Below are 60948 nucleotides of genomic sequence, written 5' to 3'. Positions count from 1 at the left end.
GCATTGAAGGCTTGGAGCGATTCCAATTCAAGTTGGTGGGGATTTCCTTACTGAATTCAAGGGAACAAGATGCACAATGTAAAGATCATTAGAGTTTTAAAAAAAAATGGACTCTAAGGCAAACACAGGTAGGTGGCATACATTATCAAAGAGCAGAGAAACCACAGACAGAAAGAAATGGATTAAGTCACTGACATTATAAAGTTTAGAGGTCACCAACTTTTTGACTCAGGAAAGGCAGCTTGTGAAATGACCTAAGGGAACATTTTTATTGTTACTTTCTGTATATCCTGGTTTGAACCATTCTGATCTTTCTTGGAGGAAATTAGATACTTATAGGTAGGTGAGGATAAAACCCCATGGAGTTTTAAAGGCAAAAGTTTGGTTTGGATTAATACTTTAAACCTTACCTAGAAAGTCAAAGAGAAGAAAATAGCAAGTCAGTTAACCTCCCTTGTTTCTGAGCAGTGTGAGACTACAGGCACGTGCCCCACTAAATAAGCTTATTTTAAGTAAAGATCTCATCAATTGCAATCTTTGAAGTGAGGATACAATGGTATCAATTGGATCTGCCATTTCCAGCCAACTCAGAAAAATCTTATTCTGAATGAAGTAGGATGGTGCTGCACCTCTTAGAAAAGTGCTGGAGTCTCTTCCACCCCAAGGCAGATACCAGCATTCTCCCAGGGAGGCTGCAGTCGCATTTTCTGAGGGGATGCAATGAGCAACAAGTCAAAATGAATTGGGATAGGGCCACCATGCCAGAGGCTGCCCCTCCACAGACCCTCCCATCCCATTTGCATTGTATGGATTCCACAAAGGACTTTTCACATGTATAAATCCAGTTCCTTCTGGAGGGGAGACAAAAATCGGTAAGAATTTAGGATCAATTTACCTGAAGAAAGTCCAAATGCTAAATAGAGGGTTAGCAAGAACGATACTAGACAAAAATACAGAACAAGGGGGAATGAGCACTGAAATGAACTTAATTTGAGAAATAGTGAAGTACTGGGGAAGGGCAGTGATGTAAACAGTGGAGGTGCACAGCTGCTGCTATACAGGTCACTGCCAGATACAGGATTTGTATCTCATGAAAAAAAGCATGAACTTTGAAAAATTATTCTTTATCCACTTATATGTTTCTAAAGAGAGTTAAATCGGACTAATGTTAACATCAAAGTGCTGCTGGATTCAATCACATCTCTGCTGAACTTTAGTAATTTTGCCTGAAGACTTCCAGGTCTAAAATGCCTGCCAAAAAAAATCAAAAGAAGTTATCTGCATGCAAAAGAGATCAACCAAAGGGCTGGAATTGATATTTTATTTATCAATACATCTGAAAAAAACCAAACCCACCTACTGATTTCCCTTCATTCCGTGAAGTCATAGAGTTAAAATTTTGTTATGGGTACATATATAAATAATCCTCAACTAGAACAAGCAGAGAATTTACAACTTTCTTAGAAAGCACAAAACACCAGGCCACAGGGCAGTGGAACCAAAGGTATGTGGCTGGCCATCCCTTGCTGATGATTACACTCTGTAAGCAGTTAGTATAAGGCTGATAGCGTTGTGCGAAATTTCAGCGTTACATAGACTGCTGCCTCTTCTCCAGGCACTTCTCAATATCATCCAACACCTGGACGGCTGCTTTTGGAATACGAGTCCCTGGACCGAACACATTGGTAACGCCGGCTTCATACAGGAAGTCATAATCCTGTTCAGGAAGAAAGTTAAGATCTATAGTTAATAGTGCAACAGAAAATTAATAATTGATTTATTGTGTGCTCTACCCTGTATGCTGGACCTGAGGAAGCACATGCAACAAGTCCCAGAGAGAGGCAGCATAGCATCAAGGGAAATGGTAAAAAAACAGTAGTTAGGAGGTATAGGAGGTAAAAAGGAAATATTAAAAAAAAAAAATCCTCGGGAAAGGTTTTATTTGTTTACAATCGGACTAATGTCAAATACTTGGAAAATATTCAAAAGTTAATTGGATGTGACCCTGAATAATCTAACCTACATTTGATCTAACTTCTAATTTTGAAAATACTGCTTTAAACAAGGTCTTGGACCAGATGGCTGCCAGTGTTCCCTTGCAATCTAAGTTACTTTAATTTGATGACTGTCCTGAAATTTTAAAAAGACCTACAAAGCAGTTATGCAGTCTCTCTTACTTCTATATAGGATATATTATATCTTTATCAACCACAGGGCAGTAGCATCCTATTGAGAGATACTGGACAGAACACAATTTGTTTCCTAGAAAAATACTGAGTTTTGTTTGTTCAAATTAGAAGTCTGTCATGTCTGAACACTTACCTGATTGGCTAGAAAAGGAAGAGGTCTGGGAAAAGGAAGGAACAGTAGATTTACGTGTAAAATCAATTTGAATCTCTCTAGACAGAAGATGACCCTATAGGTGATACAGCCAGGCAAACTGTGGATGAGCTAAGGAGAATTTTAAGACAAAAACACAGATCTGACTGCAAGGGAATCCAATAAACTGTTCAACAGTTTAGGAGAAAGCAGAGGGAATGAGAGGCAACACTGAGGCCTGATGACAGGGAACATGAGGAGAGGCTAAACAGCGAATGAGATGTGTAGCCCATTGGTGTTGAGACCCCTCAGGTGTCTTAGTCACAAGCTGTGCTTCTTCCAAACAATTACTGGAAGTCACAAAATCTCTTAAGGCAGGAGCTAGCCTTTATCAGTAATATGCAAGGTACTGGTAATTGGAAACAACAGAGCATAAAGAACATCTCCCTGAGGCTCATTTTTTCACAACACAACTTAATCCAACAAACACTGTAAGTTAAGCCAGGACATGGTGTACGGAAATCAGATCAATGAGACCTGACAGCGCTCTGCGACCACCTTGCAGGTCTGTGCTGACCCTGGTGATTGTATGCACTAGCCTTCAGTGCTGTAAATCACCTCTGATATTAACAAAATATAGGAAATAGCTAAAACCAGCATGGACAGAAATAAAGCAGTCTCCTACTCTTGATGAAAATTATGTTGACCTGTACCTGAGGTGGGATGACACCTCCACATATGACAAGAATGTCTGGCCGGTCAAGGGCGTTGAGCTCTTTGATAAGTTCAGGCACAAGAGTTTTATGACCTGCTGCAAGCGTGCTCACACCAACACAGTGCACATCTGCATCAACCGCCTGCTGGGCCACTTCTCGAGGCGTCTACATGGAAAGAGGATTACATGACAAACAATATTAGCCCCAGCCTGGTTGCTGAACAAGCATTAGAGGGAAAATCGCTGCATTTGAAATACGTTGGACGGTGCTCAATCAGTCATACCTGGAAGAGAGGACCTATATCCACGTCAAAGCCAATGTCTGCAAATCCGGTAGCAATAACTTTAGCTCCTCTGTCATGGCCATCTTGACCCATCTTTGCAACGAGTATACGAGGCCTGCGCCCCTCACGATCCGTGAACTTGTTAACTCTGTTTGAAAACATGTATTGTATCGTCATAAGTCACTGAGAATCATTAGAAGTATTTCCACAAATAAAAAAAAAGCACTGGTTGCAACCATAGCATCATTTCTGTACATCAAATCAAAAGACCTTCTAAGTCATGGCTTCTCTATGTAGTTGGCATACTATGTTAATATTCACGTTACATGATTACTAACCAATTTCTTGTAATTACTATCCTGAACAATAAAATGTTTTTTTTTTTAAAGAAAACCACTCCACTAATTTTTTTTCTTCCACAGACAAAATATTGAATTCTCTGAGGGTTTGATGAACTGCATTACAACTAACTAAACCACAATTTTTTAATTATGACCAATTATTTCAAAAGTACTTGCATGGCACACAGCCTATAGAAATGGTCCTAGGGACCATACTGTGCATCATCATTCAACTGGGCACACATCTGTGCAGAAATGATTACCATATCCCCCATTCTGTGGGCTCATTTGAGTGCCTCCCTTTTTCTGGTTAGCAGCAGTTCAGATTTCTGTTGAGTGAAAGTGACTCTGTAACCACAGCCTCAGAGAGTAATTTTTCATCTTACTTCTCAATATCCATGTACCACCAGTATCGGTCCTTGGGTGGGACACTGAGACTACTGCTTGTCAGAAATAAAAGGTTGGTTTGTTTGGTTGGTTGGTTTTTAACATTGTACTGTTCTGAGCATTCTGTTAACGATGATTTGGTGTGCCCTAAAACCACATGCTGACCTGACTGGGATGATCGCCGTATGAATCCACTGGCTTGGTCTGGGGAAAAGAATGACTCAAGAGAAAGCATTTATCAGCACAGATTTAAAGAGACTCAGGACATGATTCCTGGAGAGGAATACGCATCATGTAAGAGGGGAAAAAACCTGGACAGCTTGAAAAGGATTTATGTTAAGAGAACCTGAAGAAGCAGACTGACAAAGCTTCTGCTTGAGGACATACAGGAGTTGGGCCTGCCTTCTCTATACCTAAGGACTGCTGAGAATATCAGTGAAGTAGGGGTCTGAATTGATTTGTGGTATCTTCAATCCTTTTTTCTGTATTATTTTCTGTTTCCATATTCTTGTTCTCTTCCTTCCCCATCCACAGGTTTCCTCTCACCAAGAACAGCTCTAGGTGCTCCAAGCCTGCCCAGCTAAGACCACCTGAGTCACTGCAACTCAGGGCTTGGTTTAAGTGTGGGACAAGTGTGAAATCACACTTTTGAAGGCCCACACAAAGGCGAGATGTAGTAAAACCAGTTTCGTTACCATGTTTACTAACTGGTACATCGGGCCTTGGACATAAAGGCAGGTATGTAAAAAAGGGAGCTACATCATGATTCTCAAGGAATCAGTTCAGTTCAGTTTCATGTAAATGCATAATTACAAATATTTAAACTTAAAAAAAATATTTGAAAGAAAAAAACAAGGTGACATCCCCCAGCACAACTACTTTCAAGTCAGGCTAAACATCGCCATTGTGAAACTATCAAGTAATTCCCTTTTAAGAGATTCTGCAGCTCTTTAACGTGTAAGCCCCGGCACAGCAGGGAATTAGGAGCATCGATTCATATTACATCACCACCCACTACAGCAATTCAGCCACTTTACCCAAGACAGCAGCAAAGGCAGGAGCTGACAAAAGGCACAAATGGGCACTGTTTTCACACATACTACCATCTTCTGATGTTTTCTCCCTTGTGATACGAGTAAGTAACACCCTTAGACTGGAAGTTGTATGTGGAAATCCAGATAGATTTTAGCCTTACAATTTTAGGAACAGAAAGAATAAAGCTGCAGGGACACCTTATGGGCAGACCAAAACCAGGTTTTGCAAACATGAATTGCTGGAAGTATTTGTAGAGATTACTATTAGAGTCTTCAAAAGAAGCAATTCTATATATGGGGACTTCAGGAAGTGTTTCTTAAGCTTCTTAATCCCTACCACTGCCTAATCTGTCTGAACAGAATCCTCAGATCATAACATCACTTCAGTGGATTTTGTTTGCAAGCAAATACAAGTTCAACTAAGTTTTGACTATTTTCTTACTGCGCTTATTTCTTTTCATTCTGCTTACTTGCTTACAGGCATGAGAATGACTGTGCAGGTCTTTGTTCTGTTCTGAGGATGTCTTTCAGGTTTGGGGAATGCTTTTTTAGGGCACAGTGAATAGCACGCATATCTCATGGATTAAATGTGAGGTTGCGTTCGGCTTCCTGGGAAGCCATTCTCACCTATTGATGGCATGAAGGATTTCATCACTCTCTCCAAACTCCTGGCGATAAGCTCCGCTCACCATTCGGTCACTGGCTTTATGCTCCCCAAACACCTTCTTCATTGCATCGGTTATTTCTCCAACAGTGCACCTAAGATACAGACACAAAGTATTCATGCGATCAGGATGCTTATATGAAAAGAGAATGCAGAAAAAATCACTGGCAGTGGCCCAACTATTTGTCTTGCTGCAGGACAAATTCAATTACACTCTTTTCCCCTTTGGTGCTACAACTCTGAACATCTGACTCACTCCAGTGTCACCCCCTAATAGCACATGCAAGAGCATCTTTAAGAAAATACTGTTTTGCTGATGTGAGAAGTGATTTTATAAGTGACAAGTCAATAGGGACCACTGCGTACAAAATATTTTAGGAAATTAAATCAAATTTTCTCAACTGGCAATTTCTGGGGGCTTAGACTGCAAGATGTTGCATTTGGACTGATACTAAAATTCAAAATATAAATCAAGAGGGAAAAAAAAGGAACAACACACAGAAAAGGCTGAAGCCTAACTTTCAAACTGGAATTTTTTTTCCTTTCAGATTTTAGTATTTATTCTTCTTCTGTACTTCTAACATAGCTCCTTTAATACACTGAGATGCAGAAGAACCTGGGAAATCCATTTACATGCAAATTACAACCTTTGTTTGCTACTGGAGACAACGTGCACGTTCGAAATAATACACATTTTACTGCTGTAGCACAAATGCTAGAAGCCAACTAGGCTGTGCTGTCTTCTTGTACAAATATCAGAAATAACAGCTTCTGTCCCACAGCATTTAAAAATCTCATGCTTAATGGAGTCCACCCTTCTGCATAAAATCTATAATGCAGACTGTACCAAAAAAGACAAGAGCAGTTCAGCTAGTTCCATTACGGCAAGCTGCTTACTTCTGGTATGAAATTAACTGGGGAGTCAGTACTGTGTAATGACTTTGAAGGTGTGCTACTGAGCTTTTGATGAAAATATTTTAGCTTATACTTGACTAGGAAAAGACTAGAGAATTTGTGTATACTAAGAAATGAATACAACTTGCTGCAAACTTTGTCAAAGGAAAGAAAGAAAAATACTACTCTTACAAACCACTTTAAAATTGTGCTTACAAATACAGAGACCAAACCCCATTCATTCAGTTACTGCTAAGCACATTTCAAAACCCTAGAATTAAATTTTCTCCTGTCATATCGCATTTAACTATATGCTACTCTGAGGCAAAATTAGGTTAAGCATCCTCTAAAGCTTTTATATAAAATGCTCAAAGGATCTTTGGACAAGATGCAATTTCTTGTGCGCATAGTTTTAGAAGGAGATGGCCAAATGAATCGTACTCAGTTCTCCTTCTGCTGTTTGCAGTTTTGGTACCTATTATCTGATTCCTACCGTATGCAATCTGCCACACATGTATGTAAGAGAAGATGGATTTCTGCTGTATTAACTGAATCCTTCAGCAAATTTCAGAGAGATAATTTACTTCCTGTGACCTCCTAGCTATTTTACTAGCTCATTTTTTTTATACTCAGCAAAATTAACCATAGTCATAAACTGTAACTATGCTAACGTAAAATGACAGAAATCTATTTTTAGCATATAGGTAAAATCTGTATAATGCATATGTCTGAAGATGACCTCTTCTCTCTAGGTATCACTCTTCACAGGTGTCCTGCTTTGTCCAGAAGACAGTATCATGCTAGAATGCGCATTTTTAACTCACGTTATTGACACAGTCTTGGCCACTTTTTGTCATCTCCCCTCTCCTCGCTTTCTGGAATTAGATTTTTAAAGTTCTCTGCTTTTATCCATTTTCTTACTCAGCATGCTAAGGAGTTCATATCTGGATTTATACGAGTCATAGTCTAGAAAAGCAGCTAATGCAAAGTAATACCAATTTATAGTATCTGCATAGCTATGTGTGAATGGGACTTAGTCTGATACTTTATTTTAACGTCTTTATTAGTAATGATTTAGAAAGCATTAATTATAAAGCAAACTGTCCTCGACTGCATCAGAATGCACTGACATCACTAGGTAAAATGCTTTGTTTTTTTACAGCGCCTGTAGTATCTCAGAAAGCTTAGCAAGTACCTGAGTTACAACAACTCAGTTGTACCTGAGTTACAACAGTTCTCAGTTCTTACTGATATAATCAGTTTTTGTTTTTCAGGACAATTAAATAATCTTATTAATATTACAGCTCTCTGATATTACTAACAAAAAATTGAAAAGCAAACTGTATCAGTGCTAGATTAAGTGACATTCCCAAGGTTAAAAAGCAAGTTTGCAGCAGACCTAAACACAGTATCTATAAATACTGACTCCCTCTCAGAGGGCCAGACATCACAGGCTGATAGAGATATCTCCCGTGCATAAACATTTATGACTTACTCCTGGGTAAACACTGGCAGTTTGGTGAAGGCTTACGGTGGCATAACACACATCTTTTCTTCTAGAGAAAACTGTAAGTTTTCTCCTCCTTCTCTTTTACAGAAGCAGCATCTAAGTATAACTTCAGCATTACATGAAAGTGCAGCAAATGTAGATAAAGTTATGATGTGTTTTTCTGTTTTCATGTAAAAGTGCGAATGAAAGTTTCATGTAACAAGTGAAAAGTAAATGGTTTGGACTATCAATTTTATTGAAGCATAATCTGGTGTCTGGGATGAAGATTTTTTTGTGTACTGCTCAAAAAGTGAAATACATTTCTTTCTTCTGTAAACAATGTTTCTGAAATCCCTTTAGGGTATTTTGAAAATTCTGCCCCAAGTCTCTACAACACTTCAAATCTAAAGTGGAATAGCTCTGTATGGAGCAGGAATACAGTCTCTCTTCTTAACAGGAGAGGAAAAGCGTATTTTTAACGATGATTACACTTTTCTTTAATCAGCTAGCCATAACATTGGACAAGTTTTTTACAATCTGGATATATAAAACCCCTCCCTTTTCTGTTTATCTTTACAGCAAAATTTTGTTCTGGAGACAACCAGAACAAGTTTTCATCTCACTACTGTAACTTAAGTAGCATAAGCAACAATTCTTGTTATTAATTTACAGCTTATTCAATGCATGCTGATAAAAATCTACTAGACAATTATGCAAAACTGACAGAAGAGAAGTCACTTTGCCTTTATTGTATAAACTTTTGCTTCCTTCATATTCACACTTGCCTTCTGTGGAACCGTATGTTTTCATAGCACCCTTTGTTTTGCTGGCTAAGAGGTAATTTATAACCTAATCTGTGGTTTTAAATAAACTTTAGATTTTGTAAGTGGAGACCAAAAGATAGCTATACTCTGTTTTGTGCTTTATTAGCCTGTAGCACTCGCAACACGTCTGGTAGCAAGGACGGCATATTTGTACATAAACTACAGTCTGCATCCTACAAACTTCTGCACTGCTCAGAATCACTGCTGACCAACTGTACTATATCAGAGCCCTCAACTGGTTAGAGATCCCCTGTGCTTCCTCAAAAGCAGGTGATTTACAAACAAGAGAAGCTTGGCTCTTGGCTAAGCTTTTGGGCAATTCAGCAAGGTTAATGGGATGAAAGACAACCACAATTGTGATGGCTGGAGAGGGTACTGTTCAATTCAGTGTGTCCTATCAGATACAGCATCTATCTCCTTTAGCAATTTGTGCTGTGATTCTTTCCCAGTAGTTCACAACCAGCTGTAGGGGCTATGCTGCACAAACAGGAATTTGAAGAAAGAAAGTCACTGACCATAATGTGCCTGTTAGGACTGTCACCTTCTGTCTGCTCAGTCTCACCCTACTGCTGCTGCTTCTCTGCCTTTCACCAGTAACGAGAGGTAGCACTGTGTAATCAGGTGACAAAGTACCATGAGGACACAGACTGGGCAGAGAAAGAAGCAGCACTACATGCTACATTGCACTTCAGGCCTTCCTTTTCCATCACTGCTGGCACGGCAGCAGCTGCAAGTCTGGAGAGGGACAGCAAAACAGCACTGCAGATGAAGGAGATGAGAAAGAACTTAGCATAATTCATCTCAAAGCCCTACCTAACTACACACATTTTCCTGTAACGTGGCTTCTCATGAGAAAGGAGGCACAGAAGGGAGGCATTACTGCTCCCATTCCCTAGCACCACTGGCCTGCCATATTACTTTGGTTACAGTAATTAAATGACTTTTCTGTTTGTGTTTGTCAGCACTGAAATCTCCACATTAGGTCACGGAGTCTTTTCCATAGTTCAACACTGAAAATGTTGTGCTACTCCTTTTATTTCAATTGAATTACATTACTTGTCTTCATTATTAAAACCATTTTCCATTCAGTAGGGGACAAGCATCTGTCACTAACATGCTGGTCATCCTGGCCTACTTGTCTACTACTTGTAAAAGATGAATGTGATCATTGAAAATCTTTTCCCATGTTGCCCCTGACAAAAGGGCTTTCTGTAAATGTTCAGAGACCTCACAGTCCTCCTTCACTCTTTATAAGACGTCATGACAACTTCTTGCTGTGGTTACATCCCATATATAGTTTTGGTGCAGAGGGAAGATTTGTGTTTGCAACTTACAAAGTGGATTTGTATCTGCAGTCAATTAATGCTTTTACAAATAGTAAAAACAAGGTCACCAAGGAGAGAAACTAGCAGTTAACTGGTTAATTTTGGTACAGAAGACATGAATCCCTGGTAAATCTAACTCTACTTTCCTGTGACCTTTACAGTTCAAAGACAATTCAAAGCATGTAGACATGCTGCTGGCAGAATTGTGATGAGCTCTCTGGAGGAGAAAACATATTCAAAATATGGCTGTTAAGTGTTAAAGGAAAGAGAACGAAGAGATTTGAGACATCACACTAAAAATGGGACAGTGTCCCAGTAAGGAGTTAATTTGGTTTGCTCATTTCTGAAGCATTTAGTTAATCAAAGAACAGACAGGTGTGATCTATTCTAGAGACTGATGCTTTGAAGCAGGAATGAAAACAGCCTTGAAAGCACCTTAGGTGAAAAGAGTAAATGTTCCGCTGGACTCTAAAGGATGCCTCACTGCTCTACTCAAGAGTGTCTTTTACTTCGTTGCTTGGCTAAATAAACTTATTTCTCTTTCAATCAAAAAATGTTTTCACACCAATCTGTGGTGCAAGGAAGGACGAAGCAATAGACCATGGTAAGATTGTGAATATCCATTTTCACATCTCAGACACTTCTTAAGCTCCCTGAACTATGAAACAGCAGGGTGATCGAGAAACCTAGCTATGTCCTGAAATTGGTAAGAGTCTGAGTTGTAAACAACATAATGTGTATGAACATCATTTCATATGAGAGTTTTTGTACCTGCATTGTTCTTTGTGAGAAATTAAAGCATAGCCTTAAGAGACTGTAAAATGTAATAGTCTATATTACAACGTCAAACTGCAGCCATCTTTTACTTTCACCTCTGAAGAAAAACCCAAAACATCTCAAGACCTCACTGACACCACACTCAAGAACAGTCGAAAGATGATAATGAACCATTGATTTTTAGGCAGCAGTTGGATATTCACTTCCGCCCCCATACCTTGCACGTGCTGCTTCCACTGCAAGCGCGAGTAAGTTGCCCTCCCCAGTAGCAGCACACTGTGTTAGAGCCGCGAGACATTGCTGGGCTGCTGCTTGATCTCTACTAGCCTTCACCTAAAGTGGAGAGAAAAATATTAAGTTAAAAGAAACTAAAAGGTAAACTGGGAAGTCAAGTGTATGACCTCCTGATTTCAAATATTAATTCTGGAGGCAAGTTAATTGTTGATATATGCCATGTATTTCAAAAAGATTAGAAGTAAAAGGTGACTCAGACCTTACAGTGTGTACAAGTCCATTAAATAACTCTAAAACCATTTTCTCTACATTTCTACTAATTATGAAGGTAGGTTTTGATTGCTGGTTCCAGAACCCTGTCCCTTAATCGCACGTGACAAGCTGCACCAAATAGTCTGAGTGATTAAGTAACGTTACATACATTTAGAGCAAAATACTGCATAGCTATTTTCTACCTTATTTTCAGAAAATGGAAATTTCTCAATTTTGAAAGGTTAGACACATATTCACAAGACAACCTGAAATACAATGATTAAAACCAAATGAACATAACAAAATAATTTTTGTTTGTATTCTGATACTGTGTTTCTTGGGATTTTCCACCAGCCTCCACTGAAGTTGAACAGAAATCTAGCTCCTTGGCTAAAGACTAGCATGGATTCTCAGAAATTTGATGGTCAAGTTTCTGGCAAGCCACCTTTACTCAAGTTCTACCTGCAATTACAAGAACTTTCATTTTTAAGAAGGTAGTTCCCACCTTATTAATCTTCTCGATCTGCTTGCTACGGACTGAAGTATTATCAATAGCCAGAACTTCGACTGTCTCCTCTTTTTCTAGCTGATGCTTGTTTACTCCAACAATTACTTCAGACCCTATTTCCAGTGGAAACACCAGAAACTCAGAATACATTTGCAAACTACTGTGAAAAGACACAATATTAATAGGACAAGAAAATTTTGAGCAATATAACGCAAGAGTTTGTTTTATAACTATATATATAAAAATACTTATTTTTTTTTCTTATAGGAAGGACTTAAGTCTGTATTTTCCATATTTTACGATGAGAGATGATTTGATGCACTAACACTCAACTCAGTGAATACTGGGCCAGAAAAAAAGATTTGAAATAGAACAATATTTATCTTACAAACTGATTTAGTAATGAGTCACTAATATACATTAGCTATTTTTCTCTTTTTAAGTTTACATAACTGAATCTTACAAAATTAAGCAGAAATGCTGGTCTCCTGCACTGCTCTGCATTAACTTTTCTGATTTACCAGATAAATAAGAAAGTGAAGTTCTTACCTAAAACTACTCCATGTGAATAAAAATTAATTTATTATGTTGGAAAACTGTATTTTAGCTATCAACCAGTGTGGGCTTTACAACCATTTTTATTTGCAGTGCCTGATAACATTACTACATGCTTTGAAGCAACATGAAGTAATTTACCTTGGGAGAGAAAACGCAGAACTTTATTGATTATTCTTTAACGCTCTTAATTAAAGACCTGCTTCAAATTTATCCTCCAAACAAAAAAGTTCATATAACTTCTTTCATGTTCGAGTTATCCCTAGCTTCTGTTACTGGACTGCTACTGGAATGCAGACTACAAAAAGTGGAACAGAGCTATAAATGTACACGTAGACACATTTCCACATAAACCTAATATATGTGTACATATGCATAAACATATATATATTGAACACAAAGAGCTGCAACAGATGACTGCATTTTTTCTGGTCTTCAAGAAAAATGGGCAGCTCTCAAGCAAAACCAGGAATTTGGCCCGATACATTCAATCTCGCCATCTGCTGGCAGTCTTGCTTTTAAATTCAGGAGTCAGTTTAAAGATACCATCAGAAATTAAGCAATTAACTACTGAAGGCCCAAAATTCTCATTTAAAATAGTCTTTCTAGTGCTTTGGCGAATCTAGTCTAAAATATGTCAAGCAAGACTGTTTTCATACTGGTACTGTATTTCATACACACTACTATCTATTTCCAGAAGCTTTTACTGACATAAAAATATTACTAAATTATTACTCACAATCTACTACTCCTAAACTAAGAAGAAAAAAAAAACAATAAAAATGTGTGTAAAAAAACTTTACACAAAGGTATTCTATTGGCAGTTTTCCCTTCTTTCATCTCCTTGCTCCCTACCAGAGTCAATCCTGGCTTGTCTTCGAGCGGCACACTCTTCAATACGAAGTTTGGGAATCCCCTCAGCAACAGCTTTGGCCATTCCACCCATTTCTTCAATCTCCTCAACAAGCTGAGAAATGAAAAGGATTGAGAAAGTGAGTTGTAACAAGGTTCACAAAATGAGCGTTGCACTTGTACTGCATATACAGTCCTGTGTTTTAAAAGTGTGTTTCCTGTCCCCATGTCTCTGACTACAGGTTTTGGTATAAATTAAGAGACATCACAAACCAAAGAGCATTTTTATTATCAAACCCCCATGAATTCAATAACAGTACATGCACATTGTTCAACTGACTTCTGCCTACCAACCAGCCCTTATGGTTACATGTATACAAATATAAATAAATTGAAAAAAAGTCAGGGTCAGTTCTCTGATCCTGAACACAAGTGCCACGGCATGGTTCAGCTCTTACACAACAGAAGCTCATTCAGCTCCAAACAGGGTGACTGCATTCAAGCTGCCTACTGAAAATGGCCATCAGATGATGCCTCGCACTGTCTAGAAGAGTCCTAGTTGACAAAGATGTAAAAAACACATCAGACACTGTTGTGGCTACATAGTCGCAGGCTGCATTAGCTTATTAATTTGGGACTCTGAATAGGAGCAATAATTTGCTCGAAAAGAGAAACACTGGGTTTAGCTAAGCTAGACATGTAGGCATCTATCTTTATGCAGGACTGGCACCAGTCAGGACTACTGTTGCACAGTACTTTCCACATGCAAGTAATGACTGGCAGCTAAAAATATTATTAAAAAAAAAGGTATTCTGATCCAGCAGAAAAATTTCTCCTAAATTCTGCATAATACTCAAGTATGGCCAGACAAGTCTCTGCCTACATGCTTGACTATAAAATTTTGCTTTCAATAACCCCTAGTTTTAAAGCCTCAAGCAGATCACCACAGGCATGTAACTAAGTAGGTTGGTTTGACTCTTTGTTCTGTTGAAATCCCTTTTTTCTTATGCATAAAACAGAGATCCCAGCAAACTGGGAGTCTTCAGTCTGCAAGGAACTTTGCAAGGCCTGATTATTTGTTCCACACTGAGATATTTCCCTTTTGAATGTAGTCTACCAGAAGGCTGAAGTCTCTCTTTCTCTAAATATATGCTGTATTTACTTTGTAAAGTTCATTTACAAAGAAATCTCTGAAGCATAAGTGTAAAATAATTCCCTTTTTGGGAGTTGCCAAGTTATCAAATAGTTCCTTAAAAGACATTTCTCAAAACTCCTATGCCTAAAATTTTCCCACAAAACATAAAAGGTTATGCAAACTGACCTTTAAAGCAGCTTCATAGACATCATTGGTGAGGCACTCCATGAGGTAAGATCCCCCCCAGGGGTCCGCCACTTTAGGAATCCCCGACTCCTCTTGAATTATGATCTGCGTGTTCCGAGCAATGCGAGCACTCTTCACTGTAGGCAAACCCAAGGCTTCGTCAAATGAATTTGTATGCAAAGACTGTGTACCTCCAAACACTGCGGCCATCGCTTCAATCGCAGTACGGATAACGTTGTTAAAGGGATCCTGGAAGGAAAAGGAGTTCTCAACAGTTCTGCCACGAGGCTGAGACAGATTAATCACACATATACTACTGCAATGAAATGAATGCAAGATTCCCCACTGAAACACTGTAATCATAACAAAAACTGAAAAAGAAAACAGTCAATAATAAACACTCAAATTGATATGTCACTTATCAGTATCTTGGATAAAAAGATTAATCCATAAAGAAAGCCAAAAATATCAGTGTATGATTAACAAAGCAAAGCTTCACTTATATTTAGTGGTGTTTCAAAGAACTTAATGAATCCAAGTTGGAGAAGATGGAATATTTAGTCCCGATGTTCCCAATCCTGGAGTTCCAGAAGTCTTGGAGCAGTGAATAGCACGTCTGGCAGACAGGTTACTAGTCAAGATGCATTTTGGAACTACATGTATTTAATATTTTCAATAATGACAGCATTACACAAAGGTAGGAATTACTGTTGAAATTTGCTGGTGCTATAAAACTGAAAGATACCTGTGGGTGAACTGGGATATTAACCAAAACAAACAGGTAATCTGGAGTACAAGGTACAGAAACAGAGTTAGTATTACAAAATAAAATCTCAGCTTTTATGTCAAAATTTTTATCTGCTCTTTCACACATCTAGATAGTTGAGTTGTATATACGTGCCTTTACAGTCAAAGAAGAGTTACCATGATCTCCAGGGGTTGACTTGTGTTTTGAGATGGAGTAAAGATTCACCCACTGCATTTGCTCAACTTATTTCATTTGATTATTGAGGGAACGTAACAGTAGCTCAGATTGCTTACCTAATTCTTGACATGCTTAGTTGGGATGAAATGTATCCCAAAAAATTAAGAGCTACCAATGACCTTCAAGAAGGCAAAAGGAATAATGAAATCTGTGAATTACATTATTTTCTGTAAAGAAATGGAATTAATATCACTATTTTACAAGGACATGGTAATTCTACCCACACTGGAGTCTATTTCTGGTTCAAGTATTCCATTTAAAGAATTACAGAAAAATGTGATTTGGATGAGTAAGAATGTAAAACCTAATTTATGAGTGGCTACCTATCTAAAGGCAGGCCAAAGAAAAATGTATTTGCCCTCTGAAACCTATAAAGAGCAAACACTGTGCACTATATAAAGATAAACAGTGTTTAGACAGGAAAAAAAAGGGTTATGATCTGGTCAGAAATATATTTACACTGGACACTAGAAGACAGTTGATCATATTTTTGGTAATATTAATATTTTACACTCATACAATACTTTTAGTGGGAGGGCCCGCAAAGGCTACTCTTCAAAAATTCCATTGTTTTAGTTTTACAGTATTCCTGTAATGTAAGTAAACAATACGTTTGCTCTGAAAAAAAAAGAATAAAACCAAGGCACAGAAGTCAAATAGCAATGATTGCAATCACAACCTAAAAATAACTCATATTGCATGAAACTGATTGAGAGCAGGCCTTGGAATAAGAGCTAGAACCCAGCTCTGACCTCACTTGTGAAACTATATATGCAGTTCAATGATTTATTTTCTTCTTGTGATGTAACTCAACAGGAAAAGCAGGAAGTGCACCCAGTTTCAAAAGAGCAGACAAGACGTAACCATTACTTCACTCTTCAGCAGCAAGGGACAGGGGCATGAATGACTTCCTTGGACGCTCAAATGAATTCTCAAGCCAGTGACCTTGAGAAAAAGGAGCCTCTACTTCCTCATTCAGCTGCATTCTGAAAGGATAACTTACAGGAAAAATCCAAGAGAGAGCTTCATGCTCTGAGTCCTGAATTAATATAAGCACCTTTCTGCAATTCTCTCTACTTAGCAGGTCTGGATCCTACTCTCAATTCAGTATTCACTAGACTGAGAAAACACACGCTTAAGACAATGATTCCAGAATGAAAATTAAGCGAGACCACAAAAAGTTAGGCACTGAGACTCTGCCTTTAGTTTCTGCCCTTTCACCGGAGCGCTACCAGGCAGAGCAGAATACTGAAGTATTTCGTAAACCAGCATTTTGGGAAGCAATGCTGCTGGCACTCAACAAAACTTTTTGTGTTACGTAAGCAAAAAGGTGTATCCAATGCTAGTGTGTGCATTTGTCAGACTGAGAGTAAGGTTGTCTCCTTCAGAAAGCTGCGTCTTTATGAGTAAAACCAGCAGCCCTCTATAAGATAAACAGCATGAGAACATATTTAAATGAGGAAGTTGATAAGAGTCCAATTTCTAACCTGCTCAGTGAGTGACCAGCCCGAAGTCTGACAATGAGCTCTCAGCAGAAGAGATTTGGGATCCTTGGGCTTAAACATTTTCTCTATCAAGTGAGCCCACAGCCGCCTCCCAGCTCTCAGCTTAGCTATTTCCATATAGAAGTTCATGCCAATTCCCCAGAAGAAGGAGAGCCTGTAATAAGAGCACATGAACAGGATAAAACATTAAACCAGTCTAATAACTCTGTTTCAGTAAAGGAGAAGTCCTAAAGCAAGGCCTCCGATTAATTTACTTTTACAGATATAACCCAGACGTAAGATGATGGGAATGTTCCTGGACACTGATGACAGTTGCTACAGAATGATACACGCTTATGTCAATAAACTGTCTTAGGCTCCAAACAAGGCGACTGCTGCAGGCAAACTGTCAGTGACAATGGTCCTTGGAACTGGTAAACTGTCCCCAGGGATTATTTTGGGGGAGTCTTAGGGCAAGCAGTGTTCCAGCAAACCACTAATACAGACAGTGGCACTCTAGTGCCAGGGAATGCTCCTGGGCACAATCTACCAGTGTAGTTACGCTCACAAACTACTTCTAATGAGAAGACATTACATATCATTAGCCTGCTTTCATCCTTTTCCTGATGATTTTAATCAAAATCCAAACCAAACAGCAGTTCAATACTAGATATTATATCAGAGAACAGACTGATTGATCTACTTTTTCCTACTTATAGCTTTTATGATTTATAAAAGTAAACATGCATATTTAAAGCCAGTAAAACTCATTATACTATAGATGCATTTTTTAACAGTGAATTAGCTACTGAAACAATTTGCCAAAGGCTCTTACAGATTCTCCATCACTGGAAAGTCTGAAAATAAGGCTGTATCTTTTTCTACATGATCCACTTTGATTTTGCCACAGATCTCAGACACAGGTTAATTGAGCTGACTCCTATAGTTTGAATGTGCAACAGGCTACGCGAACTATGCCTTTTGTTTTATAGGCCCACTGTATAGTTAGGGAATCTGTAAATCAACTAGACCACCAAAATTGTAATTCTGCTTGGTTTGGCAGTAGCTATACAAAAATAATTAAATTTTTTAAAAATTAAATTTTATTTTTACAAAATTTGCAACTCTAAATTGAACTACCCGAACTCCTCCTTGTTAAGCATTTTTCTCAAGGATTTCAAAATAATACTAATGAAAAAAATTCAATAACACTACAGCATAGAAGAACTGCAAGAGCTCTTGCTGTATTCTGCAGTCCTAAAGCTGCATCTATATGAGATATGAGCTTAGAGATCCTCTTTCTGATCCAGAGACCGACTGTCACAATGGACCTTGACAATGCTTGGGCTTGTGCATGAGCTTTATTCAGTTTATCAGTGTAGATGTAGTCAAAGTGTCTGTTGGACCAGATATATTTTCTTACCGATTAAACTGTGTTACAAAACCAAACCAAAACAAAACCTATCTGCAATGTGAGCATTGCCAATATTCCTTGTGTGTGTAAAACTACTGAATTTGATATTAAATTCTAGAGGTTTTACCAAAAGTGAGTTTTATACTTGCAAATTTCTTTAGCTTACCTGGGTGCAAATTCATCAATGGTAAGGCCAGCTTTAAGTCCAGTTCTGCAGTACTCCAAGCCATCTGCTATAGTATACGCTAATTCCAAAATGGTATCAGCTCCTGCCTCTTGCATATGGTACCCGCTGATTGAAATGGAATTAAATTTTGGCATATACTGCAAAAATAAAAGACAACAGGGTACAACAGCAGAATGGGGGATCAGAGAAGAACACTCACAAATAATACATTCTTTGTAGACAGCAAATACAACCCATCTCTATTAAGTGAGTTTGCAGATGTTTACTTCACATGCTTTTACCTTTTTGAACTATTCATTGTGCTGAAACTATCACCCACCACGGTAAGTACCTTTCTCAGTTACAGGCTGTGTGCCACCTCTCCAATGAAAACACAACAAAGAAAACAACTGGTAGTACTGAACTTCCAGTCATCAGTTCAGGACTTCACTCCTTTCATTACCTCCTTCTCATGCTTAATTTTGCAGCAGAAGCCCTTCAGTATTTCTTACCTCTTCACTCCTGCTTACAGCTGTATAATGCTTCTTAACTACAGGGATTCTTACTTTCTATGCAAAGAAGAGCCTGCCTGTTCTCATCTCCAAGCTTCCTGCCATCCTTTCAGTCTTAGGCTCATCTTAATCTGACTTTGATTTGGACTGACTTAAAAATCTTAAAATTTATGCTGCAAGTGATTTGGGATCTTAACTTCTCCTCCCGGCCCTTTCCATAACCACATCATTCTTCACTATGACAGGTCTTCCTGTTCTCCACTTTGTTCTCCAAAGTGGCTCATAAATAGTTAACTAGATGTAATAACAGAAGTAAATACATTTAAACAATGAATACCTTTGAGGTGTACTGGAAGATGTCAGCAATAATCCGCATCGATGGTTCCGGGGGGAAAATGTATGTATTTCGGACCATGAACTCCTTCAAGATGTCATTTTGGATTGTCCCTGTCAGCTTGGCCTGAGGCACTCCCTGTTCTTCTCCAGTTACAATGAATGTTGCCAACACGGGAATGACTGCCCCGTTCATCGTCATAGAAACTGACATTTTCTCTAAAGGAATTCCATCAAAAAGGATTTTGGTGTCTTCCACTGTATCAATGGCAACTCCAGCCATTCCAACGTCCCCTCGAACTCGTGGATTGTCTGAATCATAACCACGATGGGTGGCTAAATCAAAAGCAACAGATAATCCCTGCTGGCCAGCTAAACAAAAAAAAAGAAAACAAACAAACAAACAAACAACAGATTGATTCAGAAGTGTTGAACAGATTTGCATTAGAATTGGATCTAAATTTATTAACTTTATTTTACATGATCCAGGCTTGGATGATAAACCAATTTTTGATGATAAACACTGTTGCCTCCCCAAACATGTCCGACGTCTTCTAGTCTTAAGCTTTAAGGCATTTTATTAAGAAAAAAAATACTGTAGTCATTCTAGCTCAGCCACACAAATTACCATGCTTAACAGCAAACAGTATCAGGGCTTATACAGAGAAATTCTACTTAGCTGGAAACAGAAGTGTGATAAACTACGTCACATTACCTTCTCTTTATCACAAACTAAACACACACACACTGATCGTTACCCTGGCTCTAGTGACATACAGTGTTTATTTGTAAAGCAAAGTGATGCATTGTGAAATCTGTAGTAGGAGAAAATTATATAAAGCAGGGAACGGGACAGGTAGAGCTCTTGGCAGACTTGTTGCTGCAACCTGAAATCAGTACCTGAAACTCTCCTAAACTTAGGCATTCACCCTCTGACCAGCACTGTTGTTTCTGAAGTAGTTTTATCTACTGCATTTGCAAATCTGCTTCTCAGCATCAGCAGAGCCCTTAATTGTCAGGTACCAGCTATCATCTTTGATCTAAAAAGCTAGGTGTTAGCTCTGAAGCACAATGACAAAAAAATAAATTTATGCCTAGTATATATATGTCTAGTTTAGACCAAGCAATAGACATTTCAGCAGTTATGAGAACAGAAAATTAATTGTTTTTCAGCATTCCTCTAATTACAGAGAGATTTTAATTGAATTATTAGAAATGCTTTACAAATAACTAGGTCAGATTCAGAATCTATGCTAAATAATTCAATATTAAAACAACCATTAACACCACAAGAGAGACAAAAATCACAATATCACAATGTCAAAACTTGAATAAAGAGTACAATTCCTGGCAGCAAACATTCTTGATTACCTGAGCAGTGCTGCCAGCTAACTCACTTCTGCTTCAGCAGCAACGTTCAGCGGTAAAACAAGTATATTCGGAACAGTCTTTCTATTGAAATGTTTGTTTGCAAGCCTCCAATATCCTATATGTATAATTTCTTAATTTATTGTGAGTTTTACACATGGAGAGAATCAAGAATACTTGCAAGACTACTGCAGCAGTTAACATTGCTTCATATTAGCTAACCATGATATCGCAAAAGGTAAAAACCCCCAGACAACTCCTCTCCCTCACCCTGAACAGTTACGTTTCGAGTAGGAGGGACTGTGAAGTGGCAAATAAAAACATCACAGGTGTATTACAAATACTTTTAGGAAGCTGGCTTTACTAATACACCATGAACAACACTATTCATATGTATTTATATGAGTTCATTTAAAACTCACAACATGAGATGGAAACCCAAAATGTGAGAATGCAGTAACAGCAGAAGTTTAGCTAAGTGACAAAAGTTCAACAGATTTTTCCCCTACAATCTTCTCTCACGGTCACAAAATGAGTGTAAAGTGCTTCATGATCTCTGCTGGTTGGACTCTGGGATACAGCCAGATTTTGTCTAAGTGTCAAGGTAGAATAAGTAAAAACAGCATTTAACACATTCATTTCCATCTCCATAGCAAAATGAAGCAAAAGCAGTTACAAAAATGATCCAATTTCCCAGTAATAAAGAAATACAGCACCACTGGGAAGATCCTATCAGAAACCAAAACTCACAAGGCAGAATAATCACAATTGCCATGTAATTCATGATACAAATATTCCCTGTTGCTTTGCAACGCAATGTTGTTTCCCAAATCTGCTCTGTTACCTTTAATGTTGTCCTTGTAGAACTTGTTGCTCTCCTCCACTGTACTGAAGCCAGCATATTGGCGGATGGTCCACGGCCTGTACGTGTACATGGTTGGGTAGGGTCCTCGAGTGAAAGGTTTCACCCCTGGCAGCTCCTCAGGGAGGTCTTTTGTGTCCCTTTTGGAGTACAAAGGCTTGATGTCGATCCCCTCTGGGGTGTGCCAAATTAAATCCTTTGGATTCTTGCCTTTCAGCTGCTTTTCAGCAAGGGCAGCCCACTCGGGGTGCAGCGGCTGCCTGTGCAGCGAACGCCAGGCAAGCTGGCAGGCTGGAAGTTGTGCCAGGCACATGCAGTGGTGTGGCCGCAGGCGCAGGAGAGCATCCTTGGCTCTTAGCATGTCTGCCCAGCTGGTTGGCAAGTATGGGGTGAGCTGAAGAAAAGAAAAACACGTCTTTTGCATTATCATATAATATGACATGGGAGGAACAAGCAGGGAGAAGTCAAGCAGTTTGCTAAAGCCAAAACAATTACTCAAAAAAAATGAAGTGCATTTATTCGTTTACTCATTTGACAGATACTCCCTCTCCTTGCCTTTCAACCAGACAGTGCATAAAACAGAGTTCAGGAAAAACCCTACATTTCCCTCTGGCTAAGAAAAACATTCCTACAACTCATCCACATCCATGTATGAAATGTGTAACTTATTTCAGTCCCTAAGCAGCACCATCATTTATCTGTCACTGAAAAGTCAGTGTCACACATGAAGATGGCACGCCTAGCTACCTTCTCACCTTCCCATCTGCCTCTCATCTAGGAATTCCTTTATGTCAAAGAGGGACCTTCAACATCAGAGACACTCTGAAGGAGCGTCAGAAAACTGTCAGAAAACTGCTGACATGTTATTCACTTTGGAAAAGGTGGCTTGGCCTGGAGAGTATAGAGCTATACTATGAAAGAAAGCAGCAATAAACTGCAGTATGAAAGGACACAGGGATAATACAAGTTGCAGAGCTTGTCTCACATGCATGAGAGCATGGCGGATACGTTCAGTAACTCCTGAAAGCTGTAAACTCCTCTGCTTCTGCTCTCTGTACCCTCCCCAAACCAAAACCTTTACAGCTTAGCTCCAAGGGCCAGCCCACCTCTTCTCTCCCTCATCTCCTTCTCAGCTTCCTGGGAACACACATTTCCCAGAAAGCTTTATGAGGAAGTCTGCGCAAAACTGGAATGCATCCCTACTACTGTTACAGTGCTGCAGCAACATGCTCCACACAAGTGCTTTAATAATACGTATGCTACGTGTGATATACATATAATCTGATACGAAAAAAGGAGCACCAGAGGAGCACTCGGTTCCCTGTAGAGACGTGATCCTGCAGCCGGGATGGAAGGAAACCTCTGCCTCTGCTGCTCCACGGCTCCCAAGGCGATTCCCCCCAGCCCCGCACCCCGAAGGGACGACAAAGCTGCCCTGCCACCCCTCTCCGCACCTCTCCCTCCACCCCTCACCCCACAGCCGGAGGGGAGACAGGGATCACACAGCAGCGCTCACCGGCCCGGCCTGCCAGCCCCGCACCGCCCTGACAGGCCCGTCCCTGCGCAGCGCCGAGCGCCCAGCACCTCCCGCTGCCACCGCCCGCCCCCAACACGCCCCCTCAGCGGCCAGTAGGGACGAGAGGCCGGAACGGGGGCTACTCCCGGAGGGTCGCGGCCCCGCTCGCAGAAGGAATGGGAGCGCTGGAGGTGAGGTGAGGCCAGGACAGAACCCGAACCCGGCAGCCCACCGCTACCCGCAGTCAGCCCCTCCGGCAGTACCCACCGGCAGTGCGCATGCGCACAAAGCCGTCCTGCGCACCGCCCTCCTCGCAGGCGGCGGGAAGTCGCAGTGCGCAGGTGCCGGGTTGCGCGGGTTTGTTTAACGGCTGGGCGGTTTAACGCGGAGTCGGCGGAACCGTTGAGGTGGTGAGTCTCGGTGCGGGATGAGCTGGTGGGGAGGCTTTGTGGAGGTTCTCGCGGTGTTGCCTGGTAGCAACGGGGCGCAGGAGTTTTGGGGTGCGGGGTCGGGGTGTTAGTAATGAAGACTACAACTCCCAGCATACATTTCGTTCGATGGGGCTGTGTCGGCACGGCGACGGGCAGCGTTGCATGCTGGGAGTTGTAGTCCGCGCCTCGCCCTGGGATGTGATGCAAGTGCTGTCCCACAAAATCTGTAGTTATGGGGTGGAGGGGGAGAGGTAGGGCCTATTTACCTGGAGTCGGTCCTCATTGTCACCTGGCGAGCCGTGACAGGGCCGCTGCTTGAGGGAAGAAGCGACCTGAGGGGATAAAAGAAAAACTGGATGTACCCGAGTTGTTGTGCTTAGAAAAGTGAGGGCTCGTGGGGTGTAATGACTGCTTTCTTCTGTGTGTCTTCTTTTTCCTTCATCTCTATAGGGAGTAAGAAAAAAAAAATACAGGTTTTAACTGCAGCAAGGCACATTATGGTGAGGTGCTAAAGTAAAAAGTTCTGGTAATAGGATGTCTGCACTGAACTGGATTAGAAAGCTAAGGAATTTATGTTGTTGAGGCCTTTAAGAACAAATTAGCCTGTTCTCAGTGCAGTTCCCTTTGCGTTGCCTCTGCTGCTCTTTGGCATATAGACATACTGGCTTTTAGATTTAGAAAGAAATGTTGAATGCACAAAGACTTGTCTAAAAGGCAATTGGGGATGCTTTTTAGTGGTCCTGCACTTAGAAAAATATGCAAGATTTAGGCTTTGGGTTGAAAAATATGCAAACGTTTCAGCCAATTTAGCACAGGGTATTTCCGTTGTTTTGCTTGTTGGCGTGTAGTTTCTACTGCATGGGTTACAATTGGATTTTAATTTTGGTTTTGTTTCCTCCTGTTCTGTTTGTTTTACAGATAATGAAACGCTGCCACACACCTTCCAGAAAAATGGGGGAGGCCACTGGTGGGGCATCAGCAAAAAAACCCTTTAAATCACAAAATCAACAAGGACCTTCCAGCAAAAAAAAGGGAGCAGATGGAGCAGGAAGAAACCAAGGTCAAAAAAAGAAGGTAATCGTTATTGTGGATCAAACAAGTTAGAAAAGTAACCAAATAAAAAAAAAAACAAGGCATTTTTGCCCAGTTTTCTACTGGAATTGATAGAAAATATTTTGTGAACTAAATGTAATCCTCTTAAGGAAATGTTCAGTGTGAACAGCTCTTTTGAGACCCACTGCTGTAGCTGCTCCCTTGTTTCCAGAATTTCCAGTTGCATGCTACTGTGCCTTTGACAAGTAGAGGGAAGCATTGCCTGATGATTAATAAAAAGGCAAGCTGGCTGTGCAGGTTTGAAGGGCTGCATAGCATCTCTTTGAACAGAGATGCAGCTCAGGTGATGTTTATTCAGTTCTGGAGAATATTCTTTGCATATTTTAGGATTGGCCTAGGCAGCTTTCTGTTGGAGAGAGCTTACTTAACCACTTATGAACGGCATGATCTCATGATCTCAAGATGCAGCTGGATAGCCAAACATCTTGTGCATTTCTTATTTTATTACCTCATTCTTTGAATTGGAGGAACTAAGAAGAGTGAGTTGCTTTCTTTAACTTGCTTGATATGAATTACTCTTTCACAGTTCCAAAAGCCTTTTTTGTGGTCAATAGCAACAGACCTCTGTTAAAGCACTGAAGTGCTTTAACAGCCTTTTTATAGTGGATTGTTAGTAGTAGATGAATGGTTGCACAGCAGAGGATGTTTCAAAATTACCATATTTGCTGTAATTTCTCTTTTTTTTTTTTTTTTAGCAGGCCACTCAAACAGTCAAAAGGAAAGCTAAGGAAAACGAGGACTATTCTGCTGCAGGTAGGACTGTGTTCTTTCCTTATATATGCTTCAAGGAAGTTCAGTACTTTGAAAAAAAAAAAAAACAATTCAAGTAAAAGTAGTAACTGCTGTGTTGAAAACATAGATGTCTGAGATGTCACTGAAACAAATTTCAAAGTTTTTTTTTTTTCTTTCCGTAGAATATTTGCACTCCAGTTTTAGCTATAGTGCAAGTCCATTATATAGTGTTATATAGTCCATTATATAGTGTTGTATGCGCATGTATTAATCGTATGCTTTTGTTTGCAAGTGGTGTCCTTCTCTTGTAAAATTCCACCACAAGCATCCAGAACATCTTAACTTTCTCTTCACACTTCACAGGTCATTGTCTTCTCTGTCTTATGACTGGTATGTGTTGTATTGAACATAAAAAATGAGATGAGGCCTCTGCTACACTGAGTTTCTCACTTACGTATATTCTCACCTTTTTTTTTTTTTTTTTTTTTTTTTTTTAAATTTCATTCTCACTTGTATTGCCAATGATTTTGGGAAAGTATCTGTTTAGAATGAAACTATTTTGTGCTTTTTAAACAACTTGTGACTTGCAAATAATAAATACCACCTAATGTGGATAGATTTGACCTGATACGATTTTTACGTGTCACAAAACTAACTGTTACGCCTCTGACTAGACTCTGACTGAATTGAGTCACAAAGCTGTCTATCCAGGTTTGACAAATTGTATATTTTCCTTTCTTCCTTTGTGTTAACAGGAGAAAAAGGTTCTTCAAAAAAGATGAAGCTAACCAGTGCTAAAATAGGCTCTTGGCAGACTCTCTCAGAGAGCAGTAGGCAGTTTCTGGAAACTGTAATGGACTCAGCAGTACTGTAAGTGCCAAATATCTTGGTGGTTCTTCTTTGTTTCCACAAGGAATGAAGTGAAAATCATAATGTTTCTTGAACTGGAAAAGCTTTGGAGCTTTTTGGGCAATATAACTGGCTGTGTATATTTTGTACTGTAGAATATGACACTTTCTGTCTGAAGTTGGAAATTCTTATCTAGAGAAGTTCTCACTGTATTTTACTTCACTTGATGGAGTACCTGCGCTTGCAGGCTTTATGATGAAAATTCTGCCTTTATTTTCATTCCAGATGTGTTTTGTGCCAACAAACTGAGAAAAAAGGTGATGTTCAGAAGCACCTCAATTTACTGAAAGAAAGGTAAGAAGTTATAATTTAAAAAAGGGAGGGAGAGTAGGGATTTAACTTACTCAGTTGTTTTGTACCATGCTTACATATTTGCTTCTGGGAGCAATCACATTTGGGAAATCTTGGAAGGGAGAAATTGATGCAAAATCAGGGAGGGAAATATCTTGCCAGTACATTGACTGAAATGGGCAAGCAAGAGTTGTGGAGAGACCCACTTTAACTGCTTCTATATGAGTAGCAGAACCTAGGAGCTCTTCTTAAGAGCTCCTTCCATCACCTTTGTGCTCTTTATACAATGTTTAAATTTGTGGGCAGCTGTTTATTTTGTTACCATTTTGTGACAGTGGCAGGAGCCATTTTAGCTGCATTTTCTTAAATGCTAATTCATTTTCTGGCTGTTGAAGTTACTTCAGAAAGAATTGAAATTTTGTGTTGGGCCACAACTTGTAGCCTTTTTATGTCACTGTGGGAATAACTACATGTGCTTTGGTTTCTGAGAATTTTTGTGTCCATGTGTGTCGGTATACCAGGCTCTTAGCAGAGCCTGAGCCTAAGTGTTGTTTTCCTTTCTTCTTGCAGTACCCCAAACATGAGGAGCTAGTTTTTCATAAATGGTTTTGTTTTGTTTTTAATATTTAATTTGTGATGTGTTTAATTTCTGAGTTGCCAAACTCCTGCAATCTCATCTGAGATGCATGGAATTTGTGACAGTTTTGTTTATCTAACAGACAGATCCAACCTGTAAGAATTCAAGTCTTCCTCAGAATCAGAAGGACCTTTGAGAGCAAGCTAAAACTCTTCCTCTGGCGTAAAACTATATATCATGTTTCACAAAGGCGTTTACAGATTTTACTGAAATGATAAGTGTTTGGAAGCAGTGAAAAATGCTGCTTTTAGAACTTAGTTTTACTTTGAAAAGCAGAAAGGTCAGAACTAGGAAAATGTTAGTTAATGTCAATTTGCAGTCAGGGAGGATACAGGCCAATGGGTTAGAAACCACACAACGTCAGTGTAATAGCAAAGGATGGAAGGGTGGGATTTTTTTGTTCCTGGTTCCTTGCTTAGACATCTATTCCACATGATTTTGGAAAACAACTTCAACAGCTCTTCTTCCTGTCTGGGTCTTCTTACTTCACTGGCAGCAACTGGGTAAACTGAGTTTAGTTTTTCCCCAGAGAAGTCACTGGTCAGTTTTCTTTTTGTTTTGCAAAGAACTCCAAACAAGTCATGCTTTCCTTTTTCTCTAATAAAGGGTGCTGAGATCTTTCAAGACTTTAAAGGTGCCACCAGGGAAGTTGGCCAACCTGAAGAATATCCTGAGCCTTCAAATGGCAGAGAAACAAATGCTCGAGACGAATGAAGAGTCTTTGGTACAATTGCAGGTATGAAGGGCAAGGAAGGGAATAAAATCAGCTGATGCTGATTGCCAGTATCTTATATGCAAAAGCCTCACCATCGCTAAAGTAAGTTTTGCTCTGGGTTTGTGTCTATTTTGTCTTAGGAAGAAATAAATGAAGTTGAACGATCAGCAGATCGCAATGAAGAAACTATACAGCAACTGCAGTACAAAATCCAGCTGCTCAAGAACCAGTTAGAGGAAGATGAAAAAAAGGCCAAGAAGGTACTTAGAGTGATGTTCCTGCATTCCTCTAAGGAGAATGTGTTTCCAGAGCTATTGCACCCAAGCTGTTTCTGCAGACAGCATCTTATAAGGAAGGCCTTATTTTGCCTTTGAGAATGCAGCTTTTCCATCTTTTCAACTTCAGTTGCAAAATTAAGAACGTTATTTTTCAGAAGTTGGATAATGACAACCAGTTTATTTTCCAACTTCTGTGCCTGATGTTTGCTTTTGTTTGGTTGGTTTTTTTTTTTCCCCTTTTTTTTCCCCATCTAGATATTCCAGGAAAACAGCAGTGGAGCACTCCACCTTCCAGAACTCCCCAAGCGCAGTTTACAGGCACCCACTTTGCAGGTGAGCATGAAATGTATTTTCAGAGACAACTTGGCTATGAGAAGAAAAGCAACAAAATGTGCTTTTATCACTTGACCTCTGCGAGTGAGGGCAACCCTGGAAATTCTGAAATTTTTCTCTTTTCTTTTTTCTTTTTTTTTTTTTTTCTTCTTGAGAATAGTATACTTATGTTTTAAAATAAGACCAAAGCCTTAGAAAACCTGCCATTTGAAGGATCACATGTCTTTTCCTAGGAACCTTATGATCCTGGGGAACCTGTAATCATTTCTAAAATACATCTCTCTGTAACTGATGGAAAGAAAACTGTCTCATTCCATGTCTTTGAATCTTTTTTATTTTAGCTGTATTTAGGTACAGCCAGGCTGCATGAAAGTGAAATTTCTGTTGGACTCAATAAAAACTGGTTTTTATTTGCTGTCTATTATTCTATCTTTCTTTCTTTAGGAAGAAATTTTGAAGGTAAAAGATCAGAAAGGCCTTTTAAAGGATCTGAACACTATTCAGCAGTCAACTGACCTGAAGAACATGTTAACCCTCATTGAAAAGACCTATGAGAAGGTGGACTTCCTTTGAGAAACCAAAATATATAGAGTCTCCTTTGAAGGAGATAACCCATGCCAGCACTCTGTGTTAATATTGAGCAGCAGGATGCTGATTGTGGAAACAGCATTTTCTTCCTGATGGCTTTCCTGTTGTGACTGCTGAATTTCTGATAAAATATCTTCTGTGAATATTTGTATATAAATCTGTAGATACATCCTGGGACTTCAGTGATTTAAGTGATCAATGAAGGGTTTGTTGTTTGTTTTTTTTTTTTTCTTTTTTTAGGGGGAGGTTTTGGACCTGTGATGACTTCTAATGGTGATAGGTACCTGTCTTAACAGAAGGGAGGGAAATGGGTCCTAGGTTAATTTGGGCATTTTTAGAGAATAAGGTAACCTTTCCATTATATTTGAACTTCTGTATCACATCTGTAAATTGGTGAAGGCAATACCTTACCAAACTAACGTCTGTTTAGGGGTTAAATACTATTTAAACCTGAAACATAGTAAAAAATGTTTATGAAACACTCAGCTGCGCATACCCTTTTCAACTTTCTTACCATTTTTTAATAAAAACTCTCCATGGCAGGAAACTGAATAATTTTTATTAAATGTACAGAATTTTTTTTTGTAAACTTTCATATTCACTGCTTAAAGTTTGAACAAAGACATTCACACTTGGTTTATCTAGATGATTGGGGAAAACAGTCAAGAACATTATAGAGCAAAGCTCTAATCTCAGAATTGTGTACTCACTTTGTATTTCATTAACTGTCAGATATTCAGCTTTGGAGGAAAAAAAATTAGGTCAAAAGTCTATTTTCCCATCCACTTTAACGTCTCCTCTATTTTTTTTTCCCACACTAGAGCTTCTCCGTTAAAACGATTCAGTTGTCATAAAGTGCTTTCTCTCATCAAATTATCTGCTGGAAGACAGTAGTTGTCTTTACCTTGACTTACCCACAAACACTTGTTCTTTCTTTTACAAGTTGAGACATGAGCTAATTATCTCTATTCTTCTATGAAAGATTAAGAGCCACTCCATAGTTGCTACATGTAGGATCAGGAAAACCAGACTAAGTACTCACTTGCTTTTTATGGAGGTACTGCATTGCAGGGCTAGAGAGTTACAGAGGCAAGCCACAATTTTACTTTACCTTTTTTGTCCTGACATTGAGTGATTTATGATAGGCTGGCTGACTGTGGATGTTGTTTCTTTGGGATTTTCATGTACACATGAACAGGACAACATAAAACAGGAACATAAATCCAGACTTCTAGGAGGTGGACTTAGCTCAACTCATTTGATGGTGGATACCTTTGGGCAAGAGTTGCAGAATGATCAGGTTGTGGTTTCTGATGAGATTAGAGGACTCTGCTAGGAGAAGGTTCACTGTTGATGGGTGTGTGTGGAGCTGGGAACTTGTGCAATTTGACCTGGGAGCATCTGAAATTTCAATTTCACAAACCTTGGCTTCAAGTAGGTAAGTTACAAGCTACAGATTTCTTAAGATACAGCCCGAATTATCAATCCATATCCCACATCAACTCTTCCTTGTGCTCAAATAAAGCATCTTTCTGCATGTGCTCTCCCGTAACAATTTGATGTTCCTTCTCTATCGACTCTCCTGCCTTGTGCTATAGGTTATCAAGACCAAATCAAAAGGGCAATGTGGGTTAGCACCATCAAACTGGACTGACAGGGATGACCGAAAAGTGAGGCAAAAGGTGAACACAGCTGCCACCTCAAAATGGAGTTTGGGGCTGCTTAACGGAGTTGTTTTTCTCTTTGGCAGAACGTGTCTCAGTTTATCTTAGGCTCTTAATTCCCTCATGGTATAGAACTTGGCAATGAGAATGAGAACTGACTACTTTAATTTCACTACCAGTGAGGAGAAAAAGGATAATTATAAGTATGTGCAAAGCGGATCATTCACTGGTAAGAATGCAAAGAGATTATATGTCTTCAGGAAAAAAATTAAAGGTTCTTGCTAAAGCCTGTACTCTTGACAAGCCTTCTGACACTTCATTAACTATGCTTACAGATTCTCTCCTCCTCCAAAGGTGTGACTGGCTCTGGCTTTTGTTTCCATGATCCCCAAAAGAAAGAAAGAATAAAGCTCTTAGGAACAGTATACCAGTTTAGAACAATTTGGATCAATAAAATTACAGTTTTAAGGTTCTGGACAAGGAGTCTTACCATGTCCCATGCAGAAGCAGATGCAAAGCTGATGCATTTTATTATTTCCTAACTTCAAGTTTATCATTGCCCTTTGGAAGGATACAGACTGAAAGCAGGTAAGCGATCGGTGTTTTATCCATGCAATGTTTATTTTACAATGCAAGTACTTCCAGGCATGGAGGTATAAGAACTGTCCTTAGGCAAAAGTAGCTGGATATTCAATCGTATATCAACGCTGCCTTTAGATATAGTTACATGTGTACTGATGCGCTGTGAGGCAGAGGAAATTTTCCCCTTGAAAATGATGAGGAAATATAATATAAACTTTAAGATAGGTGAATAAGCACATGTGATCATAGAATGGGCTAATTTTTTTTTTAATTTTTATGTTTGGTGAAGCAAGATGAGGAACAAGGGGAGAGCTTGAGGCTGACGGTGAATCACATGGATGCTGATATTTTCTTATTTAAGGCACAGGTGTCTTAGTGGGGCAGCCTGAGCTTCACTATGTTGCTCTGTTCACATCTCTACCATGGTCTGGGGAGCAGATTTCCTGTGTAAGTAAGTGTGTTGCTTAATGCTTTGGTTTATTCAACCCTTAGTCTGTCCTCTGAGGGCAACAAGAGGCAATTAGTGCTGACTGTTGTGTTGTTTCTGTGTTAAAAAAAAAATCTTGTCACTTGGAAACTGGACTGAATGTTTGAAACCTAAACACAGCCCGGAAGGAAGATTGAAGTTATGAGATGCAAAAGCCTTTAGGAAAAAAAAAACAAAACATGCTATGCAAGCTGTAGAATTAAATAAAAAAAAAAGAGAAATGGCCAGATTGGTGCATCATATTAAGAATAAGTAAATAGAACTTGCAGTAGATCACCTATAAGGTTAATATATAGTGCTGACAAGATAAGTCATCGATGCTAAGACTCTTCAACACTTGTAGTATGTGACTGCTTTTTATTTCCTTTAAAAACAGGAAAATCAGGTTTAGTTGCACCTGGGTCTTTTTGTGACAGACTGTAACTGTGCTGTCTTGGATGGGCTAGTTTGGATTTACAGCAAAGGAGGAAAGAAAAAAAAAAATAACAAGACAACTCAGCTGTTTAACAAATAAGATTTGTGACTGTTGTTCTCATAGTAACTTCTCTGCTGAAGAAGTTACCCTGGGAGGTGAACTGTCCCAAATCATAGAATCATAGAATGGTTGGAAGGGACCTTATGGATCATCTAGTCCAACACCTTGCAAAGAGCAGGGACGTCTTCCACCAGACCAGGTTGCTCAAATCCCCATGCAGTCTGGCCTTGAACACTTCCAGGGATGGGGCATCCACAACTTCTCTGGTCAACCTGTTCCAGTGCCTCACCACCCTCACAGTAAAGAATTTCTTCCTTATGTCCAATCTAAATCTACCCTCTTCCACTTTAAAGCCATTACCCCTTGTCCTGACTACTAGAAAGTAGCCTAAAAAGTTTAAAGTTGAATTAACATAGTACAAATTAATTGTAGTAACCAGTAAGAGAGGTCAGTCATATTTAGACTTAAAGAATTTGCTGGTAATAATTTATTTTTACAGTTCTACCAGCAAAATTAACACGATTTTTGGGGACAAACATGAGAAAGCCATCTTCTGAACCTATCTGATGTTGCACAAGAAACCTGGTGTAGAATAAAAGACTAAGCCTAGGATTTTCTGAATTCAGCTTGTTCTGCCAAACACCACCCCATCTTGCTGTTCTCTGCACATCCATCTATTGAAACAAAAATTATTCCCAAACCGCTTTCCATAGGAAAACGTTGAAACAAGGAACTTGTGGAAGCTGTTGTATTTTATGGAATTAGCAATTACACCACACAGTTCCTCCACATTAGTGCTTTTCTGAGTGTCTCTTTATACCTTATGTGTGTTCCCAGCAAGGAAGATGCTGGTGCTCAACTGCCCCGTGAAGCTGCAGATGCTGGAGAAAATGCTAAGGTGGAGTTTCCCTGAGTCCCTCAAGGTAACATAGCACTGACTTGTCATTTTCTGTGGTATTTTCATCAGTGAATCAGGACTCTTGTTGGGGAATCAAAGCTGTGGGGAGAGGGTTGTGCTTCTTCTGGACTTACTGGTATTTGCTATTTAGATGACTACATCTGATATGTCAATTTAGCCCTGCTTACTAACCTAAATCCACACACTTAAGTAAAGAAAGAAGCAAACTGATCCACCTCCTCTCCAAAGTAATTAGAGTTGGCATAACTAGGCAATGGTTTATCTTCACCTTACTGGTGAGTCTGTAGGTGTCATCCTATCTCACGCGTGTGTGTATGAAAATTTAAATGTGTGCTTTCAGCTTTGTCGCTGGTTCAGTCTCTGGTTTCTAACACAAGTGCCATGTTAGTATGTCTCAAACTGTCTTTCTTCTCTTTGCTGTTCACCTTGCAGGTTTACGGAGCTGTGATGAACATCAACCGAGCAAATCCCTTCAAGAAGGAAGTGGTGGTAGACTCATGGCCAGACTTCAAAGCTGTTATCACTCGGCCCCAGGGGGAGGTAGATCAACATATTTTTTTTAATTTTTGTTTCTGAGAAGTGGGTGCAACAGGACTGAGGCCTTTCTCTCAGCCTTCTGAGAGCTTTGGTGATGGAACTAGCTTTATCTGGGAAGTACGTAACAAGGGGTGGGTGGGAGCTGTAAAGTGCAATAGGACATCCCAGTGTGTGCCAGCACAAAGCCCACTATAAGGAGTGCTGCTCTTTCCTAAAACATTCTGCCTAGCACATGTAGCCTAACAAAACTTATCTATGAAGTACAAGCTCTAACTGATTGTAATTATCCTGATTGCACTGATTGAAGTTTAAGTTGCATAGCTTATACAGAGACACATTTTACTTGTGCTTACACCATTTCACCGAACTTTCCAAGGATCCTTTGGTCTTTCTAGCCTTTGCACAGACAGACAGAAAAAAAAAAAAAAGCCTTAGTGAGCTTGTGATGGGGCAGATGCAGCTGCAAGGTGAAAGAAGGGTCCTTCTGCAGTCTTTTGGTCCATAACAGGCAGTACTAAAGAGAAGCTGGGAGGAGGAATTCCCTCAACACTTTTTGTCCACCATGATAAAGCAATTTCTGAGTTGCATGATTTGTGGGTGCTTTTCTAACTCCAGACTAGGAGACAAGCTCTTGTTGGTGTAGTCTCACATGGAGTACTGCCTGTGCAGTTGAATCCCTGGCATGCACTTTGGGACAACCAGCTCTCCTAGGCCAGCAGTGCAGGAGTCAGCACGGGACATGGATAACCCCCACCTGGCAGTTTGGATGTCGCCAACCTGTTTTGTCTAATAAAGAGTTTAATAGAGAGTATTGGCAAGGCCAGGATGTGTTATTTCAGCTCAGGGGCAGAGAACAGGCATTGGTGCTATTTTGTTTACTGGAAAAGATGTGATCTAAACATGTTGACTTTGGTGACCAAATAACACAGCATGGTTTTCAGGACAACCAGTATCAGAGGTGAGCTTTGAACAATGAATTAAGCAAGAGTTTCAAGAAACTACCATCAAGCCTGAGTTACTGTATCTTGGGTACATGAGGACTTACTGCCAGTGATGCTTCCTGCTGATGTGGCACTGTGGAGAGCAGCAGATGTTTCATAATTGAAACATGAAAATGAAAGTGACAAGGAAAACGTCCTAAAAGAAGCCACCTTGAAACTCCAACCCTTTATTAGATCTCTGGGGTTGACTTCCAGGTTATTTTGATTCCAATGTGAAAGATGTGTTTGTGGGAAAAGGGAGAATTTTTAATTCTTCCATATTTTTTCTCCCCAGAATGAGATGGATGACCTTGACCATTATACCAATGCTCATGCAGTTTTCTACAAGGACCTACAAGCTTACCAGGAGCTACTGGAAAACACAAATGCCATCAACTGGGGACAAATTTTTCAGATACAAGGTACGGTCCAGCCTTAGTTGGTTTAGAGGAAACAGAATAGATAAACCAGTTGGTTTTAAAAGTCTTAATGGACCCTGCCATTCTGCTGTATAGAAAGGTTTCTTGTACTTGTGTAAAACAACATCTAGGACATGAATTTTCTAGCTTTTGAATTTGAACCGTATCATATTCACTCTTACAGTTTTGAGTTCAGCTGTCGATTAGATGGAGCTATTTCCTTGGCAGGAAGGCATGTTTGTTTATGTTTATTTTTGCTACTGGCCATAGGATTCTGTAGACAACACACACACTGAGCTGAGCAGCAGTTACTGTGGTAATAAGAGGTCTAGCGAGAACCAGTGTTTGGAAGCTGAACCCAGACAAGACCTAAATGGGAAACTATACACATTTTGAATGTTCCTAATTAGTAGAACTTGCTTATGGAATAGGTGATTCCTCTTCATTTGAAATCTTTGTATTAGGATGGAGTAATTTCCTGTGGCTCAAACTGGGGGCAGGAGTTAGATAAAGAAGTCACTTGGAAAGGGTTTGTGTGTTCATTGTTATAGTGATCGGATTAGGTGAAAAGTGGGGTGCCTTCTCACCTTCATGTATGTAAAGCTATAGCCAGAGTGTGGAGGGAACCTAATTTTGGAGATTTCAAATACCTGGCTAGTTCCATTAAAAGTGTACTATTAGACTTTATTTAAAAAAAAAAATACTTTATTTTTAAAGTGCATCAGTATTTATCTTTGTATACACAGGGCTCCAGGATGGAATATGTGAAATATCCAGAACGGTGGCTTTATCTAAGCAGGTAGATGTGAAAACATCCTCTTCCCAGATGGTTATCCATTCAGACCCGGACATGCTGCCAGATGTCAGACTTAAGTATGTCTAAACACTCCATGTCATTTGTCCATGTCATTACTATAGCAATGTATTTCTTGAAAGTACATTTACATCAAAAATATCAGGAAGATTGATAGGTTTTCTCTGTGACTGGGTCAAAAACTTGACTGAGGAATTAATCAATCTATCACTTTTGCAGCTTTATATTCTAGAATAGTCCCCATCCTCTCCTCTCGTCATGTATACATGAAATCCACATGTCTGCTTTCCATCTCTTTTGACTTTCCTTTGTTAAAGCTCCTTAGATTTAATAGATGGATCTGGGACTCCTGCAAAATTTGTTTTTCACACGGGGGCTTTACACAACTGCTTGAAGCTTTCTAAGTTTTAACATCTCTCTACTGGCAAGATATTGGTCTGACATCAGAGCAGAAGAGTAGGGGAACCAGAGGGTCCAGTTTTTTTTCCTGAAATAAATTTCTCAGCAGTGAATACAAAATCCAGTGACAGTCTATCAGTCATAGAATCATAGAATAATTTAGATTGGAAAAGACATTTAAGATCATCAAATCCAACTGCGAACCTAACAGTGCCAAGTCCACCACTAAACCATGTCCCTAAGTGCCACATCTACATGTCTTTTATGCATTTCCAGGGATGGTGACTCAATCACTTCCATGGCAGCCTGTTCCAGTGCTTGATAACCCTTTCAGTGAATATTTTTTTTCCTAATATCATATGTAAAGCTCCCCTGGAGCAACTTTAGGCTATTTCCTCTTGTCCTATCAGTTGTTACTTGGGAGAAGAGATGAACACCCACTTCCCTACACGCTCCTTTCAGGTAGCTATAGACAGTGATAAGGTCTCCCCTCAGCCTCCTTTTCTCCAGACTAAACGATCCCAGTTCCCTCAGCTGCTCCTTGTAAGACTTGTTCTCCAGACCCTTCACCAGCTTTGTTGCTCTTCTTTGGACACATTCTTTTTTGGACACATTTTGGAGGATAAAGAGGCTGGAAATCAAATGCTTTCCACTCCCCTAGGCCACCTAATATATCACTGGGTCTCCTTGCCTTCCTTAACATATTCTTCACTCTTCCTGTAAGGAATAAGGCAGCTCTGGAATGTGTTGTGGGGACTCAGGAGCTTATATAAACAAAGACCTAAAATGAAGAGGTGCTGCCCTGTATAATTATTCCCAAAACTCTAGTCTAAGGCACTCAGCTCACTTTGATTTCCCTTTCTGATATAGACCTGGAAATCTGGAGAAAACAGCTTTAAATGTAGTGCAGCTGCTTGGAGAATATGAGGCACAGCTTTCTGCCTAATACACTTTCTGTATTGTCTCTTAGGATGGATCCTAAATTAACGTTGTCTTACTTGGACATCTCCCATGCCAGCTTGCTCAGCAAAACCTGGTCACGGGGAGGAAACCTGAGGTGTGAGAAGTACCTTGCTAACCTCATTTGCTGCTTTCCCAGTGTCTGTGTCTTGGATGAAAATGGGTATCCCATCTCCTGGAGCCTGACAGACCAGTTTGCCACCATGATTCATAGTTATACTCTTCCAGAACATCGAAGGAAGTGTTATAGCAGGCTTGTGGTTACCACTTTAGCTAAGAAATTACACAGTTGTGGCTTTCCAGCACAGGGTAATGTCCTGGAGACAAATATACCATCAATAACTTTACTGAAAAGCATGAATGCTCAGTTTCTTCCCTGCTCATTTTTTAGAGTGATCCACACACCTTTTCGTTTTTTAGCCAAATCTCACTTATAGCCAAGCCTTATGAACCTCTACATTCAGATCAAATTTTATACACTGCAGGAGCACTTTGGTGGAATTTAATAGCTTGAGTGAGATCAGAAATAATACAAGAGGTTCCTGTGTAAGCCTAAAATTGAAGATATTAACTGCTCATGACTTCTCTGCTCAAGGAAATCTGCTTATGGCAAATCAAAAAAACTTAGGAATGATTCTAAGTTTAATAGTTCTGTTATAATTCAGCTGTAACTGTATTGCTTCTGACTGAAGAATTATTCCTTCTCTATAACCATTTTCTTAGTTATCTACAGCAGAATCCTTAGACATCTCTAACTCCCATCTGCATGTCTTGGTGTAAGTCCTCAAGCCTCTCCCTTCTTTAAGATGGTGTAAAAGAGATTAGTATGTGAAATCAAGAAGCAGATAAACCTGCAAGGAGTAGTCTGAATTAAAGAAAAACTTTATAAGGGAATCTTTTAATGCTTCATAAGGGAATGAGTCTGTCTCTTTTCTACTGTGTCCCCTTTACACTCAAGACAAATCTGTCTATCTATTTATCTTCCACTTATGGTAGAGCTAAACATGCAAAAGCTGGATAAAAGAAAAAAAGTGTTGCAGATTTTAACTTTAACACATACGTGCTTTATCACAAGTCAGAAGGACTTGCTAGAAGTCATTTCCATCAATTCTGTCAGTAAATTACTCCAAATACTATATAAATGCTCCTTCTGGTGGTGGAAGGCAGTCTGACTTTTCATACCAGTGTAAAACTCACAATTTCACAGAGACAAGCTGTGAGATATCTACATTGTCTCTCAGTCAAGAACGTCCAAGTGTAGATGTGTATTTAAGAGAAGTGATCACATTTTCTAGGCACGTGGGACCCTTTGCTAAATCCTACTGGCCAGGAGATTGCTTGGGAGCACTGATGAGTGTGCTATCACTGAAGTCCTGAACACGCCAAAGCTAAGGCTGTTGCACAGGAGCCTTCTGGAAGGATGACATGACTAAGAGGTTGTTCCTTGAGTGGCACAACAATCAAAGCCAGGTTACACATAATATAAAATACAATGAGGGCTCTATTCCGTTGGCTGAAGGCAAGCTGTGCCTTCCCGATCTGCAGCTGCTGGTCCAGAAGGCAACATATCTCCCATATGTCACATTTGTCAACTCTGTGCAGGTATCTCCAATCTTCTGTGGTGTCTGATATGACAATAAAGGCAGGGTTTGGTTAATGCTGAACAAACATAAGTGTCTGTTTAGGTCAAGTCAAATCACTGTCTAGGCTCCATTGATTGCATTCAGGAGATGACAATGCAGACTAAACCACTACTTACTTGCCTAGGCATGGGTGTCTAATCCAGCTTCAGACATCTTAGGATTTTTGAGACATCTTCTTGATGTTCAAAGGATCAATGGGAGACCAACACCAACACTCTTCTGGGCTACCCACTGGACACCAGCTGTCATAAATCATCTCAACACTCAGGATCAAGACAGCTGAATTAAGTCACAGAGGCACATATAGATGAATTCAGATGCCTAAATTTGTCTGAATTTGTAGCTGAATCCTGTCAGATGCATGTGCTTTTAATTAACAGCATATGTCTTGAGGTACTGCTAACAAAGTAGTGTGGGAAGAGCAGCTCTGGAAGTTTTTCTTGCTGGAGGTCACAATTTTTTTTGCTAATCAAGGCAATTGCTTCTAAAGGACATTCATAATTTTTAGTATTTCTATTGGTTCCTGGAATTGTATAAGTTACTGGTTTGAATGACCTCTTCCAGCACCTTGCAGAAAAAAACTTTAAAATGTGAGGACTCAAGTTTCACAGGGCATCTGGTCCAGTACTCTGATTCTTTTTTACATTTTTAGAATAATTAGACTTTGTTATTTAGTCAGTGTTTGTTATCTTTCCATGCTACAGCATGTCTATTTACCAGTATATCCCCAGAGAAAGGAGAACAATGATGCACTGGCGGTACTCTAGGCATAATTTGTGAGCAATTTGTTACTGTCCTGGAGACTACTTTCACCACACCACACCAGTGATATCCAGGAACGAAATTTTTGTGAATTTACACGAATGAGTTTTTATGAAATTTTCCATTAGGCAAGGACAACGCGTATTTTATGAAATAGAATATGCCTTGAGCAAGCCAAGTTACTTTGTATAAACAATGCATACCCTGCTAACGACTATACCCTTGAAGAGAAACTGAAAGACTGATAAAAAAGAAACATCTTGCCCCAGAAGATGCCGAAAGTTTTATGGTTGTCAAAGGAGCATGAAGTAAGTAAGGATCTATGTGGGAAAGAGAACCAATTGTCCTGGTTCTGGCTAGGATAGGGTTAATATTCATCTGAGCTGGGTGGAGAACTGGAGCTGGTGGCCCCTATGGCTGGGGCACCCAGCTGGGATAGTTAACTAATTAGCTAACAGCTGAGGTTAATTTACCCAAAGTAGCCAGAGGGCTATTCCATCCCATCTGACATCATGCTCAGTGTATAAGAGAGGAGGGTGCTAAGGAGCGTCTTCTGCTACTTGGAAGAAACTGTGTGTGGAGGTTTGTTGTAAGGCATTATACTGTATTTGTTTTCCGTCACTGTTTTGTTTTCTTCTGTTATTGCTGTTAAGTTTTTTTTTTTTTTTGTGCTATCTCAACCCATGTGTTTTTGCTTTTTTTTTTTTTTTTGGTTCACCAATTCTCCCCTCTGTCCCCCTGGAGGGTTGCGGGGGGGAGAGTGAGAGAGAGACTGTGTAGTCTGGTCCCAATCACGGCTGAACTACGACACCAAGATAAGCAAAGAGTAACATAGCAGACATGGCCCTGAAAGAGCAGGATGGTGCTGTAAATCTGCCAAAACAAACTCCAAGATAGGCTTAAGGAGAGCAAACCTGCTGAAGAAGCCCAAACAGATAAGGAGAAACCTGGAGCATGAAAATGTATTAAACTAAGGGGATGCATATCCTTGCAGGTGCGTAATATTGATAGAAGATGTGAATGGTCAACAAAATTCCACTAATTAGCGTCCTTAAAGTGAACTTTCCCATTATAATATGAAAACCACACTTCTCCTGCTAAAATCACCCCCTCCTCGGATAAAGATGCCTACTGACCGAGCATGCGTCTTAAATTTAAGAAGTATCGTATCTTTAAATGAATGTAAGAAAAGAACTAACCAATTGTAGTTAAGTAGGTGTGAGCAAAAGGCGGAACTGTTATTCTGAATTGTATAAATATGTAATGCAATTGTAACCAGGTGTCTAGCTTTGTGGATTTTTCACCTAGCACCCATCTCTGTGCAGAAATGAAATAAATAAATACCTCTGCTTGGTGTGTAAGGTTGGTGTACTGCACACTGGGTAAACGAACGCAGATTTGGGAGAACACCAGTGCCTTCTGCCGGTGGCAAAATAGAGCAATAAGCATCGTGCTATGCAAGCTCATCCAAAAAGCCTGGATCTCAGCTTGAGAAGTGTACCAAAATCAGATCTCCACTGGAAAATAGAACAGTGGGAGGCTCGTTGTACCACCCTGGCATTTAACTTTGATCCAGAAAGACATGATACTTTCTGTTACACCTATGTATGTCCAAAACTGTCTTTGGATCCATCTGGATCCAAAATCGGATTGGATAAAGCCCTGAGCAGTCTGGTCTGACTTCACAGCTGATTCTTTGACCTCCTTCAGTCCCTTCCAGTCTGAGTTATCCTGTGGTCCTGTGAGCCCGTGAATCTATCAGCATTCCTGTTTTGCAGCACAGTTTCACCTCTTGGGTTTGAATGGGTGTGACTGGAAGTAGGATGTGACTGTGAAGTGGACGCGTGTCTACAGGTGCTGCTTTTCGGTGATGTTGCTATGTATCTCTAGTATTTTGTGGATGTCTCTGTGCAAACACGTACCAGCCACTGCTGGTAAGGTTCCTCACAGACCTGAATTAAATACTTAATGGGAACTATTAAGAATCAGCCTTAAGCTTGCGTTTATCTACTGAACTGGAACAGGCTGTGATTGCAACACCTCCCAGGTCTAGAATAAAAGGAGTCCTTTTTTTTTTTTTTTTTTTTTTTTTTTGTGAAAGGAGATTAACTAAAGCCTGAATAAGAACTCATTTTTGGCAGGCCTGTCTGGCAAAGGAAGGAGAGCAGAAAGGTGGAGGACAAAGGCAGAACAAAAAGTCCAGGTGGTGGAAAGGGACCCCGTAAAGCTGTGTAGATTTGTTCCTGGATTTCTCTGGGAAACAGAGCGAAAGAGAGAGACAAGCCACAGAGGGAAGGGAAAGAAGATCTGAGGGGATAACCTGTTGGAGAAACAAGGTTAGGTTGGTCTCTGTACTTGAGAGAATGAGCCACAAGCTTTAGGGGAAGGACCTTAGAGAACAAGCCTACAGAAAGGCTCTGAAGGGACTGGGGAGGAAACATGGGTATGTTCATTGTATTTTCTACTTTTTTTTTTGTTCTGATACTGACAGTAAAGGTGTCCTTAGTCCTGTATGAAAGCTGACTAACTGGATCCATTGCTGGATCCATTGCTGTGAAGGTTTAATGCAAACAGCATATTCCCAGGAGGTGTATTATAGAAAGCAAGAGAGGAAAAATGCATTCACAGAGATTCAAGTAAAAAAGTAGATTGGTTAATACTGAAGAGACTGTTTCTTCCTTCAAGGTTTGCCTGTCCTCTAGGCTACTGGCTTGACTTATGTCAATACTGTCACTCAGATCTCCTTTGAATATGGACTAGAGGCATAGCAGTGGCATATTGCTGACCAACCAGCTGCCAGGGAGCCTCCGAACAGCAGCTGTCAAACGGCTGAAAATTCAAAAAATGAGAGTTCTGACTTCATGTCGTTTCAAAGCTTCACACGATATCCAACTGATTGGCTTGCTAGTTTTCTTCCTTACATCCTTTGGCATCACTAACATTGTGATCTAATGGGTTGACTAACAACCACCCAGGTGAGTTGAGAAAGGTTAGTAGTTTAAGGACATAGACCTTTGGAAGGGCCAGAGTAATACAGGGCTGGATGCCTGCAGGTCTGTGAGACAGTGATGCTTGACCTGTTCATGGGCTAATTCCAGGTTAACTTGACTTGCAGTGTATACATGCCAGGATGATATTAATGGAAGGTACCTATCATGGCTAAATCCATGCCTGGAGCAGAGTAGGAGGCACGTGTCCTTTTAGGGCATAAAGGATTTTGAATTATCATAAGGTCTTGGAATAAAAATTATAATTTTTTTTTTAAAGGAGGGCACAAAGGTGAATTGAGACATTTCCTTTCGCTAATATTCAAATATTACATTATTATTTTAGCTTTCTGAGTTTCGTACTGCGTTAAATATAAAAATGTCACTTGTAAGTGTAGTGCCATTTGAAAGACAGTATGTGTATTTGAGTCACTTATACAGAGTTGGGAGATTTGATTTCAGAAAACCAAGCTACAATTCTACTTCATCAATTTTAAAAAAGTGAATATGTTTTTTGAGCAAAGTAGAGATTCCTGACAGAAGGGAACTATTGGCATACAATAGAGAATTTCTGCAAGACCATAGAAAAGTGACAATTACAGGGAACAATAGTGCTTTGTAAGTGTGTGAGCAGGTGCACAGATGTATACCCTCCTGATTCAAAGGCCAATCTGGGTTTACGGCAGCCTAGTATTTTAGGATAATTGAATATATAAACATTATAATCGTTGTCTTTCTCAAGTCCAGGTAAATTCTGCTATTGCCTTTGACAGGGCCAGATGTCTGCCTCTAGATTCCATCTCACTCAGCCTAATTGGACCATTTTTAGGGTGCCTAGGCAAATAAATATCCTAGCAGAAATAGCACGGTGAGTTCTGACAAGACTGTTGACTTTTTGGTTGAAAACCCTCAATGTGTGGGAACTCGCTGAAGCACTGATACAAGCTTTACTACTTTTGTCTTCTTGCCTTTAGAAAAATGTTAATAATAAGAACTTGAAATTCTCATAGAAGTGGGTTTATCTTCTCCATCCACTCCTAGACGTATCATCAGTTAATAGAAGAGCATGAGGAGCCATCTGCCATGTGAGGAGAAGACGACTTATCTTTCACCAAAGGAAAAGTAACATACTGGGGTCTACAGACCCAGTACTGGAGCAGGCTGTGACCACAGTATAGACGTTTTGATGCCCTTGCAACAGATTCTCACAGAGGCAGACATGATCTTGTGCCTCGCTATAAATCCTTCTTTTCTGGTCATGCTTTGTGTATTCAAAATAATATAAATTCTTCATAAGTGGGATGATCCCTTTTAGTTGCCAAAAACATTTTTAGAGATAAAACAGAAATTATATGGCAGTGTGATAAAAGGGCATCAACAGTAAAGAGAATGAATTATGCAGTATTTGAATTTTTCCTATTGCACTTTTAGGTGGAGTTTGGTTTAATACATGTAATTCTGCACCTGGGTTGAAGTTTGGGCAGCGAGCACTACTACAAATGCTCGTTAACAGCATGGTAGGACAGTAGGAAGAAAAATAAGGTTTACACTAGCAACGCCTAGGAGGGCCCCGTCAGATCTGTGATGAGCAGGTTTACGATGATGTGTAAAGACTTTGGTTTGGGGCAAATTCTATCTGCAATGTCTATTCCAGAAACTTTCTATTTTTCACAGCCAGCAGAAGAGTCAATATCCTGATTTTGGCTGGGATGGAGCTGATTTTCTTCCCAGTAGCTACTGTGTTTTTGGATTTACTATGGGATTTGGTATGTGAAGAAGTTGATAATGCACTGATGTTATTAGTTGTTGCTGAAAAGACCAAGGGCTTTTTTCAGTTTCCCAGGTTTTGCTAAGGTGCAGATGCAGGAGGCTGGGAGGGGTACAGCTTTGGCATACTGGCCAAACAAAGTATGCTCAGTATTTTAAGGGGGTGTTGGCCTGTGGGCAGCTCACTCTCTTGCTCTTTCCCTTGCTGTTCCGGGTCATTCCAGGTTTGCTTTCGGTTTCATTCCTTGATCGCTGCTCAGGATATGCTGTGTCGGTTGTCAGGTGGTAAGAAATTGTGCATCACTCATTTTGTATATTTTATTATCCCTATATTTTATATTATTACCATTTTCCTTTGCTGTCCTAGTAAACTGTCTTTGTCTCAACCCACAAGTTTTCCTTTCTTCCCAATTCTGTTCCCCCTCCCACTGGGGAGGGAAAGGCTGAGGAAACAGCTGCATGGTACTAGATTGCTGACTGGGCTTAAACTACGACAGTCAGGACAAGCAATAAGCACATACAAAAGAGGTGACCATCATCACGCTTGGTGAGGGAAGGGTCCCCTATGCATGCCACAGTGATTGCTCAGTAAACAATGATGGTCTTTACACCAGCAGTCAGCCGATGAGCCCTGATGTGTCTGGGTGGCACCCTGAGGGTGCTGGACACGAACCAAGAGTTCTGCTCGACTCCCAAGCTGCCCAAAGCAGATGTGGAGGCTTGAAGCGGTGCCAATCTAGGGCTACTTTGGCTCTCAGTCAATTTTAACTTCCTTTTACTGTTGCCAGGAGGTGGGAGCCCTCTGCCAGCTGGAATTTGCAGACAGTGTTTACGCAATGTTTAACAGCAAGTCAGAAGGATCATTACAAAAGCACCAGCTATTTGCCACAGGTGCATGCTTTATTTACTGAAGTTATCCAGTTATTCAGTTACGGAATATTCAGGAAACATCTTAATGACCCGTTGGACTCAGATCAACTTGGCTGAAGGTTTTTTCTGAGAAGTGATCTGCTCTAACAGGTACACAACTTTTATTTCTTTGCATATAGTAGGCTGTGTCAGATACATCTATATTTGTGAAATAAATTTTCATGGCTGTTTGACTTACTTGTAGCATTGAAAGCATTTAATCTTTGGAAGAAAGTCAACAGAAAATGGCAGGGAAATGAGAGAGAGAGAAATAATGATTAAAAATTGAACTGCCACTTTGCAGATGCAAGTGTGATGTGGTGGAAGGAGAGTTTCTTTTTCTTCTCAGGGTGAGGAACAGTCAGTCAGCTGGTGTGTCTGACAGTAGTGTGCCCAAACTGTCCCAGGTAACTGGGCAGACCGACAGACTAAGTACTCTTGTAATTGTAACTATGGGCCTTTTTGGTGAATATTAGATATGACTGAATGTCTTTTTTCTAGGACAACTGGGTTCTGTCCTATTCTGAAATGTGTTGATCTCTCCTGGAGAAGTTACAGCCTCCCTCCATGACAGTGTTCATCCTGCTCATCTTGCAAACATCAAGCAAATGTGCCACAACTCAGCAACAATCTGGCATTGCTCTCTCTCAGATGACGTCCACCTCCTTCTGAATTAGTAAATGCCTAGAAATGGAGATTTAGCCTCTCCAGGGCTGGTGGCAACTACTGGCAAGAAATAGTGTAAAGAACAGGGGCCTGTTTTGCTCATGAAAAAATAATTCCTTTTCATAATTTTGTTTCCAAACCCCTAAGTGAACAAACAGTGTTTAAACTGAGTAGGTTTTTTATGAAGTATTAGAGATTAAGAAATCCATTTTGATGTGGTTCTGTCTTTGAAGATAAATATGTGGAAAAGCCTCCAATAGCAGGTTAATGGAGGTCATGTGAATCAATACGTACGAAGACGGTTACATAAGATTAGCTGTTTTGTACATACAGAAACACTCTCTCAGGAAAACAGTGCAATTGTATCACCTTCCACCTCTTCATGCACTGTGATTGTACTTTTGATTATCACATTCCTTCTATGGTTTCAGAATCTTTATTTATAGGACAATACAATACTTCTTGTTACACTGGATTTCTTACTTTGACTGTTCTGCATTGCTTTCTGGTCTGTCCTCTACTGGAAGTGGGGGCAACTGTGTATTGTTTAAAATGGCCAGGCTGAAGGATGGATTTGGAGACATCTATAAATGTTCACAAAAAGTGGGGAAAAAATAGACTCCTGCTGCCATTGCACTTGTACAATACTCTGTGGTCACAGGAGTGTGTGGATTTATGTATTAGAAGAAAAAGGCTATCAAATCATAGGCCAGATCCTAAAACAAAAGGCCAGTTTGCTTTGTTGTGTTCAGATCTAAAATGTACACTCCAGGGGCAGGAAAAACCAGAAATTTTGCAGCAGTTTTGTAAAGAACAGAAAGAGCTCCATGTTGCCAAAGTTTTCACCTGCGCTTGCTCTGCAACCTGGACTGGAAAGTAGGAAAGACATGAGTTTTAAGTCTTTGCCTCCTGAAATTTGGAAACAAATAAAAATGTCAGGCTAGATTTCCTTTCTATCCCACACCTTTGTGAGTCTGGAAGCTAAAATAAACAGATTTAAATGAGAAGTTTACTACTCCTTAGTAAAAATTTTCCTTGAAATTAAAAGGAAACTATTACATTAGAAGAATTCAAGATGAGGGCAGATTTGCTCCTGAAAATTAATAAAAGATGCAACCATTCATATAATTTTTGGATGGTCATTTTATTTTCACTTTTGAATCTTTAAACATTAGTCTCTAGTCATAGACATTTGAAGTATCTAGATTATCTGAAAGGTGAACACAGGGTTTATATGGCACAGGACCTGTCCCATCAGCCTGGCAACTGGAGGCCAAGCAAAAGATCTGAGGGTATCTAAAATGTTGCTAGAGGCTTGAGGTTAAAGCAACTGAATTCTTCGCCATATATCAACTTAAAAGTGGATTGAATCTCCTCATAATTATTTAATTATTTATAGCTTAATTATTGGAATCTTATTTGGGTAAGGAGACAAAGGCATACGAAGAAGTATTGATATGAAACACTCCAAACCAAAGGAATGAGATCAAGTGAAAGAGAATGTTCAGAGGGGTGTCTCCTTTGAGAAGAAGGAATGAATGTCTTGCTTCAACATCTACTCTCATAAGAAATGGCTGGATAGGGAATATTGTCCTTCTAATGTCAAGTAAAATAGCCAACCTAGGAAAAGCTGAGCTTTGAGACATATCACAGAGAGTCAGCACTGATTATTTCCCAGGCAGAAGCAGGGACTGAATGCTCCTGAAGAGGGTAAGGATTAGGGAAAAGAGCAAAGGCGAGAAGCTCCAGTGAGGTATTGGGGAACATCAGTTTATCCAACCCAGCTTCAAGCCCATCTGCTTGCCAAGATCAAACAACCCTTCTGTTCTGTAGACCTAAAGCTCTGACAATTCCACATTCACCACAGAGGCTCTGCAGTTCTTATCTTTAAGTAGGATAGTACAGGCTAGGCACAGCTTCATGGTCCATATGTCTCTTTGGAGAAACCTGGACTTAGGAGCATTTCTAGGGGACATGCTTTCAACAAACACACATTACCAAGTGAAAATTGAAGGAAGAATGTGAAAGCTGAGGGCCTGTGTTATTTAGCTCAGATTAGTTGATCTAATAGATTGATCCATCAGTCATGAAATGTCATGAAAAAGTAACTTAAACATTTTTAAAACAAACTGACACTGGTTAGAGCTCTAGGAACGTATTACAGCACACATTTTATAGGGTTTGGGGATGACGTTAAATGAAATGGCAGGGCTGAGGTCCAGGTCTGAGACAGAAACGCCAGGGGGAGGGTGGAAGGTGAACCTCTGCAGCAGACTGGTGAAGAAGAGGAAGAGCTCCATTTTGGCAAGAGTCTCTCCAGCACAGATCCTTCGCCCTGGAACAAAATACAGAACAATCATAAGAGAGTGAGAATCCAGAAGACTTGAAATGTCATATCCTAGCTATGTGTACAGAGCACAGTAGCTCTAGATGTCTATTGAGTACAAGAATAATCTGAAAGAGAGGATACTTTGTTTTCAGAGGTATGATAACAAAGCCATGCAGTAAATCGAAAAGAAAAGGCACCTGCTGAAAAAGGCATGAAAGCATCTTTCTTCACAAATTTTCCATTGGAGTCAAGGAAGTGCTCAGGATAGAACATGTCTGGTTTCTCCCACTGTGATTTGTCTTGCAGGACAGAGGTCAGTAAGGGGATGATGTAGGTGCCCTGCAAAATAAGATAGTGGAATGAATCCATGGACAAATATTGTGGTGGCAATAATGGCAATAAGACTTCAAAACTGTCAGCCTGGAGAAAGGTTATTCTGACTGCTGTTAAGTGGCTTCATTAGAGAGTTTGTGTTCATCACATTAACCAAGTTTAAGAAAGAAGAAATCCTAAAGGAAACAATCCTGTAGGCATCTCACCTTGGGAATGAAATAGCCTTTGAAAGTCACATCTGCAGCTGTCTCATGAGGTAAATCCAATGGCAGAATATTAGCGAACCTCTGAATTTCATGGATGACAGCATCGGTATATGGCATCTTAGCTCGATGCTCGATCCGTGGGGGGTTTGACCCTATCACTTTCTCAATCTCTTCTTGGACCTTTCCTGAGGGAAGAATCAACTGTAAGAAAGAGACAAGGACTCATTTGTCCCTGAGACATACTGTGTGTTACTGATGTAAAGTATAAAAGATCTTGAATGAAAACCATAAATTCTCCTAAAATCTTTTTTTTTTCCATTTAGAAATAATGAGAGGTGGACAGAACTAGTGTTTGATTATTTCTTTTCCAGTAAGAAACCTAAAGACTTCTACCTAAAGTTTCTTGCTTTGACAAAGATATGTCTCAAAAACCTCACTTGACGGCTTACAGCCCTGTAGCATAAATGGAACGCAGATGTCAGACAAAGAACAATTCCATGAATCTTCTCAGGCATTTAAAGCCTCAGTACAGTCCATTTAACATCTGCACAGGCCCTTGGTTTATCAACAGCCTGTTTTTGAGGGAAATGTGGAACGATTTCAATGGCCAACACAGGACAGCTCTCTTCTTTTTAATTAATGTGATTTTACTGAGCAAAGGACCTGGCCCATAGGAACTCTGTTTATAATTTACTGGTAGGATGACTGGTGTGCCCCTCACTGGGTCTGAATCACAGGGCACAGTGATATCTAGATAATAATTACCTGGAAATTTTGGCTTTTTGTAACTTAGTGTATAACAGATATGTTAACCTTCCAGGTTCCCATTCGATTCCTAATGCACTGAGTGTGGCAGCATCTGTCACAAAACCACTTACTCTGAATTTCAGGGTACTTTAGCATCAGCAGAAAGCTCCAGTTTAGTGTGGTGGAAATTGTCTCAACACCAGCAGTAAACAAATTGCTCACCAAACTTAGCAAGTTGCCATTATGGAAATACCCATTGGTAGTGGATTTCTCCTGAAAGAAGTGGTTGAGATAAAAGGATGAAAACTTAAAACTTTCCATGTGAAAATGTGATGCATGTAGATAAATATTTACTACAAAATACATCTTAGATTAAAAAAAAAAAAGTGAAAGACAAAGAAGAGCTTTGAGCTTGTTCCTGGAGAAGACTGTTGACATGGGTTTTAAGTTATGCATGGACTCTGCTCTTGCTGGGGCCAGCTGCGGAGAGAGCTGGTTTCTCTATGAAGAAGGTACACTAGATACATCAGAGACTTCAAATAAGGATCCCGGTAAAGCCTACGTAGCACTTTTGTTCTGTCATACACTACGTTTTCGAAAGAGCCAGAAGGTCTAGGGTAACAGAGACAGCAAATAACAAGACACAACCTCTGTAAATATATTGATGCAGTATGAACAAAAGCATAAATATGTTTGCTGATTAAAAGGATTTGGAACTGCAACTGAGTGAAATATCTATTCAACTCTAATGGTTCACTATATGTGTTTTGTCAAAGATAGATTCCCTAAAGGAATACAGTTATAATTACAAGGACTGAAAGGAAATTGTGACTGTGTTCATGTAACCATAAAAGTTGGAATAAATTAGAAAAGATACAGTTACCTCCTGCTGTTTAACGAGGAAAGCATCAATAAAACTTCTTTGGTCATTTTTATCCAGGGTTTTGAGATGTTCTACAAAAGTAGCTTGTATATATGCATGGAATTCATCTCTGTTTTGAAGAAGACCCTTGTTAGCCCTCAGGAGGAATCCAAGGTGTGGGAAGATGTTGTACATCTACAAGAGTGAAAGATGTTAGAGAGAATTTACCAGACAGAGGTCTGAAAACACTACAGAAACAAATTAATATTATTGTGCGCTTTTTGCAGATACAAAGACTAAGACTTAGAGGCATAGAATCATAGAATGGTTTGGCTTGGAAGGGACCTTAAAGATCATCCAGTTACAATCCCCTGCCCTGGGCACAGACACCTTCCACTAGACCAGGTCACTCAAAGCCCCATCCAACCTGGCCTTGATCACTTCCAGGGATGGGGCATCCACAGCTTCTGTGGGCAACCTGTTCCAGTGCCTCACCACCCTCATAGTGAATAATTTCTTCCTTATGTCTAATCTAAATCTACTTATCATCAGTATTTTGTACTTTAGAACATGAAAAAGTGACTGGACAAATTCATGGTAGAAAATCATAGAATCATAGAATGGTTTGGGTTGGAAGGGACCTTCAAAGGTCATCTAGTCCAACCCCCCTGCAAGGAGCAGGGACAGCCCTGACTAGATCAGGTTGATCCATCAAGGACCACTGAACATACAGAAAACTGTGCTGGTTTTGGGTAGGGGGGCTACAGGGGCAGCTTCTGTGAGAAGCTGCTAAAAGTTTCCTCTGTCTGATGGATCTGACTGGGTCTAGGGCAGAGCCGCCACTGGCCAGGGCCAAACTGATATGCGACAGTGATAATGTATTTAAGAAGGAGGAAATAATAAAAAAAAAAAGAATTAGAAGTGAAGAAGCAGGAGTAGGGGCAGAGAGGGGGAGGCGTGAGCTTCATGCACTTGTAGCCCTCACCCTCTGACCTCCTGCTGGGCGGCCGTCTGGGCCTGACTCGGCCCGGCCCGGATGCAAGAAGTGGAGAGGAGATGAGATGTGAAGAGAACCTGAAAGGTGTCTGTTTGCTGGCTGTGAATAATTTCTTGTGAGAGAAATGGCTGCAGAAACCAAGGTCAGTGAAGAAGGAGAGGGAGCAGTAATGCAGCTCCTGGCCAGAATTCCCCTGCAGCCTGTGGTGATGACTATGGTGGAGCAGGCTGTCTCCCTGCAGCCCATGGAGGTCCATGGAGGAGCAGAGATCCCCCTGCAGCCCATGGAGGACCCCATGTCAGGGCAGGCAGATGCCTGAAGGAGGCTGTGGCCAGTGGAGGGCCCGCTGGAAGAGGTGTTCCAGAGGGACTGCACCCCTTGGAAAATGACAGTGGAGCAGTTTCATGAAGGACTGTGGCCTGTGGGAGGGACCCCACGAATGTGAGGAGTTCTTCCCCCGAGGAGGAAGGAACGGCAGAAAACAAGAAAACAACATGTGATGAACTAACCGCAACTCTTATTCCCTATTTCTGCCCTGTGCCACTTGGGAGGGGGAAGGAGGTGGAGATTATTGAAAATGAAGTTAAGCCTGGGAAGAGAGGAGAAATGAGTGGAAGTTGTTTTTGTGCTCTCTCATTATCCTGCTTTGTTTTTATTAATAATAAATTGAAATAGTTTTCCCCAAGTCAAGTTTGTTTTGCTCTTAACGGTAACTTGAATGATCTCTCTCTGTTTTTATCTCAAACCTTGAGTTTTTTGTTATTTCTCCCTGATTCCCTTGGTGAGCGGGAAGTGAACGAGAGACTGTGTAGCTTGGTCCCAAGCAGGGCTGAACTACGACAAAAACTCTCAGCCCCAAATCACTATTTTGCAGTAGTAGTGTCGATGTCAGACTCAAACACCTGCAACTTCCATCAGGCAGATGGAAATGTTGGCCAGCAACTTTTAAAATTGTTTTAGCCAGCTCTTCCACCAACTTATTTTTCTGTTTCAAAGCCTGAAGTAACAGAGGTGAATCTGTTGTGTGACAGCGTTGCATGCGAGTATCAGAGAGTATTTATTATTCGTTGGGACATTTCAGTGTACTAGAAGCATGGTTAAAATAAATTTTGTATCAGGGCTTCTTGTACAGCTACACCACACACTGTATAGCTTCTCTTTGCCCCATATTCTGAGAGCTTACTGTTTTGCCTGGTCACTTTATACGTGTGAATCATATTTTTGAGGAATGCTGAGCTTCCTGGTCATGCACTATGTGGTCTGACTTTTTGAGTCCAGATTTAGCAGTCTTCAAACTATAGGCTAAGTGTGTTTTTGAGAGACTGAGGGTTTTTTGTTGGCTTTAAGATTCCCAGAGGGTCTCCCAAGCTTTGTTTTGCCCGATAAAGTGCTTGTAAACCTATTATCTCTCAGAGTCTCAGATTTTTCTCTTTAATAGCAACAACTGACTAGCAGTATTACTAGGTTCCTATGGCATCCAGTGGAACAGAAACATAATTTTTTTTTTCATTACCGTAACCAAAGGTCTCCCAGCAAGCCTCATGCTTTCATTGGTCAAATTTTGAAGTCTCACAAATCTGGAGTCTTTGTAGTCAAATCGTTTTCCAAGTAATATTGACACAATTATGTTAGCAACCGCTGCATTAATTATTTTACTAGCATCAAAGGGCTTTCCTATACAATGAATAAAATAATATATTACATTGTGGCAAGAGATGTAATTTGTAGATATAAATGTAATGCTAATTATTGCTATTTACTTCTTATGATTTATTACTATTACTGATTATTATACAATGTTAGAATAGCATGCCAAGACACAAAAATGCCAGAGCAGCCAAATTAATCAAATTGATACAATATAAAGTACATCTTTAAAAGACCTTGACTTATGATTGGCAAGCCTCTGAGTACTTGAACAAAACCTTAGAGGTTTGAAGAATCAATCATCTACTCACCTTCTTGTGACTGAATGATGTCTGCCAGATACCCATACTCCTCCACAATGCGGTCCTCAATGGCCCTTTTTCCCATTCCAAAGTCTCGTAAGGTTGTCAGAGTAAATCTTCGCATCACCTTCCAGTTTTCACCATGAGCAAAAACAATCCCTGACACAAAGAGAACATTTCAAGGTGGCAGAAGATTTTAAATAATGAATTTGTAGACAATAGGGGAGCTTATTGATGAAGCCTTCTTACTCCAGCCACAGAAGGCATTGTGCTCGCAGGCTCTCATCCTGCTGGGAGACTTCAACCACCCCAACATCTATGGGAAAAGTAGCACGGAGAGCTATAGGCAATCCAGAAGACTCCTGGAATACATTAAGGATAACTTGTTAAGTCAGATAATAGATAACTTATCCCCTATCCTATCAGAGGGGATCTGATACTGGACCTGATGGTCACCAACACAAGTGAGTTCATCAGTGACGTCAAGATTGGAGGCAGCCTGGGCTCCAGTGGTCACTCATTGGTGGAGTTCACAGACCTGAGGGATATGGGTCAGGCAAAGAGTAAAGTCAGGACCCTGAATTTTAGGAAAGTAAACTTCCAGCTCTTCAAGGACTGAACCAGCAGGATGCCCTGGGAAACTGCCTTCAGGGACAAGGTCACAGAACAGAGCTGGCAGATCTTTAAGGATGCTTTCCATAGAGTGCAAGAGCTCTCTATCCCCAGGTGTAAGAAATCAGGCAAGGAAGGCAAGAGACCCAAATGGATGCGTCAAGACCTGGTGGTCAAACCAAAGGTCAAGAAGGAAACCCATAGGCAGTGGAAGCCGGGACAAGTATCCTGGGAAGAGTATAGGGATGCTGCTTGGTTGTGTAGTGATGGGATCAGGAAGGCCAAGGCACAGCTGGAGCTGAACTTGGCAAGGAATCCAAAGAATAATAAGGGCTTCTACAGGTATGTCAGCCAGAAAAGGAGGGTCAAAGAAAGTGATGATGAGCAAGACTGGCAAACTGGTAACAACGCACAAGGAGAAGGCTGAGGTACTCAACACATTTTTTTGCCTCAGTCTTCACTGGCAATGTCTCTTTCCACACCTCTCCAGTGGATGGACTGCAAGACGGGGACTGGGAGAACAAAGTCCCTCCCACTGTAAGAGAAGATCAGGGTCGTGACTACCTGAGGAACCTGAACATACATAAGTCTATGGGACCTTACAGGATACATCCAAGAGGCCTGAGGGAACAGGCTGATGTCGTAGCCAAGTCACTCTCCATGATATTTGAAAAGTCATGGTAGTCAGGTGAAGTTCCTGGTAGCTGGAAAAGGGGAAACATTGCACCCATTTTTAAAAAGGGTAGAAAGAAGCATGTTGGGAACTACAACCAGTCACTCTTACCACTGTGCCTGAGAAGATGGGGGAACAGATCCTCCTAGAAGCTCTGCTAAGGCACATGGAGGACAGGGAGGTGATTTGAGACAGCCAGCATAGTTTCACAAAGGGCAAGTCCTGCCTGACCAACCTAGTGGCCTTCTATGATGAAGTGACTACATCAGTGGATGAGGGAAGAACTATGGATGTCATCTATCTGAACTTCTGTAAGGCCTTTGACACAGTCCCCCACAACATCCTTCCCTCTAAATTGAAGAGAGATGGATTTGCTGGGTGGACTGTTCAGTGTATGAGGAATTGGTTGGATGGTCACATCCAGAGAGTAGTGGTCAATGGCTCAATGTCCTAGTGGAGACTGGTGACAAGTGGTGTCCCTCAGGCATCCATATTTGGATCAGTGCCGTTAATTATCTTCATCAATGACAGAGACAATGGGATCAAGTGCACTCTGCACAAGTTTGCAGATGACATCAAGCTGAGTGGTACAGTTGACACACCTGAGGGACAAGATGCTGTCCAGAGGGACCTGGAAAAGCTTGAGAAGTGGGCTCATGTAAACCTTATGAAGTTCAACAAGGCCAAGTGCCAGCTCCTGCACCTGGGTTGGGGCAACCCCCAGTATCAATAGAGGTTGAGAGAAGAAGGCATTGAGCGCAGCCCTGCTGAGAAGGACTTGGGGGTACTGGTGGATGAAAATCTGTACATAAACTGACAATATGCAGATCAGAAAGCCAATCATATCCTAGGCTGCATGAAAAGAAGCATGGCCAGCAGGTTGAGGGAGATGATAATCCCTCTCTACTCTGCTCTGGTGAGACCCCACCTGCAGCACTGCGTCCAGCTCTGGAGCCCCCAACATAAGAAGGATTTGGACCTGCTGGAGTAAGTCCAGAGGAGGCCACGAAGATGATCAGAGGGCTGGAGCACCTCTCCTGTGAGGACAGGCTGAGAGATTTGGGGCTGTTCAGCCTGGAGAAGAGGAGGCTCCAGGGAGACCTAATAGTGGCCTTCTAGTACCTAAAGGGAACTTATACCAAAGCTGGGGAGAAACTCTACAATAAGGCCTGTTTCAAAAGGACAAGGGGTAATGGCTTTAGAATTGAGGGAGGCAGATTCAGACTTGATATAAGGAACATTTTTTTTACAACGAGGGTGGTGGAACACTGTCCAATGTTGCCCAGAGAGGTGGTGGATGCCCCATCCCTGGAAACATTCAAGGCCAGGTTGGACGGGGCTCTGAGCAACCTGATCTGGTTGGAGATGTCCCTGCTCCTTGCAAGGAGGTTGGACTAGATGGCCTTTAAAGGTCCCTTCCAACCCAAAGTATTCTGATTCTAGGAAATAATGTAGATATTTAGTAGCAATTACTTTTAAAACCAGCTAAACTACATTTAACTGAGGAAAAAACAAACAGTATTTTCAGGCCTCAACAATAGATATATTGCACAAAAAAAAAAAAGGAGGATAAACCATTTAAGAGGCGTTTAATCAAATCTTAAGAATAATATATATCTCTGAGAGACACTTGTCATTGAAAGAGAGAGGACATTAGAAATTCAAGTTCAAACTGCTGCTCATCATACTTTGGAAGTGGAATTGAACTGAGCTCTCATGTCTCTGGTGATTGCAAGAGAAACCTGACTAGATACAAAAGTCTTCAAAATTTAGGTTTTCACTGGAATTTTTACACCATGTAGCTAACTACTTTAGTTATATTTTTTTTTCAAAGGAAAGAATAAGATGTAAAGAAAGCTTACATGCAATAAAGTGATCAAAAGAGCAACTGTTAAAATGTTTGCGGAATTATTCCTGAATTTGTCCAAAGGTCTTTGGAAATGTAAATATGAAACTCTCAAGCAAAATTAGAATGAAGTTTGGGTGTGACACTCTCATTTGGAAACCCAGCTCATTATACAGTATTTCCCTGATTAAAATAAATCCCCAGTTCTGTATGTTTTCCATTCTATTATCACATTCAGATTTTAAAAGTACTGTTCACCGTTTGAAATGGGAAGGCACAGTATAATACTCATTTCAGGAAGAGGAGGTTCTATTACAAGCCCAATGGATGTCCAGAACCATACCATGAGAGCTAGAAATGCCTTTCCTGGCATGCATGTCCCTGTTCTAGATGCTGAAAGCATGACACTATCCATTATCTGTTGCTGTGGTTATTGGTAGAGTTATGGTTGGTTTATTGTCGCTGTCAGTAGTTTCAAATGTGAACAAACCCATTGAAGTAAATGGAATTGCTCCCTATTTCCAATGTCTTATCATGTCTCTGATCCAAGGTGATGTGCCAGCCTCTGCTTATTCTGTAGGAAAAAAAAGAAAGTGTTTTGAATAAGTCAAGCTGATGAAGAAAAAGAAAAGAAACTCACCATTTCCTCTAGTCAAATCTTCAAAGACTGGGATTTTAGGTCTCTCTGCAAATGCGTCTGCATGGTTTATGAGAGCTTCCTTCACTGTCTCATACCCAGAAAGCACCACTATTTTCCTTAGCCCCATCTGAACACTGAAGACTGGACCATATAATTTTGACAGCTGTCGGAAGAAGATAACAGTGATTTACAGCTTTTACAGCTTACAAAGAAATTCACTGCCCTTTCAGTGCTGCTTATTTTCCTGTCCTGCCTCTAGGTTACTAAAATGTTAAGCATTTTGCTAAGTACAGAGAAAGAGAATTGATTCAAATAATGTGAATGTGCCAGACGTTATGATGGCTAATGACTAAATGACAGAGTCAAGAGTGGAGTCCTGTTCTTCTAAACTGAGTAGAAAAGTTAACAGCTGAAACCTCAAATCAGTCAAGGGTTGTGCTGACAGCTCTGTCTTCCCTCAGCAACCCCTGTAAACTAAATTTTTGACTCATGTTTTCACACTGATCTCTGTGTTATTGTGTTTCTTTTGTTTACAGGCTAAATCTATTCAAACCTTTGCTACCATTATTGTACAAAAATCCCAATGTGATTCTGAGCCAGGATCTAGCGTTAGGTAAATCCTCACTTTTTGTATATGGCTACATCCACCATGAATCTGTCTTACAGACAATGTTTGGCCTAAACTGACATCTTTTTAGCTTGTACAGGCGGATTTATTTTCACATAACTCCATGTTCCTGACTCTCCTGACAAGAGGAGGGGGTTTGCCTGATTGCATTTATTTTCTAGTGTGTTTGCACAGAAAAAAAAACAGAAGGCAACAATTTACCATTGATATGCAAAATGTTCGGTGACTGGTAAGGAAGTCCAGCTAGCTGTATGAAATAACATAGCAGTAGTGACATGTGTCTGAATCAAGAGTAGCTTCTTTGACGATGATACTGTTATCCCATACTGCTGTAGCTGTGGTAGAACATGATCTTTTCAAAGGATGATCTCCAGTAAGGGCTTTCCAATCCTTGCAATGCTGATTGCATATGGTGTCCAGTTGCATTGGCACACCAAGTATTTGTGAATTTTAAACCTTGAGCTAGCCAGCCTTCTCCATTAGAATGGATTAATTGGAATTACAACAGAGATATGTCTGTCCTGTTGGACTGAAAAGAGATGGAGCTTGCTTTTGCCAACCCGGTTAGGTTGCATTGGATAGCTACAGATGATTTTCCAGGTATTGCATCTGAGCAGTCTTTTGATTTGTGGGTGTGACACACATACAGATATGTAGGTGCAAATATCCCTTTAAAAATAATCAGCAAGGAGGACATATGTGATTTCAGTGTCAAAGTAGAAAAACCTCTAAGAAAAGACTAGGTTCATAGAAGTCTTGTGACTCAGGATCAGGAAAGTCCTGCAATAAACCAGGTAAAGAAGCAGTAGGAACAACCAAAAGTATTTATCACTTTGCTTTGCTTACAGCTTTGTTGTGTATTCTGGCAACAGTTGGTCCTGAATATTAAGAGCATGTAGTTACGTGCAGCTTTTGAGGAGGAAAGGAGGAAAGGGTAGTGAGAAGGACTACTAAATCAGTGAAGGTAGGAGACTGCAGTCACCACCCCAGACATGTGAATCAGTGGAAGGTGAAGGGAGTTATGCCATATATCAAAATCACTCCCTATTCAGTTACCTTTTTCACAAAATTACAACAAAAATAAGGTGAACACTTGTGGTTAATTTGAATGTTGTTTAAGGCTGAAACCTAGATGAGTTAAGTTGCAGTGAATGGGGAAAGTATTACAGTAAAGAACAAATTGTGCTGTATTCAAAGTTTTCTGCTCAAATAGTAACTGCCTGTCCCTTGCTAAGGGTCGTCTCCGGAGGCAACACTTCAGGTGCGATAGAAGAAACTCTCTGACATCTTGGACTGTGGGTCTTGGTGATATATAAAATTATGGGACTGATATAAAAGGTAATGACTACCTGTAGGTAAGTCCTGTAGGGTCTCTTCAAATCAAACAAATGCAGATTTCCAATGATAGGTAATGCTCTTGGTCCGGGGGGAAAATTCTTTCTCCGGTGGGTATTCCAGAAACCTCCCATTTTCAAAATAGATAGAAAAGCGAGGATGAACACTAAAACAATGGAAGTGCAGCTGCTCCAGTCCATCTCTAGTCAGCCAAGTGTTTGCTACAGAAGAGAAAAGAGAAAATCTGGACCCTGGATCACTGTCTTCCTGAAAAAAATTTCCCTTGGGAGATGCTTGTACTAGTCCGTAAACCTCCTTCCTAGTGAGGGCTACGTTTTTTTTTTGTGGTCGGTGATTGGTTTTGTTCTCGTCCCCTGTGCTTGCTAATGAATCCTCAGTATGGTATGGAGGCAAGTAAATATTTACTAGCCAAGTGAGTGTGACTGGGTGAGCGTATAGCTCACTGTCCAAGAATTAAAGTCCAAGAACATGGAGGACCAAAGGTCATCAACCTGGTGTTTCGTATAAAAGTCAGAAACTCTGCATGGTCTTCAGGTTATTAGTTAATCAGTAATCTGAAGAGCATGCAGAGTTTATGACTTTTATTTTATTATTTTCATCATGATACCCTGAGAACTTAAATCATAATGCCAGTGCCCAAGTGATTAATGCACAGGGATTTTTTTTTTTTAAAGTGCTTAGGACTTGGTATAACTTTGCTTCCATTGAATTCATTGGGAATTTCAAATCACAGAACCACAGAATATCTGTTCCAGGAAAGAATGGTTAAGGTTGGAAAGGACGTCTGGAGGTCGTATGGTCCAATGCCCCTGCTCTGTCTTTGTATCCTTCCTCCAAGTGTTTATACACACTGATAAGATCCCCCTGAGGCTTCTCTCCTCTAGGCTAAATAGTCACAGCTTTCTCAGCCTTTCTTCATATAAAAGATGCTCTAATCCCTTCAGTATCTTTGCTGAACTCTTTCCGATATGACAATATCTCTTTTTTTTACTGGCAATCTCAGAACTGGACAGAGCACTACATTTCCATTTCATTATGGAAATATCCATTGGCCTTTCCATTCTCCTAGATATACGAAACAATAATAATATCAGTTGAATAAAGAGTCAAGAAGACACTTTTTCATTGGAGAACAGGGAAAAGTTTTCATATGCAGCCCTCAGGGAGGAGTTAACCATAAAAGATAAGAAAATTTTGAGGGGAACACTTGAGAAACCTGCGCTAAGTATTGAGATAGTCCAAGTGCTTGGACTGTCTGTGCTGCCCACAAAAAATGCACACTCAAGTCAACAAGGATCTTCAGCTAGGTAACGTCAGTGATGACAGGAGTGTTTTGGAAAACAGCTTGCAGTCACTGA

The 60948-nt window shown here is 40.3% G+C and overlaps 4 protein-coding genes across 10 annotated transcripts; 2 read left to right on the top strand and 2 right to left on the bottom strand.

The window, feature by feature from the left end:
• Window positions 1-1307: 1307 nt before the first annotated feature.
• On the bottom strand, window positions 1308-23813 carry MMUT (methylmalonyl-CoA mutase). Of its 3 annotated transcripts, none has more exons than XM_086743810.1 (13): window positions 23683-23813; window positions 21882-22293; window positions 19674-20041; window positions 18825-18982; window positions 17248-17419; window positions 14776-15024; window positions 13458-13569; window positions 12045-12160; window positions 11271-11386; window positions 5708-5839; window positions 3319-3466; window positions 3033-3200; window positions 1308-1717 (listed from the first exon to the last, which is right to left on the bottom strand). In XM_086743810.1, exons 2-13 carry the CDS (start codon window positions 22258-22260, stop codon window positions 1589-1591), a joined length of 2247 nt encoding a protein of 748 aa, XP_086599936.1. In that variant the 5' UTR covers window positions 22261-22293; window positions 23683-23813; the 3' UTR covers window positions 1308-1588. The 3 variants fall into 3 exon arrangements, with proteins under 3 accessions (XP_086599936.1, XP_086599934.1, XP_086599935.1); XM_086743808.1 differs by lacking the exon at window positions 23683-23813 and adding an exon at window positions 23416-23650; XM_086743809.1 differs by lacking the exon at window positions 23683-23813 and adding an exon at window positions 23373-23392.
• Window positions 23717-29963, top strand: CENPQ (centromere protein Q). Of its 4 annotated transcripts, none has more exons than XM_086743812.1 (9): window positions 23717-23822; window positions 24765-24920; window positions 25658-25712; window positions 26447-26561; window positions 26826-26894; window positions 28135-28264; window positions 28384-28503; window positions 28777-28854; window positions 29299-29963. In XM_086743812.1, the coding sequence occupies exons 2-9, from the start codon at window positions 24768-24770 to the stop codon at window positions 29425-29427; spliced, it is 849 nt and encodes a 282-aa protein (XP_086599938.1). In that variant the 5' UTR covers window positions 23717-23822; window positions 24765-24767; the 3' UTR covers window positions 29428-29963. The 4 variants fall into 4 exon arrangements, with proteins under 4 accessions (XP_086599938.1, XP_086599937.1, XP_086599940.1 ...); XM_086743811.1 differs by having other exon boundaries at window positions 25655-25712; XM_086743814.1 differs by lacking the exon at window positions 23717-23822 and having other exon boundaries at window positions 24772-24920; window positions 25658-25722; window positions 26456-26561.
• Window positions 29964-33495: 3532 nt separating this feature from the next.
• On the top strand, window positions 33496-38115 carry GLYATL3 (glycine-N-acyltransferase like 3). The gene is made up of 5 exons (XM_010122027.2): window positions 33496-33573; window positions 34002-34109; window positions 35382-35508; window positions 36252-36378; window positions 37689-38115. Exons 1-5 carry the CDS (start codon window positions 33496-33498, stop codon window positions 38113-38115), a joined length of 867 nt encoding a protein of 288 aa, XP_010120329.2.
• Window positions 38116-47537: 9422 nt separating this feature from the next.
• Window positions 47538-59927, bottom strand: LOC104475458 (cytochrome P450 2K6). Of its 2 annotated transcripts, none has more exons than XM_086744389.1 (9): window positions 59584-59927; window positions 57607-57769; window positions 53845-53994; window positions 53400-53560; window positions 50911-51084; window positions 50159-50300; window positions 49281-49465; window positions 48939-49080; window positions 47538-48747 (listed from the first exon to the last, which is right to left on the bottom strand). In XM_086744389.1, the coding sequence occupies exons 1-9, from the start codon at window positions 59767-59769 to the stop codon at window positions 48560-48562; spliced, it is 1491 nt and encodes a 496-aa protein (XP_086600515.1). In that variant the 5' UTR covers window positions 59770-59927; the 3' UTR covers window positions 47538-48559. The 2 variants fall into 2 exon arrangements, with proteins under 2 accessions (XP_086600515.1, XP_086600516.1); XM_086744390.1 differs by having other exon boundaries at window positions 57607-57694.
• Between the last annotated feature and the right edge of the window lie 1021 nt (window positions 59928-60948).

The sequence above is a fragment of the Chlamydotis macqueenii genome, chromosome 3 (genome assembly GCF_036417535.1).
Source record: "Chlamydotis macqueenii isolate bChlMac1 chromosome 3, bChlMac1.mat, whole genome shotgun sequence".
NCBI lineage: Eukaryota > Metazoa > Chordata > Aves > Otidiformes > Otididae > Chlamydotis > Chlamydotis macqueenii.
This window is presented reverse-complemented; position numbering and strand designations above follow the sequence as displayed.

What these genes read in the sequence shown, in the direction of transcription:
- CENPQ (XM_086743811.1), top strand. Translation starts at nt 24,768, where the DNA reads ATGAAACGCTGCCACACACCTTCCAGAAAAATGGGGGAGGCCACTGGT. An exon ending in CGAGGACTATTCTGCTGCAG is followed by an intron (nt 25,713 to 26,446) that starts GTAGGACTGTGT and finishes TTGTGTTAACAG; the next exon opens with GAGAAAAAGGTTCTTCAAAA. An exon ending in ATGAAAAAAAGGCCAAGAAG is followed by an intron (nt 28,504 to 28,776) that starts GTACTTAGAGTG and finishes TTCCCCATCTAG; the next exon opens with ATATTCCAGGAAAACAGCAG.
- GLYATL3 (XM_010122027.2), top strand. Translation starts at nt 33,496, where the DNA reads ATGCTGGTGCTCAACTGCCCCGTGAAGCTGCAGATGCTGGAGAAAATG. An exon ending in GTTTCCCTGAGTCCCTCAAG is followed by an intron (nt 33,574 to 34,001) that starts GTAACATAGCAC and finishes TTCACCTTGCAG; the next exon opens with GTTTACGGAGCTGTGATGAA. An exon ending in ACAAATTTTTCAGATACAAG is followed by an intron (nt 35,509 to 36,251) that starts GTACGGTCCAGC and finishes TTGTATACACAG; the next exon opens with GGCTCCAGGATGGAATATGT.
- LOC104475458 (XM_086744389.1), bottom strand. Translation starts at nt 59,769, where the DNA reads ATGGACTGGAGCAGCTGCACTTCCATTGTTTTAGTGTTCATCCTCGCT. An exon ending in CATCATTCAGTCACAAGAAG is followed by an intron (nt 53,561 to 53,844) that starts GTGAGTAGATGA and finishes TTCATTGTATAG; the next exon opens with GAAAGCCCTTTGATGCTAGT. An exon ending in AAGGCTATTTCATTCCCAAG is followed by an intron (nt 49,081 to 49,280) that starts GTGAGATGCCTA and finishes CTTATTTTGCAG; the next exon opens with GGCACCTACATCATCCCCTT.
- MMUT (XM_086743810.1), bottom strand. Translation starts at nt 22,260, where the DNA reads ATGCTAAGAGCCAAGGATGCTCTCCTGCGCCTGCGGCCACACCACTGC. An exon ending in AGATCGAGAAGATTAATAAG is followed by an intron (nt 11,387 to 12,044) that starts GTGGGAACTACC and finishes TCTCCACTTTAG; the next exon opens with GTGAAGGCTAGTAGAGATCA. An exon ending in GTGGAAGCAGCACGTGCAAG is followed by an intron (nt 5,840 to 11,270) that starts GTATGGGGGCGG and finishes TCTGTATCTTAG; the next exon opens with GTGCACTGTTGGAGAAATAA.